The 72,089-nt window shown below is 42.9% G+C and overlaps 1 protein-coding gene across 1 annotated transcript; it reads right to left on the bottom strand.

The window, feature by feature from the left end:
• Positions 1 to 17,537: 17,537 nt before the first annotated feature.
• Positions 17,538 to 32,395, bottom strand: LOC144457617 (uncharacterized). Its single transcript, XM_078155460.1, is given in 16 exon segments — positions 17,538 to 17,851; positions 18,401 to 20,512; positions 20,597 to 21,682; positions 21,767 to 23,212; positions 23,297 to 25,457; positions 25,549 to 26,141; positions 26,144 to 27,613; positions 27,616 to 28,388; positions 28,478 to 29,198; positions 29,201 to 29,953; positions 30,033 to 30,095; positions 30,275 to 30,714; positions 30,716 to 31,610; positions 31,613 to 31,852; positions 31,855 to 32,007; positions 32,281 to 32,395. Coding segments are annotated over 16 exon segments (13,335 nt in total).
• Between the last annotated feature and the right edge of the window lie 39,694 nt (positions 32,396 to 72,089).

Below are 72,089 nucleotides of genomic sequence, written 5' to 3'. Positions count from 1 at the left end.
GAAGATTAGACTTGTTTTGAATTGACCCTGAGGATAAAATTAAGAATACTGGATGGAAGGCAAATTTAGGCTCCAAAGAAGGAAAGACTGTCCCAAAGGTGCTATTAGTTGCTTTGGGAACCAGATGAAATATAAAAGCCCCGCCATTGCTCTGGAGGTGCCAATATTATTATTTTTCACTTCGTTTGAGGCCAGAGGTGGGCACTGGACTAGGAAGGTGAGATAGTGGGATAGAAACCAAGCACTTTTGAAGGTGAATACAAAGAGAAGAGAAAAACAACAAAAATAATACTCGGTTTTAAGAAGCAATGCCTTCCCCCTCACACTGCGTTGTTGGCTAATCAATTGCTATCTGCATACAAATTCCTCTGCTTTCCATTGGGACAAAGACACAGTTAAAGGGTACACATCTGGAAGCACCAGAGGGTAGCAGGGATCACTTTAGAGGAATGTCAGTTATAAAGCAGGGGTACCACCGCTTGAACATGAAACCTTGCTAATAGCCAGGCTGCCCATGCCCTGGCTAGAGGACCCTCTATTCCATCAAAGGACTTGATGCTGATCTTCTGGAAGGTTTTCTGAGAGTGAAAACAAACAATAACAAATAAACAAACCTTATGTAGGTACCTTGCCAGCAGCTCCTGGGGGACCTGAGTTTCCAAGGCTTTCTGTCTTGTTTTATTTTGTTTTTGTTTTTTTTTTTTTGTCTTGTCCTATTTGCTACAAGGAGATTACTGCCTATTCTGGGGAGGTTCACACAGTCTGAGGGTGGCTGTAGTGAGTACATTTATATTCTTTATTTTTAATATTCTGATTAAAGTTTTATGTGATATATTTTATACACAAATCAGTGAAGCACCCTGTCAGCCAACGATGTAGCAAATGGAATAAACCAGCAGGATGGGGTCTGGGGACATGTCTAATCTGCTTAGATAATATACCATCAGTGCTTAGAACCAGGGGAAAAATAGTAGCTCCCATGAAAAGGCAGAGGAAAGCGGAGAGGATAGCCAACTTTCGGAGGACTAGAGAGAGCTTGGCAGTTAGACTAGAGCACCCTCTAGTGTTACTTGGTGTGCATGACAAGTGAGGAAACTACAGCATCATTATGCTCAGAACTATAACCAACCCCTTGTCTGTCTCCTTTATTATTGTTTCAGTCATTTTTCAATCATGTCTGACTCATCATGACCCCATTTGGAGTTTTCTTAACAGGGATTTTGGAGTGGTTTGCCACACTTGGGCTTTACGACACTTGCTATTTTAATTGCCATGTAGTACGTAAATGTTCATTGTATAGTTATTCCTTCCACATTATGACTTTTCCCATGGCAGTTTTAATATATCACAGGTTGGCATAAGAAATTAAATGTGAACTTTTTGGGAATTTTGTGGAAGTCGTAGACTACATGCAAAGGCCAGCAGATGGCACAGAAAAAGTTTAGAAACTCAGAAATGCATAAAAGTATGCGTAACATTGTATAATATAAACATGTCTTATTTTTTAATATCACAATAATTCAGACTTCTCTGGTATGAAGAGAGGGCTAACAATTTTTACAAGGATTTTCCAGATCATTGGGAACCCTAACTCCTGTGATGTGGAAGGGATGCTTTGCTTTTTGCTTTCATTTCTAAAACTGCATCAAAAAATTTCTCCCTTCTTTTCCCAAAAGCGTTCATCTGGGCCTAGAGGGCTCATTGAACTTGGCATCACAGAGTAAAGGCTTTCACAATAATAATTTGGACTTCAAGGTTTGCAAGGCACTTTTGCATGTTTTCTCATTTGATCAACAATGCTGTGAGTTAGAGGTCATTATAAACCTAATTTTACAGATGAGGAAACTGAAACAGAGAAAGAAGTGATTTGTGACCCAGCTGGTAAGTGTATGAGGCAGGGACCCAAATCTGATCTTCCTGATTACAAGTCAAAATCTCTATCACCATCTAGCTGCATCTGCAACCACCTTAGCTAACCTTGAGTAAATCTGAGAAAATTCTAGAACATCTCAGACCAGCCTTATGATACTTGCCATGTCAATTGCCACGTAATTGATACTCTTCTAAAGTAATTACTCTACTCAAAGATCCTAAAGTGTCAACCTAGAAGCAGAGGTAGGAAGTAACACCTTGTTCCCCACTAACTACCATCTTGGAATCCCTGAAAAGGAGGAATCAATTCTAAAACATATCAGTGATGGAATTTCATGGAATAATATATAGAGTCTGGTCTTGGAGATAAGTAGAACTGAGTTCTAGTCTTGTCTCAGATACTCAGCTATGAGATTCCAGGCAAATCACTCAATCTCTGCCTTAGTTTCCTCACCTGTAAAATGAGAATAATAATAGCACACTAACCCCAAGGTTTATGGTGATGATTAAATGAGGTTATATATGCAAATCTTAAGGTGCTCTACAAATGTTAGCTATTAGAAATATTATTATAAAGAGAAAAGCAGTTGAGCTCTTTAAAGCTGACAAATCACATCAGTCTGGGGAAACTGCCTTGCCATTGCCCCAATCTAGATACAGATTTAGAGGCCTTTTTAACACCCCATATCCATCTCTGGCTGAGTATAACAAATATATTTTAATGTATATTTCTGTTAGACACATCTGTCTATGTGAAGGTTTCTTTCCCACCCCCTTTTGTGCTAACACTTGGGTGACCATATAATTGCTGATTTGCACAGGCATTTAACCCTAATAGAAGAACTGAAATGGGTAGGAGATACTGATAAGATGTCATCATTTTAAAATTCCTTGAACTCAGAGAGCTCTCCCTCTAATTGCTATGGAGTGAGGGCATAATTTGGGGCCTTCCCTGCGTTCTGACATCTCAAGGGTACAAAGAGGGCCCACAGGCAGTACAGCTGTCATCCCTCTCTCTCAGCCTAATTTTTCTTCCAATCTACTTCACTGCTAACCTTTCACTCCTATTTTCCAAACTCCCTTCCTCCTTGGTTATTCACAGTAGCTGTTTATACCCACCACAAGACTCTACATTACTGGGTATGATAATCATTTTCAGTGTTTCAGAGACTAGCTCCCCAGGCAAAGCCTAATGCAGTGAGCAGCCCTCAGCCATTTGGCCCAAGGTGAATAGAGTTCTTCAATCCAGCAGATGAGGTAAAGGGCTTCAGGCAGAGCCTAATGCTGGCAGAAGATCTGAAGCTCTGTGGCGAGAAGGAGGTACTAGGCAGAACCCAACACAGGAAAAGCTTCCCAATCCCTTGGGAAGAATCCTGTGAAGGGAAGGGCCCAGAACCCGGCATCAAGGAAGAAGACTTAGGTATTCCTTAGCCTATCAGAGGTGGAGAACCTAGAGCTCTGAGGCCATGTGTGGTCTTCTGGGTCCTTGGGTATGGCCTTTTGACTGAGTCTAAGTTTTACAGAACAAGTGCTTGTATTAAGGATTTTATTTTATATTTATTTTTATTTATTTTATTAAAAATTATAATTGTTCTGTGAAATAAAAAGGCTGCACTTGAGGACCCTATAGAGGCCCACATGTGGCCTCAAGGCCCTAGGTTTCCCACCTCTGGTTAACTCAAGGGTGGCCCAGAGCCCTGCTACAAGAGCTGAGCCCTACAGTAACAGAAAGGGAAGGAAAAGCCCTGCAGAGCCTCTCAAGGCAAGCAGCCCTCCCTGGCAATGGGAGACAGGCCTTGGGACAGAGCTCAGTGAGAAGGTAGGGAGACAGTAGCCTGGGGACTCCCACAGCAGAAGAAAAATACCTTAATGGCAGTACTTCTGGGAGCCCTGGTCACAGTAGAGAAGGCACCTGAGTATAATCCAGGCAGCCCGGATCTGAACTACTGGAGGCAACAAGGCTAAAAAGTTCATGTGGAAGGAGATGCCTAGTCTTGACCTCCACAAGCAGGACCAGGCAAAGCCTGCTCATGTCACTGAACAGGAGCAGAGCTTGACCCAAGCATAGCTCCCCTCACCAACCTAGACATGAGGCTAGCGAGATGGGCAAATCAATAAAAACAACAAATACTTTGAGAAACCATCTTGGACTGAGACATGTGAGTGAACCTACAGAAAATTCAAGAAGCATTTTGGGAGGAAAAAAAGTTTGAACCACAAATATTACAGAAGCGCCTAGAAAAAAAAATGAAACAAGAATAGAATAGTTAGGGAGAAAAGAATGACAAGGAGAATTGATATCTTAGATCATGTGGGAAGATGGGAAACCTTACCTAAGAAACAATCACGTGGAAAATTAGAATCAGGGAAAAAAATGACTCAGTGAGACAATAAATATTAAAACAAAATCAAAAGCTTTTAAGAACAGGAGAAAATATCAGGTATAATAATAATGATAATAATAATTATTATTAGACAGGCAAATAAGAAAGAGCATTTTTGATGATTTCAGAAGACAAAAATGGGTTGGGGTGTGGAACTATACTGAGGAAGGGGATGGAAATTTCTATGGCATAATAGAGATATATAAGATGAAGAGTACTTAGATATGGAGAAAGGGGTGGGGAAAACGGTCATCCTTTCTGCTTCATTTTAATCTGAGTCTGATAAAGGAAGATTGAGTGCAATAACATACCTTCACATACACATATATAAAGATAGAGGTCAGTCTTTTCAATAAGATCAAGGGTAAAGCAACGATGTCCATTATCACTATTATTACTCAATATCCACCATTGCTATTCAATATGATGCTAGAAATGCTAGCTATGAGAGTAAGATGAGGAAAATATATTGAGGGAATAAGTGAAAGTAAAGAGGAAATAAAATTAATGCTTTTTGCAGATGAGACAGTGGTTTGCTTAGTGAACCATAGAGTCAAGTGGAAAAAAAAAACCAATTCAAACAATTAACAACTTCAGAAAATTCTCAAGATATAAAAGAAATCAACATAAAACAATCAACAAAATCCAGTAGGAAAAACTGGAGAGAAGAATTATATTCAAAATTATTAGAGAAAGTGTAAAATACTTGGGATTCTATTAGCCAACATAGCCAGAAACGATATAAACATAATTATATAACATTCTTTATATAAGTAAATATAGATATAAAGAAGAGAAATATTAATTGCTCATAGCTATGCCAAGCCAATATAATAAAATGACAGTACTACCTAAATCAATTTACTTATTCAGTGCCATACCAATCAAACTACCAAATGATTGCTGTATAGAGCTAGAAAAAAAGTCACTCAGAAGAAAAGATTGAGAGTATCAAGGGAACTAATGAACAAAGTGAGAGAGAGCCTAGTAGTATGTGATCTCAAACTATACTACAGACTAGTAATTATTAAAACAATTGGTCCCATTTAAGAAATAGAGGTTGTCAATTGGGGAATGGCTGAACAAGTTGTAGTATATGAATGTAATGAAATACTATTGTGCTATAAGAAATGATGGGGAGGAAGAGATCTTGAAGCCTAGGTGGTGGAGCAGACAAACACCAATACCTGCTCCGAGTGCCTCAGTGAGAGTGGGGGAACTGGTGGAAACCACCTCAGAAAACCACCAGGTGCCCCAGCCTTCTACAGCAACCAACTCTCCCAGTGCCTCAGCAAAACTAAGGGAAGCAGTGCTCCAAGGGGCCCCAGGTGGATAAACACTCTACAACATCCATCTGAAAGGAGCTGAAGAAAGCAAAAGGAAGGAAAGGCCTGGGTGAGCAGGAAATCTCCAGGAGCCACACTACCCAATCTTACCCCTGGAGTTCCAGTGTTGCTGATTCCAGCACAACACCAGGTAAGCTGCCAGAATCCTACAGCCTCCAACTGCCAACATTGGAGGTCCCAGCACACAAAGCCATCGACCAGGCCCTAGGCTCCCACTATAAGAAGCTTGGGTCAGTGCCCTCTTCTCACCAGCAGGAGAGCCCAATCTCTTTAAAGGCCAAGAAATAAATAAACACCATGAGCAAAAAGAAACATATGATAGATTCTTATTATGGGAATAGTGAATATCAAGGCAAAAATTCTGAAGAGGACAACATTGTCAACAAACCCACATCTGGAACCTCAAAAGGGAATATGAACTGGTCTGAAACCCAAAAAGCCTTTTTAGGAGAGCTCAAGAAGGATTTCAAAAGTCAAATGAGAGAGGTAGAAGAAAAAATGGGAAAAGAATGAGAGGTATGCAAGAGAGAGTCAATAGCTTGGAAAAGGAAGGACAAAAATTAACTGTAGAAACTAGTCCTCAAAAAATACAATTGGCCAACTGGAAAATAAAAAGTACGCTGAAGAAAACAAGTCCCTAAAAAATAAAATTGGCCAAATAGGGAAGGAGGTACAAAATTTAATAGAAGAAAACAATTTGTTAAAAATTAGAATTGAGCAAATGGAAGCTAATGACTCTATGAGAGAGCAAGAATTAGTCAAACAAAAACAAAAGAATGAAAAAATAAATGAAAACAAAATACCTCATTGGTAAAACAGCTGACTGGAAAATAGATCCAGGAGAGACAATTTAAAAATTATTGGTCTACCTGAAAATCATGATGAAAAAAAGAGCCTGGACAGTATCTTTCAGGAAATCATAGAGGGAAACTGCCCTGAGGTTCTAGAACCAGAGGGTAAAATAGCCATAGAAAGAATCCACCAATCACCTCCTGAAAGAGATCCCAAATTGAAAACACCAAGGAATATAGTCACCAAATCCCAAAATTACCGGGTCAAAGAGAAAATAGTGCAAGCAGGCAGAAAGAAACAATTTAAATATCATGGAACCACAGTCAGGATTACACAGGGCCTTGCAGCTTCTACATTCAAAGACCATAGGACATGGAATATGATATTCTGTAAGACAAAGGAGCTTGGATTACAACCAAGGATCCACTACCCAGAGAAAATGAGCATGATCTTTCAGGGGAGGAGATGGATATTAAATGAAATAGGGGACTTCCATACCTTCCTGCTAAAAAGACCAGAGCTCAACAGAAAATTTGATCTTCAGATACAAGACTCAAGAGAGACATAAAAAGGTAAATGGGACAGAAAGAAACAACATGTTATAAATAAGGGCAAACTGTTTACATCCCTATGAAGGAAGATGACACTTGTAACTCTTGAGAACAGTATTGTTATTACAATATGTTAAAAGGATATACATAAAAGGGGTGGATATAAATTGATGTAATGATGAAAAAAATCTAATCGGGGGCAGCTAGGTGGCTCAGTGGATAGAGCACCGGCCCTGGATTCAGGAGGACCTGAGTTCAAATCTGGCCTCAGATACATAATACTTCCTAGCTGTGTGACTCTGGGCAAGTCACTTAACCCCAATTGCCTCACTAAAAAAAAAAAATCTAATCAAATAGGTTAAATGGATCCAAGTGAATTAATCTGATCTAACTAAGAAAATGTACTGAGAGAAAAGGGAAGGAGGAGACAGACAAGGGTAGATTACATCACAGGAAAAGACACAAAAACCTATTACAGCAGAGGGAAAAAAGGGAGGGAGATGAGCATTGTTTGAACCTTACTCTCATCAGATTTGGCTGAAGAAGAGAATAACATAATCAGTTAGGCATAGAAATCTAACATGCCTTAAAGGCAGTAGGAGGGAAAAGGGGAAAGAAAAGGGAGGGGGCTAATAGAAGGGAGGTGAGACTGGGGGAGGCAGTGGTCAAAAGCAAAACATTAGTGAGGAGGGAAAAGGAGAAATGAGAAAGAAAAGCATAAACAGGGGCGGAAAGGATGAAGAGAAAGACACAGATAGTAATCATAATTATGAATGTGATATATGAATGTAATGAAATACTATTGTGCTATAAGAAATGATGAACAGGCAGACTTCAGATAAACCAGGAAAGACTTGTATGGTTTGATGCTGAGTGAAGTGAGCAGAACCAGGAGAATGTTGTTCACAGTAACAGTCACATTGAGTGACGACTGACTTTGATAGATTTAACCCCTCTCAGTAATACAAGGATCTATGACATCTCCAAAAGCCTCATGATGGAAAATGCTATCCACGCCCTGCGATCCCTTAATGTAGAAGCTGCTAAATCTTGTGTTATCCTGATTGTGTTTCCACAATACTTGAATTGTTTCTTTCTGGCTGCTTGCAATATTTTCTCCTTGACCCGGGAACTCTGGAATTTGGCTACAATATTCCTAGGAGTTTTCCTTTGGGGATCTCTTTCAGGAGGAGATTGGTGGATTCTTTCAATTTTTATTTTGCCCTCTGGTTCTAAAATATCAGGGCGGTTTTCCTTGATAATTTCTTGAAAGATGATATCTAGGCTCTTTTTTTGATCATGGCTTTCAGATAGTCCAATAATTTTTAAATTCTCTCTCCTGCATCTATTTTCCAGGTCACTTGTTTTTTATGGAAGTGAGTGTTGAAAACTAAAAAAAAAAAATTAATTTTAAAAAAGAAATAGAGAGGTTGATCAGTTGAACAGATTAGCTGCACAATATGCAAAAGAAGAGCAGAATAACCTAGTGTTTGATAAACCCAAATATCCCAGCTACTGGGGAAAGAGCTCACTATTTGGGAAAAAAAAACTGTTGAGAAAACTAGAAAGTCTTGTGGTAGAAATTATTTGTAGACCAATGTCACACACCATTTACAAAGATGGTCTTGAAATGGGTATATGACTTGGACATAAAGGGTGATGTCATAAACAAATTAGAAGGGCAAGGAAGAAGTTACTGGTCAGATCCATGGGTAAGGAAGAGTTCATGACCAAATAAGAGACAGAAAGTTTCACAGGAGGCAAAATGAACAATTTCTATTACATAAAAATAAAAAGTTTTGTCCAAACAAAACCAATTTAGCTAAAATTAGAAGAGAAGCAGGTAAATGAGGGAAAATATTTGTAGCAACTTTCTCTGACAAAGATCTAATTTTTAAGATATATAGGGAATTGATTCAAATTCATAAGAAAAAGAGCCATTTATCAATTGATAAATGGTTGAAAGATATGAATAGACAGTTTTTTAGAGGAAGAAACCCAAGCTACCAGTCTGTGTGAAAAAATGTTCTAAATAACTGATAGAGATTTATAAATAAAACCACTCTGAGGTTTCTGCTCACATTCAACAGATTGGCAGAATTGCAAAAAAAAAAAAATGAAGCTCCAAAAGCTGGAAGTACCATGGGAAAACAAACACGTTGATGCACTGGTTGGTGGAACTAATCCAGTTATTTTGAAAAACGATTTGGAACTATGCCCCTAAAGTTATGAAATTGTGCATACTCTTTGACCCAGTGTATGCCATTACTGGCCCTCCTGGATCACTGCCTTGTTATGATGGAAGGGCCTGTGTAGCTCAATGAAAAATTCTGAGTTATGCTGTGCAGGGTTACCAAGATAGACAGGTCATAGTATATAGAGCTCTGACAAAAGATGATCCACTGGAAAAGGAAATGACAGACCACTCTGGTGTCTTTGCCAAGAAAACCACGTGGACAATGTTAAAATGATAAAAGAGATGACACCCAAAGATCACTGCTCAGGTCAGAAGGTATCCAACATACCACTAGGGAAGAGCAGAGTCCGACTACAAGGAGCTCCAATACTAATGAATTAACTAGGCCAAAGCCAAAAGGAAGTTCAGCTTCCAGTGTGTCTGGTGACGAAAGGAAAGTCTGATGGTGTAAAGATCAATATCGCATAGGAACTTGGAATGTAAGATCCATGAACCAAGGTAAATATGGCTCCCTCTTGACAAATCAACTCATTTTTCAAATGGCTATCCTCTGCATCTCGACTGTGCACAACTTAACAATAGCCAGCTTGTAACTCATCAAGGCAGCTGCCAATGTCACCTTGGCTTTCTTTTCTCATACTGTTCACATGTGAATAGGTGCAGCTAGGCAGAACTGCAGAACAAGCTGATTCCAGAAAGGAGGAAACGTGTGAGCCAAAGACTGAAAAGTCCTTGCCTAAAGAAAAAGAGCTAGAGCTAGAGCTTCCCAACCTGACTCAGACAGGGTAAGTTATCAGAGTGATTAGAAGCCTTATTTCTCTACATTATTGACTTGCAGATTACATGAGGATAGCCACCCAAATTAAGTCTCTGACTTAGATGTGAACTGTGATTCTTACAATGTCTTAGATGATAGTGAAGATTTTGGGGATGTTTATTTCTCTTTCCTCCCTGACAGATGGCAGCTTGAGTGAACTAATTTCAGAAGTAAAGAAATATGAGGGACCCACCACAGAAAAATATTTCTAGCAGCTGGACCTATCCCAAGTTCCAGGTGCTGCAAGAGGAGCTAGGTATTATCTCCGTAGATGGGCTATTCCCCACTCAAAGTTATCTTGCAGTGGCTATGCACTGAACCAGCCCTCACGACCCTTTGCATGCACACCTTCCCAATCTTGTGGAGTGACCTGCTAGTGTCATTGAACCTGATGCCCACAGCAGAGGAACTTAAAAATCCCAACCTTGGTTTGTCTGTTTAGCTCCAGGAATTGCTATCACACTTTGAGCAGCCAGATTCCCCCATTTTGATGCCTTTCCCAGAGGATTTAATTCTGTATACTGTCTTACCCCTCTAGGTTACCCACAAGATTTTGAATTAGACATACCTCCTCCTTTCTCCAGGGAAGATATTGATCTTCATACCTGCATTCTATGCACATTTAGTCATTTTGCTGCCTAGTTGCCTAAAAGCCTCATCATGTTTGATTTTAGACTGGGGTTTTTCATCAAGATAATTCAGGAATATAAGACTCCTTCACAGCAGACTCATGAGGAAAGGGCACAAAGCTGCATCAGGGAAAACATGGTTCGGCAGCAGCTGCAAAAAGAATTGGAATTAATGGAGAGAAAACTACAGCTGCTCCAGGTCCAGACAACACCTTCCCCTTATCTTATTGGAGACAGTCTGGCCTTCTGCCAATACCTTTCTATCATAAAGTAGATAGCCCAGAGTGGTAGGCTCATCATCATTATCCACAGGATTGTGATTGACAAGTTAAAATGAAGGGAAAATTCCCTCCCCACCATGCCTTGTGGTTCTTAGAAGATGAGCACAATAGTACTCCATCACAATCATATGTGACAACTTGTTCAATGATTCCCCAATTGATGGGCCTCTCCTCAATTTCCAATTTTTTACCACCATAAAAGAGCTGCTATAAATATTTTGAACAAATAGATCCTTTATCTTTTTGTTTTTTACCTTTTTTGGTTACAGACCCAGTGGGTATTGCTGGGTCAAAGGTTAGGTATAGTTTTATAGCCCTTCAGGCATAGGTCCAAGTTCTCTCTGGAATGGTTGAATCAGTTCACAACTCCACCAATTGGCAGTGTACTTGGCACTGGGGTTTCAACAAGAGGCACAAGACAGTCCCTTCCCTCAAGGAGCTTACAGTCTAACAAGAGAGTCAACATGCAAACAAATATATACAAAGCAAGCTATATACAGGATAAATAGGAAATAATTAAAATTAGGAGGGGTTGGAGAAGGCTTCCTGTAGAAGGTGAGATTTTAGCTGGGACCTAAAGGAAGTCAGGAAGGTCAGTACATTTATATTCATTGCCTCATTTGAATTCTTATGGCGAGTTAGCTGCATTTTACAAATGAGGAAACTGAGGCCCAGAAAGAGAGAGAGAATGACTTGCCCATTGCCTCATAGTCTAAAATCTGGGACTTGAACTCAAGTTGTGATTCCAAGTCCAGGACTTTTTCCACCACATCATGCTGTGGATTCCTGTTTTAATGAGAGGCTACTTGTGTCCCAAATGTGGTCATGAAGAGTCAGACATGAATGAAATGACTGAATGACAACTTGTGCTCATGTGTAGGGTGCTAGAAAGTACTAGAGGGGCAGGTAGGTGGCACAATGGATAGAGCACTGGCTCTGGAGTCAGAAGAATCTGGGTTCAAATCTGGCCTCAAATACTTGTTAGCTGTGTGACCCTGGACAAGTCACTTAATCTCCATTGCCTCAAAAAGAGGTTGTGGTTGTGTTCGGTCCTTCATTCTCAAAGTGGACCATGACATCAAGAAGATGGCGACATGACTTGCAATGAATTGGATTTGAGTGGGGGAGGGCTGTGCAAAGTCATCAGCCTCACTTTCTCCTCCACAGCATCTCCTCAAAAAAAAAGGGTACTAGAGACCTGAGTCCAAACCCTAGCCACCAATCACTCAATAAACAAGCATTCATTAAGTACCTACTTATTTATTAAGTACCTGCTTTGTGCCTTGTATACTATTAGACAATGAGGACACAAAGACTAAAGACTTAATATAGGAACTTAAACCCTATTGAGTTGGACAATCTACACACATACGTGCAAATTAAATATAGGGAGAGAGAAGGTGGCTTATGAGTCAAGCTTTGCAGGAAACTCTTCAGAGACTCTACAAGGCAGAGGTGAAGAGCCAGGGCTTGACAGGAATAAGAGACAGCCAGCACATAGCATGATCATTGCTGTTTGACCTTGGACAAGTCTACTTTTCATTCTGGGCTTATATTTCTTTATATGCATAATAAGGAGTTTGACCTTGATGATCTCTATGGTCCTTTCAACTCTAATCCTCATGATCCTATGTCCACACATGTTCAGTCTTGGGTGAAGTACCCACAGTCATTTTTCTCTCCAATAGGCAAATAAATAAGAAAATTAGTTTCATCCACATTGTCCTCCACTGGGCCCCAAGTCAATAATTACTCCCCATGAACATATGGCTGATGAGCAAATAGTGTCATCCATTATGTCCATAGTTCATAATCACCTATGTATCTTTCCCAGGATTGAAGTCCTGATTTAACATCTGAGCCAAAGGGCTCTGGACATGGCATCATATCGTATTCCTATGGCACTTAGGGTATCAATTTACTAAGCACTTACAATCCTCCTGTGAGGTAGGGTGGGTAAGTGTTGCCTTTGAAGAGGTATTAAGTAGAGGCTGGCAACGTAGGGCTCACTGCTGCCCACTAGCAGATGATTTCCATCCCCACTCTTCTCCCCCCCTCCCCCCCACCCCCAGACCTCTTCTCCACTAGAAGAGAATGACACAAAGCTGTTAATCAGTGGCATCAAGCATAATTGAAATTGGCAAGTAAACAAGAAAGAGGTCTGGTATTTTCCCTTCTTGACATGAGTGATGTTTTAGAATCTTCCATTTTAGGGTAAACAAGCAGTTTCATCTTACCTTGAGTTTTGCTTTTCTTCACTCTAATTCTTGCTGTGGGATATGGCTTGTATTCAGAAGCCATTACCCCACGGATATACTTCTCTTTGTATCAACTATCTTCTCCTTTCCTAGGACTGGAACAAGGTATGGAATAAATTTTCTACCGACTTGTATTCTTGGCTAGAATAAAGTTTGCTTTCTTGCCACAATAGTCCCTGGGCATTTGTGAAAACATGCCAAGAGTAACATAGAGAAAGCATGCAGGAAGCAGAGGGTGAATGGAGGGTTAGTTGGGGCTTCTGCTGAGCTAAAAAAAAAAAGTAGGGGGTAGTGATCATTAGTTCAGATAAATATAGATATGTTAAGAACCATAAATAATAAGCTAATATCAATATTTAATGTATTTGTCCCCAATAACAGCATATAAATACTTAAAGCAAAATTAATGGAATTGGAGGGAGATGTATATAGTAAAAGCATAATAGTAGGGGACCTAAATGTACCCTCTTCAGATCTAGACAAAAAGTAAACAGTAAAAAGATGAGTACCAGAATAAAACTTTTAAAAATTAGAGATGATACGTTTTTGGTGGTTACCGAATGGGACTATAAGGAATTTATGTATTTCTTAACTGTATATAATACATCTTCACAAAAATTGGTCACGCATTTGGGGCATAAAGACCTTACCAAAAATGCAGAAAGAATAAACAACCATTTACTGATCACAGTGTAATGAAAGTTATATTCAATAAATGTCCTTTGAATAAAGAATTAAAAAGTAGTTATAGAGAAAATAATTTAATTCTAAGGACTTGGTAAGTCAAAGAACAAATTGTGGAAAAAATAGAGAATTTCATTAAAGAAAATGACAATAATGAGATAACATAATGAAACTTAAGAAATGTAGCTTAGGCAGTTAAAATGAGAAATTTATATCTTTAACCACTTTTAAAATTTTTAATTAATTTATGTTGAATTATCAATAATCACTTCTGTAAGCTTTTGAGTTTTAAATTTTTCTCCTTCTCTCTACCCACCTCCCTCCCCAAGATGGTGTGCAATCTAATATAGGCTATACATATATATTCCTATTAAAAATATTTTCCCATTAGTGATGTTGTAAGTAAGAATTAGAACCAATAGGAGGAACCACCAGAAGAGGAAACAAAACACAACAGAAGAAAAAAATAGCAAATAGTATGCTTAGATCTGCATTCAAACTCCATAGCTCTTTCTTTGAATGTGGATAGCATATTCCAACATGAGGCCTTTGGAGGTATCTTAGATCCTTGTATTGTGAGAAGGGTTAAGTCTATCAATATTAGTCATTGCACAACATGGCTGTTACAGTGTACAACATTCTCCTGGTTCTGCTCATTTCACTCAGCATCAGACCATACAAGTCTTTACAAGTTTTTCTAATATCAGCCTGTTCATCATTTCTTATAGCACAATAGTATTCTATTACATTAATTTTAACCACTTTTTTTTAAAAAGTAAAGAAATACGTATAGAACTCAAAAGACTTGGACAACAACAAAGCAGAAATTTTAAAATTAAAAAGAATGATAAAGCTGAAAGCATTAAAAGACTATTGAGTTGATATGTAAATCTATGAGCTGTTTTAGAAGAAAATCCACAATAAAATAAACCATTAGCTAATTTTATCTAAAAGGGAGGGGGAAAACACATAGTTTGTATTAGAAATGAAAAAGAGAATTCACAACATTTGGAAAGGAATTTAAAGAAATTGTCAGAAATTTTTTTTTTATCAATATGCTAACTTAGAGGAAAAGGATGGATATTTACAAAAATATAAGATACCTGATTAACAAAAGAATGAATAGACTGGGTAACCCAACATCAGGGAAAAAAATTAAACAAGAAATAGATGAACTTCCAAAAGAAAAAAAAAACACCCCAGGAACAAAAGAATTTACAAGTCAATTTTATTTAAATTCAAAGAAATTCTGACCAAATTGGGAATGCAGAGATAAAAAGAGAAGTAAAAATTTTCTCCCTTTGCAGAATGTTACAATTTAACCCTCTCTTATTCTTACAGTGGTCAAAGGATATGAACAGGCAGTTTTCAGAAGAAGAAATCCAAGCTATAACAACCATATGAAAAAATGTTCCAAATCTCTAAATAGGGAGTAAGAATTGAAGCTAGCTTGGAAGGAATTTAAGAGTGAGTGGGTTATAAGGAAGGAGAGGCAGTGGGTGTAGACTTCTTCTGAGAAGATTAAAAGAAATGATGTAATGAAAAACCATTTATTAAGTGCTTATTATGTTCAAAACACTGTGATAAGTACTAAGGACAACAGGAGAGAACGTATTAAGCCTAGCATGTACCAGAAACTGTGCTAAGAGCTTTACACATATGACCACTCTTCGAAATCTTCCTATTTATTTGATCTTTATACAAATCTGAATTATGAACATCTCCATCACTCCCCCTATCCAGTCAGTTGTCAAATCATGTCAATTCTGTCTCCAGAACATCTCTAGTATTCATCCACTAACCAATATATCACCCTACTTCAGGTCCCCACCACTAGTTGCCTGAATTTTTGTAATAGCCAAGTCTCTTTGCTTCCAATTTGCCTCTATTCAAAGCCATCAAATGCAGAGGACAAATAATCAAGCTCAGATCTGATCATTGTAATCCTGTACTCAAAAAATTTTCAGTGGTTCCCTATTGCCTCTTGATCAAATGAAATATATTTGCAAAGCACTTAGCTCAGTGCTCGACACATAGGAGGCACTTATTAATGCTTATTCATTCCCTCCCTCCCTTCTTCCTTCATTCATCATTCATTCATTTGTTTGTTCCTTCTTCTCTTCATTCCCTCCCTTCCTTCCTTTCTTTCCTTTCTAACTTTGCTTTCAGTTCTAAATTCTAAGTAAAAATTCTGTAAGTAAGTCGTTATTAAACTTCCCTTTCCCTGAAAAATGAGCCTTATGAATTTGTGGCAGCCTGTTCTTGTTCAATTACATTTTTCCTATTCTTCTATATAGTTTGCCATTCCATCATTTCTCTCTTTTGAGTTTCCCAACTTCTCTTTTACTAGCTGGCAGGAATAAATTTTCTGTCTTCTGTTACCTTCTACTGTGCTACCTTATTTTCTCCATTCCATTTTAGAAAAATGACCCAGAAAGTTTTTTTTCCCCACAAGGAGAGCTCAAGATCAGTACGTCCTGTTTCGTTAAATTAAATTGACTTTGGAAAGAGACCCTTGGGTGATGTTATGATGATGTTGGGGAGGAGAATGGGAGTTGGCAAAATTCTTTCTTCTTCAAACTCTTTCATGTATGCTTCTGTGTTAAAAGACCCTGTATTATTTGATGAGGGTTGGACGTGTGTGACAGTGGACAGTGTCCACTGCTAAAATTTCAGAAGAAAGAAATAAACATCTTGCTTTAATCTAGTTCAGGTCAATTTTTAGTGTGACCATTTGGGAAGTCTGAGAATAGAGCAGAGACAAACAGCAATTTTTGATCATCAATTGTTTATTTTCGTAAAATATAATTTTTGAATCAAATGTCCTTGAAGATCAATGATCTCAAGGGTGTTACAATCAATTATAAGTAATATAGCAATAACATACATATTAACCCTCCCCTCCTAATTGCATTTGATTTTCTACCCAGAAAGAAAGGTGGTATAATGCAGAAGTCACAGCTCAAGGATACAAGCCCTCCATTGTTTTTTCCCCCAGCTTAGAACAGATTCCCCCCCAAATCTTTATTTTTAAGTTCAAAATAGAGTTTAGATTTTGGACCATTGGACAAAAAAATGGCTCAGTGCCCATTCTTCAAAGGTAACTACCTGTCTCAGGTAGACAAAACAGGTAGAAAGAGACATAGACAATACCAGTTTTTCATGTTAATTTTCAGCTTGCCTATATAAATGGTATAGGAATTGCAGTGGGATGACCGTAAGGTTCAAAGAAATTGCTGAAGTTCTGTCCCTGTTTTTAGTTTCCCTTCTCTTTCCATGTCATTGGATATGGCACTTGATGCTAGACTGCAGCTTAATCTTTGAGAACACATAGGGAAGGCAGATTTTGTAGCTCCTTGGAGAGAAATGATCCACATTTACAGCAGTCAAGTGATGTCATGAAAAAACTCCAAAAATGAATACTCAGTTGAGAGTTATATATAGTTTGTACCTTAACCTTCTGAATAAATTTGAATATTGCCGCACAAATTCTACTTTTATTCACCACTACCTAAGAATTCAAGTACCCTACATCCTTAAGTGGCACATTCATAAAAAAAAAAAAAAACTAACACCAAACAGAAGAAAGTATAATTTTGTTGAAAAGATAGAAAAACACAGCCCTGTTCCCAGAAGTAAGTGTCATGAACACTGGTATAGTTGAGACTTATCATTTCTTCTTTCTCATTTCTTCATTTCCTTGTTACTTGGTTTTCTGCTGGCTTTTCAATAATAGTAGTTATACATTTGCTTCTGAATGTACTCATAGAGAGGGGTAACACTGCTAGGATAGTAGGAGCCTGAGTAGGTTCTCTCTCTTGTACCAATGACTCTGGATCTCTGAGAACCAACAATACCTTGTCTGTGTCTCCCACTGTCCTCAGGCACACTGGAGCTTGATTCGGACCTGTTTCGCCTAGTACCCTCTGAGGTTCTGTGACCTGATGGATTTCCATGCCAATGATCTCTTGTTCCTATCTGGTCAGAGCTACCAGCAGATTGGTGTGAATTGGATCTGTTATTGTAGTTCATGCTATACTCTGTGTTTTCATGGCCAGAGTCAGAGTGGCTTAATCTGTCACTGTATTCCTCATGACTTGTCTGTCTATGCCTGGAACCTAACTGCCTAAGGCTATCACTTGATAGGGCAAGACTGGATCCATGTCTTCTAGTTGTTCTAGGCCTAGAGTGATCCTGAGGGTCACCTGACTGTCTGTTGCTTATCTCTGACTGTCCCTGACCATATGATGGTTTTTCTCTACCCTCAATAGGACCATCCCCTAACTGGTAATGACTTGGTTCTTGTCTTCCTGGAATTCTGGTTGGGCTATTCCTTGACTTCCCAGGGGTGGATCCTCTTCTTCCTATCCTCCTTGTTCTAGATTCCGACTGTCTATCAGGGGATGGTGACCATCCGTGACCAGACCTGGATCGTGCAGGGGAAGACACTGATTGTCTCCTGTGTAATAGTCCTTCCTCATCACTAGAATGGCCAGAACTTGAAATCTGCATTCTAGTAGTGCTAGGTTTAGAGTGATGTCTATTATGTTGCTTGTTGCTTACCATGGAGGAGCCATAACTTCTTGTACTTGACTCAGAGTCAGTATAGTCATAATTTAAGAATGAATTTCCACGCACAGAAAAAAGACTGAGAGTCATATTCTTGGACCACAGAGGGCTAGAAGTCCGACTACTAATCCTGCTGTCTGCAAAGTGTCCATAACCAGTCTGTCCATAATCATATTGGGCACTGCCATAACTACCATGTCTCCACCTGTAACCCGAAGCATGTCTTGGTTGTCGACTACCCACAGAATGCCCCTCAGAAGCACGAGACACTCTATGGCTGTCACTGGATTGGGCGTCTCCTCTGCTGTGATTTGATTGGCTAAAATCACTAACTGAGTGTCTTGAAGAATCTTGTTCAGGTCTCCTGCCTGATCCCTCTCTTCCACTAGACCTCGAATCCGTGGACTGTCTCTGACCCGTCACTGAGTCCCCAGAAGAGTATCGTTCCTGTCTGCTGCTGGATCCATGGCCTACCCCACTACTAGCATCTCTGGATTGTCTGTGACGAGACCCTGAGTGTCTAGAATCATCATGTTCCTGTCTCCTGCCAGATACCTCTCTTCCAATAGACCTCGAATCCGTGGACTCTCTCTGACCAGTCACTGAGTGTTCCGATGAGTCACACTCCTCTCTGCTGCTGGATCCATGCCTACCCCCAATACTGGCATCTGTGGACTGTCTGTGACCAGACCCTGAGTGTCTAGTATTGTCACGTTCCTGTCTCCTGCCTGATCCCTCTCTTCCCCTTGATGTAGAATCCGTGGATTGTCTTTGGCCAGATACTGAATGTCCAGAGGAGTCTCTTTCCGGTCTGCGGCTGGATCCATGCCTTCCCCCACTGCGAGCATCACGGGACTCTCTTTCATGGGACTCAGAGTGTCTGGAAAAATCTTGTTCATGTCTCCTGCCTGATCCCTCTCTTCCCCTTGATGTAGAATCTGTGGAGTGTCTCTCACCCCTCACTGAGTCCCCAGAAGAGTCTCGTTCCTGTCTGCTGCTGGAACCATGGCTAACCCCAGTACTGGCATCTCTGGACTCTCTGTGACCAGACCCTGAGTGTCTAGTATCATCATGTTCCTGTCTCCTGCCTGATCCCTCTCTTCCCCTTGATGTAGAATCCGTGGAGTGTCTTTGACCTGTCACTGAGTGCCCAGAAGAGTCTCGTTCCTGTCTGCTGCTGGTTCCATGCCTACTTGCACCACTGGCATCTCTGGACTCTCTCTCACCAGACACAGCATGCCTAGAAGAATTACTTTCCTCTCTCCTACCTGATCGCTCGCTTCCCCTTGATGAAGAATCTGTGGACTGTCTTTGACCAGTCACTGAGTGCCCAGAAGAGTCTCGTTCCTGTCTGCTGCTGGATCCATGACTACCCCCAGTACTGGCATCTCTGCACTCTCTGTGACCAGACCCTGAGTGTCTAGTATCATCATGTTCCTGTCTTCTGCCTGATCCCTCTCTTCCCCTTGATGTAGAATCCGTGGACTGTCTTTGACCAGATACTGAATGACCAGAGGAGTCTCGTTCCTGTCTGCTGCTCGATCCATGCCTACTTTCACTACTAGCATCTCTAGACTGTCTCTGACCAGATACCGCGTGTCTGGAAGAGTCACGTTCCTCTCTCCTGCCTGATCCCTCTCTTCTGGTAGACCTAGAATCTGTGGACTGTCTTTGACCCGACCGTGAGTGTGTCGAATCATCATGTTCCTGTCTCCTGCCTGATCCCTCTCTTCCCCTCGATGTAGAATCCGTGGACTGTCTTTGATCACTCACTGAATGTCCAGAGGAGTCTCTTTCCTGTCTGCGGCTGGATCCATGCCTTCCCCCACTGCGAGCATCACTGGACTCTCTTTCATAGGACACAGAGTGTCTGGAAAAATCTTGTTCATGTCTCCTGCCTGATCCCTGTCTTCCCCTTGATGTAGAATCTGTGGATTGTCTTTGACCTGTCACTGAGTGCCCAGAAGAGTCTCGTTCCTGTCTGCTGCTGGTTCCATGCCTACTTGCACCACTGGCATCTCTGGACTCTCTCTCACCAGACACAGCGTGCCTAGAAGAATCACTTTCCTCTCTCCTGCCTGATCGCTCGCTTCCCCTTGATGTAGAATCTGTGGACTGTCTTTGACCAGTCACTGAGTGCCCAGAAGAGTCTCGTTCCTGTCTGCTGCTGGATCCATGGCTAACCCCACTACTAGCATCACGGGAGTTTGTCCGACCGGACCCTGAGTGCCTAGAATCATCATGCTCCTGTCTCCTGCCAGATGCCTGTCTTCCACTATACCTGGAATCCGTGGACTGTCTTTGACCAGTCACTGAGGGTCCCGAAGAATCTCGTTCCTGTCTGCTGCTGGATCCATGGCTAACCCCACTACTAGCATCTCGGGATTTTGTCCGACCGGAACCTGAGTGCCTAGAATCATCATGTTCCTGTCTCCTGCCAGATACCTGTCTTCCACTAGAGCTCGAATCCGTGGACTGTCTTTGACCAGTCACTGAGGGTCCCGAAGAATCTCGTTCCTGTCTGCTGCTGGATCCATGGCCTACCCCACTACTAGCATCTCTGGATTGTCTGTGACCAGACCTTGAGTGTCTAGTATCATCACATTCCTGTCTCCTGCCTGATCCCTCTCTTCCCCTTGATGTAGAATCCGTGGACTGTCTTTGACCAGTCACTGAGTGCCCAGAAGAGTCTCGTTCCTGTCTGCTGCTGGATCCATGGCTAACCCCACTACTAGCATCTCTGGAGTTTGTCTGACCGGACCCTGAGTGCCTAGAATCATCATGCTCCTGTCTCCTGCCAGATACCTGTCTTCCACTAGACCTCGAATCCGTGGACTGTCTCTGACCCGTCACTGAGTCCCCAGAAGAGTCACGTCCCTGTCTGCTGCTGGATGCATGCCTACCCCCAGTACTAGCATCTCTGGATTCTCTGTGACCAGACCCTGAGTGTCTAGTATCATCATGTTCCTGTCTTCTGCCTGATCCCTCTCTTCCCCTTGATGTAGAATCCGTGGACTGTCTTTGACCAGATACTGAATGTCCAGAGGAGCCTCGTTCCTGTCTGCTGCTGGTTCCATGCCTACTTCCACTACTAGCATCTCTAGACTGTCTCTGACCAGATACCGCGTGTCTGGAAGAATCACGTTCCTCTCTCCTGCCTGATCCCTCTCTTCTGGTAGACCTAGAATCTGTGGACTGTCTTTGACCCGACCCTGAGTGTGTCGAATCATCATGTTCCTGTCTCCTGCCTGAGCCCTCTCTTCCCCTTGATGAAGAATCCGTGGACTGTCTTTGACCAGTCACTGAGTGCCCAGAAGAGTCTCGTTCCTGTCTTCTGCTGGATCCATGGCTAACCCCACTACTAGCATCTCCGGAGTTTGTCCGACTGGACCCTGAGTGCCTAGAATCATCACGCTCCTGTCTCCTGCCAGATACCTGTCTTCCACTAGACCTCGAATCCGTGGACACTCTCTGACCAGTCACTGAGTGTCCCGAAGAGTCACGTCCCTGTCTGCTGCTGGATGCATGCCTACCCCCAATACTGGAATCTCTGGACTCTCTGTGACCAGACCCTGAGTGTCTAGTATCATCATGTTCCTGCCTCCTGCCAGATACCTCTCTTCCACTAGAGCTCGAATCCGTGGACTGTCTTTGACCAGATACTGAATGTCCAGAGGAGTCTCGTTCCTGTCTGCTGCTGGTTCCATGCCTACTTTCACCACTGGCATCTCTGGACTCTCTCTCACCAGACACAGCGTGCCTAGAAGAATCACTTTCCTCTCTCCTGCCTGATCGCTCGCTTCCCCTTGATGTAGAATCCGTGGACTGTCTTTGACCAGTCACTGAGTGCCCAGAAGAGTCTCGTTCCTGTCTGCTGCTGGATCCATGGCTAACCCCACTACTAGCATCTCTGGAGTTTGTCCGACCGGTCCCTGAGTGCCTAGAATCATCATGCTCCTGTCTCCTGCCAGATACCTGTCTTCCACTAGACCTCGAATCCGTGGACTCTCTCTGACCAGTCACTGAGTGTCCCGAAGAGTCACGTCCCTGTCTGCTGCTGGATCCATGCCTACCCCCAGTACTGGCATCTCTGGACTCTCTGTGACCAGACCCTGAGTGTCTAGTATCATCATGTTCCTGCCTCCTGCCTGATCCCTCTCTTCCCCTTGATGTAGAATCCGTGGACTGTCTTTGACCAGATACTGAATGTCCAGAGGAGTCTCGTTGCTGTCTGCTGCTCGCTCCATGCCTACTTCCACTACTAGCATCTCTAGACTGTCTCTGACCAGATACCGCGTGTCTGGAAGAGTCACGTTCCTCTCTCCTGCCTGATCCCTCTCTTCTGGTAAACCTAGAATCTGTGGACTGTCTTTGACCCGACCGTGAGTGTGTCGAATCATCATGTTCCTGTCTCCTGCCTGATCCCTCTCTTCCCTTCGATGTAGAATCCGTAGACTGTCTTTGATCACTCACTGAATGTCCAGAGGAGTCTCTTTTCTGTCTGCTGCTGGATCCATGCCTACTTCCACTACTAGCATCTCTGGACTCTCTCTCACCAGACACAGCGTGCCTAGAAGAATCACTTTCCTCTCTCCTGCCTGATCGCTCGCTTCCCCTTGATGTAGAATCCGTGGACTGTCTTTGACCTGTCACTGAGTGCCCAGAAGAGTCTCGTTCCTGTCTGCTGCTGGTTCCATGCCTACTTGCACCACTGGCATCTCTGGACTCTCTCTCACCAGACACAGCGTGCCTAGAAGAATCGCTTTCCTCTCTCCTGCCTGATCGCTCGCTTCCCCTTGTTGTAGAATCTGTGGACTGTCTTTGACCAGTCACTGAGTGCCCAGAAGAGTCTCGTTCCTGTCTGCTGCTGGATCCATCGCTAACCCCACTACTAGCATCTCTGGATTCTCTGTGACCAGACCTCGAGTGTCTAGTATCATCACATTCCTGTCTCCTGCCTGAGCCCTCTCTTCCCCTTGATGAAGAATCCGTGGACTGTCTTTGACCAGTCACTGAGTGCCTAGAAGAGTCTCGTTCCTGTCTTCTGCTGGATCCATGGCTAACCCCACTTCTAGCATCTCCGGAGTTTGTCCGACTGGACCCTGAGTGCCTAGAATCATCATGCTCCTGTCTCCTGCCAGATACCTGTCTTCCACTAGACCTCGAATCCGTGGACTCTCTCTGACCAGTCACTGAGTGTCCCGAAGAGTCACGTCCCTGTCTGCCGCTGGATGCATGCCTACCCCCAGTACTGGCATCTCTGGATTCTCTGTGACCAGACCCTGTGTGTCTAGTATCATCATGTTCCTGCCTCCTGCCTGATCCCTCTCTTCCCCTTGATGTAGAATCCGTGGACTGTCTTTGACCAGATACTGAATGTCCAGAGGAGTCTCGTTCCTGTCTGCTGCTGGTTCCATGCCTACTTTCACCACTGGTATCTCTGGACTCTCTCTCACCAGACACAGCGTGCCTAGAAGAATCACTTTCCTCTCTCCTGCCTGATCGCTCGCTTCCCCTTGATGTAGAATCCGTGGACTGTCTTTGACCAGTCACTGAGTGCCCAGAAGAGTCTCGTTCCTGTCTGCTGCTGGATCCATGGCTAACCCCACTACTAGCATCTCGGGATTTTGTCTGACCGGACCCTGAGTGCCTAGAATCATCATGTTCCTGTCTCCTGCCAGATACCTCTCTTCCACTAGAGCTCGAATCCGTGGACTGTCTCTGACCCGTCACTGAGTCCCCAGAAGAGTCTCGTTCCTGTCTGCTGCTGGATCCATGGCCTACCCCACTACTAGCATCTCTGGATTGTCTGTGACCAGACCTTGAGTGTCTAGTATCATCACATTCCTGTCTCCTGCCTGATCCCTCTCTTCCCCTTGATGTAGAATCCGTGGACTGTCTTTGACCAGTCACTGAGTGCCCAGAAGAGTCTCGTTCCTGTCTGCTGCTGGATCCATGGCTAACCCCACTACTAGCATCTCTGGAGTTTGTCCGACCGGTCCCTGAGTGCCTAGAATCATCATGCTCCTGTCTCCTGCCAGATACCTGTCTTCCACTAGACCTCGAATCCGTGGACTCTCTCTGACCAGTCACTGAGTGTCCCGAAGAGTCACGTCCCTGTCTGCTGCTGGATGCATGCGTACCCCCAGTACTGGCATCTCTGGATTCTCTGTGACCAGACCCTGTGTGTCTACTATCATTATGTTCCTGCCTCCTGCCTGATGCCTCTCTTCCCCTTGATGTAGAATCCGTGGACTGTCTTTGACCAGATACTGAATGTCCAGAGGAGTCTCGTTCCTGTCTGCTGCTGGTTCCATGCCTACTTTCACCACTGGCATCTCTGGACTCTCTCTCACCAGACACAGCGTGCCTAGAAGAATCACTTTCCTCTCTCCTGCCTGATCGCTCGCTTCCCCTTGATGTAGAATCTGTGGACTGTCTTTGACCAGTCACTGAGTGCCCAGAAGAGTCTCGTTCCTGTCTGCTGCTGGATCCATGGCTAACCCCACTACTAGCATCTCGGGATTTTGTCTGACCGGACCCTGAGTGCCTAGAATCATCATGTTCCTGTCTCCTGCCAGATACCTCTCTTCCACTAGAGCTCGAATCCGTGGACTGTCTCTGACCCGTCACTGAGTCCCCAGAAGAGTCTCGTTCCTGTCTGCTGCTGGATCCATGGCCTACTCCACTACTAGCATCTCTGGATTGTCTGTGACCAGACCTTGAGTGTCTAGTATCATCACATTCCTGTCTCCTGCCTGATCCCTCTCTTCCCCTTGATGTAGAATCCGTGGACTGTCTTTGACCAGTCACTGAGTGCCCAGAAGAGTCTCGTTCCTGTCTGCTGCTGGATCCATGGCTAACCCCACTACTAGCATCTCTGGAGTTTGTCCGACCGGTCCCTGAGTGCCTAGAATCATCATGCTCCTGTCTCCTGCCCTGTCTTCCACTAGACCTCGAATCCGTGGACTCTCTCTGACCAGTCACTGAGTGTCCCGAAGAGTCACGTCCCTGTCTGCTGCTGGATCCATGCCTACCCCCAGTACTGGCATCTCTGGACTCTCTGTGACCAGGACCCTGAGTGTCTAGTATCATCATGTTCCTGTCTCCTGCCTGATCCCTCTCTTCCCCTTGATGTAGAATCCGTTGACTGTCTTTGACCAGATACTGAATGTCCAGAGGAGTCTCGTTCCTGTCTGCTGCTCGCTCCATGCCTACTTCCACTACTAGCATCTCTAGACTGTCTCTGACCAGATACCGCGTGTCTGGAAGAGTCACGTTCCTCTCTCCTGCCTGATCCCTCTCTTCTGGTAGACCTAGAATCTGTGGACTGTCTTTGACCCGACCCTGAGTGTGTCGAATCATCATGTTCCTGTCTCCTGCCTGATCCCTCTCTTCCCTTCGATGTAGAATCCGTGGACTGTCTTTGATCACTCACTGAATGTCCAGAGGAGTCTCTTTCCTGTCTGCTGCTGGATCCATGCCTTCCCCCACTGCGAGCATCACTGGACTCTCTTTCATGGGACACAGAGTGTCTGGAAAAATCTTGTTCATGTCTCCTGCCTGATCCCTGTCTTCCCCTTGATGTAGAATCTGTGGATTGTCTTTGACCTGTCACTGAGTGCCCAGAAGAGTCTCGTTCCTGTCTGCTGCTGGTTGCATGCCTACTTGCACCACTGGCATCTCTGGACTCTCTCTCACCAGACACAGCGTGCCTAGAAGAATCACTTTCCTCTCTCCTGCCTGATCGCTCGCTTCCCTTGATGTAGAGTCTGTGGACTGTCTTTGACCAGTCACTGAGTGCCCAGAAGAGTCTCGTTCCTGTCTGCTGCTGGATCCATGGCTAACCCCACTACTAGCATCTCGGGATTTTGTCTGACCGGACCCCGAGTGCCTAGAATCATCATGTTCCTGTCTCCTGCCAGATACCTCTCTTCCACTAGAGCTCGAATCCGTGGACTGTCTTTGACCAGTCACTGAGTGCCCAGAAGAGTCTCGTTCCTGTCTGCTGCTGGATCCATGGCTAACCCCACTACTAGCATCTCTGGAATTTGTCCGACCGGTCCCTGAGTGCCTAGAATCATCATGCTCCTGTCTCCTGCCAGATACCTGTCTTCCACTAGACCTCGAATCCGTGGACTCTCTCTGACCAGTCACTGAGTGTCCCGAAGAGTCACGTCCCTGTCTGCTGCTGGATCCATGCCTACCCCCAGTACTGGCATCTCTGGACTCTCTGTGACCAGACCCTGAGTGTCTAGTATCATCATGTTCCTGCCTCCTGCCTGATCCCTCTCTTCCCCTTGATGTAGAATCCGTGGACTGTCTTTGACCAGATACTGAATGTCCAGAGGAGTCTCGTTGCTGTCTGCTGCTCGCTCCATGCCTACTTCCACTACTAGCATCTCTAGACTGTCTCTGACCAGATACCGCGTGTCTGGAAGAGTCACGTTCCTCTCTCCTGCCTGATCCCTCTCTTCTGGTAAACCTAGAATCTGTGGACTGTCTTTGACCCGACCGTGAGTGTGTCGAATCATCATGTTCCTGTCTCCTGCCTGATCCCTCTCTTCCCTTCGATGTAGAATCCGTAGACTGTCTTTGATCACTCACTGAATGTCCAGAGGAGTCTCTTTTCTGTCTGCTGCTGGATCCATGCCTACTTCCACTACTAGCATCTCTGGACTCTCTCTCACCAGACACAGCGTGCCTAGAAGAATCACTTTCCTCTCTCCTGCCTGATCGCTCGCTTCCCCTTGATGTAGAATCCGTGGACTGTCTTTGACCTGTCACTGAGTGCCCAGAAGAGTCTCGTTCCTGTCTGCTGCTGGTTCCATGCCTACTTGCACCACTGGCATCTCTGGACTCTCTCTCACCAGACACAGCGTGCCTAGAAGAATCGCTTTCCTCTCTCCTGCCTGATCGCTCGCTTCCCCTTGTTGTAGAATCTGTGGACTGTCTTTGACCAGTCACTGAGTGCCCAGAAGAGTCTCGTTCCTGTCTGCTGCTGGATCCATCGCTAACCCCACTACTAGCATCTCTGGATTCTCTGTGACCAGACCTCGAGTGTCTAGTATCATCACATTCCTGTCTCCTGCCTGAGCCCTCTCTTCCCCTTGATGAAGAATCCGTGGACTGTCTTTGACCAGTCACTGAGTGCCCAGAAGAGTCTCGTTCCTGTCTGCTGCTGGATCCATGGCTAACCCCACTACTAGCATCTCTGGAGTTTGTCCGACCGGTCCTGAGTGCCTAGAATCATCATGCTCCTGTCTCCTGCCAGATACCTGTCTTCCACTAGACCTCGAATCCGTGGACTCTCTCTGACCAGTCACTGAGTGTCCCGAAGAGTCACGTCCCTGTCTGCTGCTGGATGCATGCCTACCCCCAGTACTGGCATCTCTGGATTCCCTGTGACCAGACCCTGTGTGTCTAGTATCATCATGTTCCTGCCTCCTGCCTGATCCCTCTCTTCCCCTTGATGTAGAATCCGTGGACTTTCTTTGACCAGATACTGAATGTCCAGAGGAGTCTCGTTCCTGTCTGCTGCTGGTTCCATGCCTACTTTCACCACTGGCATCTCTGGACTCTCTCTCACCAGACACAGCGTGCCTAGAAGAATCACTTTCCTCTCTCCTGCCTGATCGCTCGCTTCCCCTTGATGTAGAATCTGTGGACTGTCTTTGACCAGTCACTGAGTGCCCAGAAGAGTCTCGTTCCTGTCTGCTGCTGGATCCATGGCTAACCCCACTACTAGCATCTCGGGATTTTGTCTGACCGGACCCTGAGTGCCTAGAATCATCATGTTCCTGTCTCCTGCCAGATACCTCTCTTCCACTAGAGCTCGAATCCGTGGACTGTCTCTGACCCGTCACTGAGTCCCCAGAAGAGTCTCGTTCCTGTCTGCTGCTGGATCCATGGCCTACTCCACTACTAGCATCTCTGGATTGTCTGTGACCAGACCTTGAGTGTCTAGTATCATCACATTCCTGTCTCCTGCCTGATCCCTCTCTTCCCCTTGATGTAGAATCCGTGGACTGTCTTTGACCAGTCACTGAGTGCCCAGAAGAGTCTCGTTCCTGTCTGCTGCTGGATCCATGGCTAACCCACTACTAGCATCTCTGGAGTTTGTCCGACCGGTCCCTGAGTGCCTAGAATCATCATGCTCCTGTCTCCTGCCAGATACCTGTCTTCCACTAGACCTCGAATCCGTGGACTCTCTCTGACCAGTCACTGAGTGTCCCGAAGAGTCACGTCCCTGTCTGCTGCTGGATCCATGCCTACCCCCAGTACTGGCATCTCTGGACTCTCTGTGACCAGACCCTGAGTGTCTAGTATCATCATGTTCCTGTCTCCTGCCTGATCCCTCTCTTCCCCTTGATGTAGAATCCGTTGACTGTCTTTGACCAGATACTGAATGTCCAGAGGAGTCTCGTTCCTGTCTGCTGCTCGCTCCATGCCTACTTCCACTACTAGCATCTCTAGACTGTCTCTGACCAGATACCGCGTGTCTGGAAGAGTCACGTTCCTCTCTCCTGCCTGATCCCTCTCTTCTGGTAGACCTAGAATCTGTGGACTGTCTTTGACCCGACCCTGAGTGTGTCGAATCATCATGTTCCTGTCTCCTGCCTGATCCCTCTCTTCCCTTCGATGTAGAATCCGTGGACTGTCTTTGATCACTCACTGAATGTCCAGAGGAGTCTCTTTCCTGTCTGCTGCTGGATCCATGCCTTCCCCCACTGCGAGCATCACTGGACTCTCTTTCATGGGACACAGAGTGTCTGGAAAAATCTTGTTCATGTCTCCTGCCTGATCCCTGTCTTCCCTTGATGTAGAATCTGTGGATTGTCTTTGACCTGTCACTGAGTGCCCAGAAGAGTCTCGTTCCTGTCTGCTGCTGGTTGCATGCCTACTTGCACCACTGGCATCTCTGGACTCTCTCTCACCAGACACAGCGTGCCTAGAAGAATCACTTTCCTCTCTCCTGCCTGATCGCTCGCTTCCCCTTGATGTAGAGTCTGTGGACTGTCTTTGACCAGTCACTGAGTGCCCAGAAGAGTCTCGTTCCTGTCTGCTGCTGGATCCATGGCTAACCCCACTACTAGCATCTCGGGATTTTGTCTGACCGGACCCCGAGTGCCTAGAATCATCATGTTCCTGTCTCCTGCCAGATACCTCTCTTCCACTAGAGCTCGAATCCGTGGACTGTCTTTGACCAGTCACTGAGTGCCCAGAAGAGTCTCGTTCCTGTCTGCTGCTGGATCCATGGCTAACCCCACTACTAGCATCTCTGGAATTTGTCCGACCGGTCCCTGAGTGCCTAGAATCATCATGCTCCTGTCTCCTGCCAGATACCTGTCTTCCACTAGACCTCGAATCCGTGGACTCTCTCTGACCAGTCACTGAGTGTCCCGAAGAGTCACGTCCCTGTCTGCTGCTGGATCCATGCCTACCCCCAGTACTGGCATCTCTGGACTCTCTGTGACCAGACCCTGAGTGTCTAGTATCATCATGTTCCTGCCTCCTGCCTGATCCCTCTCTTCCCCTTGATGTAGAATCCGTGGACTGTCTTTGACCAGATACTGAATGTCAGAGGAGTCTCGTTGCTGTCTGCTGCTCGCTCCGCCTATCCACTACTAGCATCTCTAGACTGTCTCTGACCAGATACCGCGTGTCTGGAAGAGTCACGTTCCTCTCTCCTGCTGATCCCTCTCTTCTGGTAACCTAGAATCTGTGGACTGTCTTTGACCCGACCGTGAGTGTGTCGAATCATCATGTTCCTGTCTCCTGCCTGATCCCTCTCTTCCCTTCGATGTAGAATCCGTAGACTGTCTTTGATCACTCACTGAATGTCCAGAGGAGTCTCTTTCTGTCGCTGCTGGATCCATGCCTACTTCCACTACTAGCATCTCTGGACTCTCTCTCACCAGACACAGCGTGCCTAGAAGAATCACTTTCCTCTCTCCTGCCTGATCGCTCGCTTCCCCTTGATGTAGAATCCGTGGACTGTCTTTGACCTGTCACTGAGTGCCCAGAAGAGTCTCGTTCCTGTCTGCTGCTGGTTCCATGCCTACTTGCACCACTGGCATCTCTGGACTCTCTCTCACCAGACACAGCGTGCCTAGAAGAATCGCTTTCCTCTCTCCTGCCTGATCGCTCGCTTCCCCTTGTTGTAGAATCTGTGGACTGTCTTTGACCAGTCACTGAGTGCCCAGAAGAGTCTCGTTCCTGTCTGCTGCTGGATCCATCGCTAACCCCACTACTAGCATCTCTGGATTCTCTGTGACCAGACCTCGAGTGTCTAGTATCATCACATTCCTGTCTCCTGCCTGAGCCCTCTCTTCGATGAAGAATCCGTGGACTGTCTTTGACCAGTCACTGAGTGCCCAGAAGAGTCTCGTTCCTGTCTGCTGCTGGATCCATGGCTAACCCCACTACTAGCATCTCTGGAGTTTGTCCGACCGGTCCCTGAGTGCCTAGAATCATCATGCTCCTGTCTCCTGCCAGATACCTGTCTTCCACTAGACCTCGAATCCGTGGACTCTCTCTGACCAGTCACTGAGTGTCCCGAAGAGTCACGTCCCTGTCTGCTGCTGGATGCATGCCTACCCCCAGTACTGGCATCTCTGGATTCCCTGTGACCAGACCCTGTGTGTCTAGTATCATCATGTTCCTGCCTCCTGCCTGATCCCTCTCTTCCCCTTGATGTAGAATCCGTGGACTTTCTTTGACCAGATACTGAATGTCCAGAGGAGTCTCGTTCCTGTCTGCTGCTGGTTCCATGCCTACTTTCACCACTGGCATCTCTGGACTCTCTCTCACCAGACACAGCGTGCCTAGAAGAATCACTTTCCTCTCTCCTGCCTGATCGCTCGCTTCCCCTTGATGTAGAATCTGTGGACTGTCTTTGACCAGTCACTGAGTGCCCAGAAGAGTCTCGTTCCTGTCTGCTGCTGGATCCATGGCTAACCCCACTACTAGCATCTCGGGATTTTGTCTGACCGGACCCTGAGTGCCTAGAATCATCATGTTCCTGTCTCCTGCCAGATACCTCTCTTCCACTAGAGCTCGAATCCGTGGACTGTCTCTGACCCGTCACTGAGTCCCCAGAAGAGTCTCGTTCCTGTCTGCTGCTGGATCCATGGCCTACTCCACTACTAGCATCTCTGGATTGTCTGTGACCAGACCTTGAGTGTCTAGTATCATCACATTCCTGTCTCCTGCCTGATCCCTCTCTTCCCTTGATGTAGAATCCGTGGACTGTCTTTGACCAGTCACTGAGTGCCCAGAAGAGTCTCGTTCCTGTCTGCTGCTGGATCCATGGCTAACCCCACTACTAGCATCTCTGGAGTTTGTCCGACCGGTCCCTGAGTGCCTAGAATCATCATGCTCCTGTCTCCTGCCAGATACCTGTCTTCCACTAGACCTCGAATCCGTGGACTCTCTCTGACCAGTCACTGAGTGTCCCGAAGAGTCACGTCCTGTCTGCTGCTGGATCCATGCCTACCCCCAGTACTGGCATCTCTGGACTCTCTGTGACCAGACCCTGAGTGTCTAGTATCATCATGTTCCTGTCTCCTGCCTGATCCCTCTTCTTCCCTTGATGTAGAATCCGTGGACTGTCTTTGACCAGATACTGAATGTCCAGAGGAGTCTCGTTCCTGTCTGCTGCTCGCTCCATGCCTACTTCCACTACTAGCATCTCTAGACTGTCTCTGACCAGATACCGCGTGTCTGGAAGAGTCACGTTCCTCTCTCCTGCCTGATCCCTCTCTTCTTGGTAGACCTAGAATCTGTGGACTGGTCTTTGACCCGACCCTGAGTGTGTCGAATCATCATGTTCCTGTCTCCTGCCTGATCCCTCTCTTCCCTTCGATGTAGAATCCGTGGACTGTCTTTGATCACTCACTGAATGTCCAGAGGAGTCTCTTTCCTGTCTGCGCTGGATCCATGCCTTCCCCCACTGCGAGCATCACTGGACTCTCTTTCATGGGACACAGAGTGTCTGGAAAAATCTTGTTCATGTCTCCTGCCTGATCCCTGTCTTCCCCTTGATGTAGAATCTGTGGATTGTCTTTGACCTGTCACTGAGTGCCCAGAAGAGTCTCGTTCCTGTCTGCTGCTGGTTGCATGCCTACTTGCACCACTGGCATCTCTGGACTCTCTCTCACCAGACACAGCGTGCCTAGAAGAATCACTTTCCTCTCTCCTGCCTGATCGCTCGCTTCCCCTTGATGTAGAGTCTGTGGACTGTCTTTGACCAGTCACTGAGTGCCCAGAAGAGTCTCGTTCCTGTCTGCTGCTGGATCCATGGCTAACCCCACTACTAGCATCTCGGGATTTTGTCTGACCGGACCCCGAGTGCCTAGAATCATCATGTTCCTGTCTCCTGCCAGATACCTCTCTTCCACTAGAGCTCGAATCCGTGGACTGTCTTTGACCAGTCACTGAGTGCCCAGAAGAGTCTCGTTCCTGTCTTCTGGTGGATCCATGGCTAACCCCACTACTAGCATCTCCGGAGTTTGTCCGACTGGACCCTGAGTGCCTAGAATCATCATGCTCCTGTCTCCTGCCAGATACCTGTCTTCCACTAGACCTCGAATCCGTGGACTCTCTCTGACCAGTCACTGAGTGTCCCGAAGAGTCACGTCCCTGTCTGCTGCTGGATGCATGCCTACCCCCAGTACTGGCATCTCTGGATTCTCTGTGACCAGACCCTGTGTGTCTAGTATCATCATGTTCCTGCTTCCTGCCTGATGCCTCTCTTCCCCTTGATGTAGAATCCGTGGACTGTCTTTGACCAGATACTGAATGTCCAGAGGAGTCTCGTTCCTGTCTGCTGCTGGTTCCATGCCTACTTTCACCACTGGCATCTCTGGACTCTCTCTCACCAGACACAGCGTGCCTAGAAGAATCACTTTCCTCTCTCCTGCCTGATCGCTCGCTTCCCCTTGATGTAGAATCTGTGGACTGTCTTTGACCAGTCACTGAGTGCCCAGAAGAGTCTCGTTCCTGTCTGCTGCTGGATCCATGGCTAACCCCACTACTAGCATCTCGGGATTTTGTCTGACCGGACCCTGAGTGCCTAGAATCATCATGTTCCTGTCTCCTGCCAGATACCTCTCTTCCACTAGAGCTCGAATCCGTGGACTGTCTCTGACCCGTCACTGAGTCCCCAGAAGAATCTCGTTCCTGTCTGCTGCTGGATTCATGGCCTACCCCACTACTAGCATCTCTGGATTGTCTGTGACCAGACCTTGAGTGTCTAGTATCATCACATTCCTGTCTCCTGCCTGATCCCTCTCTTCCCCTTGATGTAGAATCCGTGGACTGTCTTTGACCAGTCACTGAGTGCCCAGAAGAGTCTCGTTCCTGTCTGCTGCTGGATCCATGGCTAACCCCTACTAGCATCTCTGGAGTTTGTCCGACCGGTCCCTGAGTGCCTAGAATCATCATGCTCCTGTCTCCTGCCAGATACCTGTCTTCCACTAGACCTCGAATCCGTGGACTCTCTCTGACCAGTCACTGAGTGTCCCGAAGAGTCACGTCCCTGTCTGCTGCTGGATCCATGCCTACCCCCAGTACTGGCATCTCTGGGCTCTCTGTGACCAGACCCTGAGTGTCTAGTATCATCATGTTCCTGTCTCCTGCCTGATCCCTCTCTTCCCCTTGATGTAGAATCCGTGGACTGTCTTTGACCAGATACTGAATGTCCAGAGGAGTCTCGTTCCTGTCTGCTGCTGGTTCCATGCCTACTTCCACTACTAGCATCTCTAGACTGTCTCTGACCAGATACCGCGTGTCTGGAAGAGTCACGTTCCTCTCTCCTGCCTGATCCCTCTCTTCTGGTAGACCTAGAATCTGTGGACTGTCTTTGACCCGACCCTGAGTGTGTCGAATCATCATGTTCCTGTCTCCTGCCTGATCCCTCTCTTCCCTTCGATGTAGAATCCGTGGACTGTCTTTGATCACTCACTGAATGTCCAGAGGAGTCTCTTTCCTGTCTGCTGCTGGATCCATGCCTTCCCCACTGCGAGCATCACTGGACTCTCTTTCATGGGACACAGAGTGTCTGGAAAAATCTTGTTCATGTCTCCTGCCTGATCCCTGTCTTCCCCTTGATGTAGAATCTGTGGATTGTCTTTGACCTGTCACTGAGTGCCCAGAAGAGTCTCGTTCCTGTCTGCTGCTGGTTGCACGCCTACTTGCACCACTGGCATCTCTGGACTCTCTCTCACCAGACACAGCGTGCCTAGAAGAATCACTTTCCTCTCTCCTGCCTGATCGCTCGCTTCCCCTTGATGTAGAGTCTGTGGACTGTCTTTGACCAGTCACTGAGTGCCCAGAAGAGTCTCGTTCCTGTCTGCTGCTGGATCCATGGCTAACCCCACTACTAGCATCTCTGGAGTTTGTCCGACCGGTCCCTGAGTGCCTAGAATCATCATGCTCCTGTCTCCTGCCAGATACCTGTCTTCCACTAGACCTCGAATCCGTGGACTCTCTCTGACCAGTCACTGAGTGTCCCGAAGAGTCACGTCCCTGTCTGCTCCTGGAAGCATGCCTACCCCCAGTACTGGCATCTCTGGATTCCCTGTGACCAGACCCTGTGTGTCTAGTATCATCATGTTCCTGCCTCCTGCCTGATCCCTCTCTTCCCCTTGATGTAGAATCCGTGGACTTTCTTTGACCAGATACTGAATGTCCAGAGGAGTCTCGTTCCTGTCTGCTGCTGGTTCCATGCCTACTTTCACCACTGGCATCTCTGGACTCTCTCTCACCAGACACAGCGTGCCTAGAAGAATCACTTTCCTCTCTCCTGCCTGATCGCTCGCTTCCCCTTGATGTAGAATCTGTGGACTGTCTTTGACCAGTCACTGAGTGCCCAGAAGAGTCTCGTTCCTGTCTGCTGTTGGATCCATGGCTAACCCCACTACTAGCAACTCGGGATTTTGTCTGACCGGACCCTGAGTGCCTAGAATCATCATGTTCCTGTCTCCTGCCAGATACCTCTCTTCCACTAGAGCTCGAATCCGTGGACTGTCTCTGACCCGTCACTGAGTCCCCAGAAGAGTCTCGTTCCTGTCTGCTGCTGGATCCATGGCCTACCCCACTACTAGCATCTCTGGATTGTCTGTGACCAGACCTTGAGTGTCTAGTATCATCACATTCCTGTCTCCTGCCTGATCCCTCTCTTCCCCTTGATGTAGAATCCGTGGACTGTCTTTGACCAGTCACTGAGTGCCCAGAAGAGTCTCGTTCCTGTCTGCTGCTGGATCCATGGCTAACCCCACTACTAGCATCTCTGGAGTTTGTCCGACCGGTCCCTGAGTGCCTAGAATCATCATGCTCCTGTCTCCTGCCAGATACCTGTCTTCCACTAGACCTCGAATCCGTGGACTCTCTCTGACCAGTCACTGAGTGTCCCGAAGCGTCACGTCCCTGTCTGCTGCTGGATCCATGCCTACCCCAGTACTGGCATCTCTGGACTCTCTGTGACCAGACCCTGAGTGTCTAGTATCATCATGTTCCTGTCTCCTGCCTGATCCCTCTCTTCCCTTGATGTAGAATCCGTGGACTGTCTTTGACCAGATACTGAATGTCCAGAGGAGTCTCGTTCCTGTCTGCTGCTCGCTCCATGCCTACTTCCACTACTAGCATCTCTAGACTGTCTCTGACCAGATACCGCGTGTCTGGAAGAGTCACGTTCCTCTCTCCTGCCTGATCCCTCTCTTCTGGTAGACCTAGAATCTGTGGACTGTCTTTGACCCGACCCTGAGTGTGTCGAATCATCATGTTCCTGTCTCCTGCCTGATCCCTCTCTTCCCTTCGATGTAGAATCCGTGGACTGTCTTTGATCACTCACTGAATGTCCAGAGGAGTCTCTTTCCTGTCTGCTGCTGGATCCATGCCTTCCCCCACTGCGAGCATCACTGGACTCTCTTTCATGGGACACAGAGTGTCTGGAAAAATCTTGTTCATGTCTCCTGCCTGATCCCTGTCTTCCCCTTGATGTAGAATCTGTGGATTGTCTTTGACCTGTCACTGAGTGCCCAGAAGAGTCTCGTTCCTGTCTGCTGCTGGTTCCATGCCTACTTGCACCACTGGCATCTCTGGACTCTCTCTCACCAGACACAGCGTGCCTAGAAGAATCACTTTCCTCTCTCCTGCCTGATCGCTCGCTTCCCCTTGATGTAGAGTCTGTGGACTGTCTTTGACCAGTCACTGAGTGCCCAGAAGAGTCTCGTTCCTGTCTGCTGCTGGATCCATGGCTAACCCCACTACTAGCATCTCTGGAGTTTGTCCGACCGGTCCCTGAGTGCCTAGAATCATCATGCTCCTGTCTCCTGCCAGATACCTGTCTTCCACTAGACCTCGAATCCGTGGACTCTCTCTGACCAGTCACTGAGTGTCCCGAAGAGTCACGTCCCTGTCTGCTGCTGGATGCATGCCTACCCCCAGTACTGGCATCTCTGGATTCCCTGTGACCAGACCCTGTGTGTCTAGTATCATCATGTTCCTGCCTCCTGCCTGATCCCTCTCTTCCCCTTGATGTAGAATCCGTGGACTTTCTTTGACCAGATACTGAATGTCCAGAGGAGTCTCGTTCCTGTCTGCTGCTGGTTCCATGCCTACTTTCACCACTGGCATCTCTGGACTCTCTCTCACCAGACACAGCGTGCCTAGAAGAATCACTTTCCTCTCTCCTGCCTGATCGCTCGCTTCCCCTTGATGTAGAATCTGTGGACTGTCTTTGACCAGTCACTGAGTGCCCAGAAGAGTCTCGTTCCTGTCTGCTGCTGGATCCATGGCTAACCCCACTACTAGCATCTCGGGATTTTGTCTGACCGGACCCTGAGTGCCTAGAATCATCATGTTCCTGTCTCCTGCCAGATACCTCTCTTCCACTAGAGCTCGAATCCGTGGACTGTCTCTGACCCGTCACTGAGTCCCCAGAAGAGTCTCGTTCCTGTCTGCTGCTGGATCCATGGCCTACCCCACTACTAGCATCTCTGGATTGTCTGTGACCAGACCTTGAGTGTCTAGTATCATCACATTCCTGTCTCCTGCCTGATCCCTCTCTTCCCCTTGATGTAGAATCCGTGGACTGTCTTTGACCAGTCACTGAGTGCCCAGAAGAGTCTCGTTCCTGTCTGCTGCTGGATCCATGGCTAACCCCACTACTAGCATCTCTGGAGTTTGTCCGACCGGTCCCTGAGTGCCTAGAATCATCATGCTCCTGTCTCCTGCCAGATACCTGTCTTCCACTAGACCTCGAATCCGTGGACTCTCTCTGACCAGTCACTGAGTGTCCCGAAGCGTCACGTCCCTGTCTGCTGCTGGATCCATGCCTACCCCCAGTACTGGCATCTCTGGACTCTCTGTGACCAGACCCTGAGTGTCTAGTATCATCATGTTCCTGTCTCCTGCCTGATCCCTCTCTTCCCCTTGATGTAGAATCCGTGGACTGTCTTTGACCAGATACTGAATGTCCAGAGGAGTCTCGTTCCTGTCTGCTGCTCGCTCCATGCCTACTTCCACTACTAGCATCTCTAGACTGTCTCTGACCAGATACCGCGTGTCTGGAAGAGTCACGTTCCTCTCTCCTGCCTGATCCCTCTCTTCTGGTAGACCTAGAATCTGTGGACTGTCTTTGACCCGACCCTGAGTGTGTCGAATCATCATGTTCCTGTCTCCTGCCTGATCCCTCTCTTCCCTTCGATGTAGAATCTGTGGACTGTCTTTGATCACTCACTGAATGTCCAGAGGAGTCTCTTTCCTGTCTGCTGCTGGATCCATGCCTTCCCCCACTGCGAGCATCACTGGACTCTCTTTCATGGGACACAGAGTGTCTGGAAAAATCTTGTTCATGTCTCCTGCCTGATCCCTGTCTTCCCCTTGATGTAGAATCTGTGGATTGTCTTTGACCTGTCACTGAGTGCCCAGAAGAGTCTCGTTCCTGTCTGCTGCTGGTTCCATGCCTACTTGCACCACTGGCATCTCTGGACTCTCTCTCACCAGACACAGCGTGCCTAGAAGAATCACTTTCCTCTCTCCTGCCTGATCGCTCGCTTCCCCTTGATGTAGAGTCTGTGGACTGTCTTTGACCAGTCACTGAGTGCCCAGAAGAGTCTCGTTCCTGTCTGCTGCTGGATCCATGGCTAACCCCACTACTAGCATCTCTGGAGTTTGTCCGACCGGTCCCTGAGTGCCTAGAATCATCATGCTCCTGTCTCCTGCCAGATACCTGTCTTCCACTAGACCTCGAATCCGTGGACTCTCTCTGACCAGTCACTGATTGTCCCGAAGAGTCACGTCCCTGTCTGCTGCTGGATGCATGCCTACCCCCAGTACTGGCATCTCTGGATTCCCTGTGACCAGACCCTGTGTGTCTAGTATCATCATGTTCCTGCCTCCTGCCTGATCCTCTCTTCCCCTTGATGTAGAATCCGTGGACTTTCTTTGACCAGATACTGAATGTCCAGAGGAGTCTCGTTCCTGTCTGCTGCTGGTTCCATGCCTACTTTCACCACTGGCATCTCTGGACTCTCTCTCACCAGACACAGCGTGCCTAGAAGAATCACTTTCCTCTCTCCTGCCTGATCGCTCGCTTCCCCTTGATGTAGAATCTGTGGACTGTCTTTGACCAGTCACTGAGTGCCCAGAAGAGTCTCGTTCCTGTCTGCTGCTGGATCCATGGCTAACCCCACTACTAGCATCTCGGGATTTTGTCTGACCGGACCCTGAGTGCCTAGAATCATCATGTTCCTGTCTCCTGCCAGATACCTCTCTTCCACTAGAGCTCGAATCCGTGGACTGTCTCTGACCCGTCACTGAGTCCCCAGAAGAGTCTCGTTCCTGTCTGCTGCTGGATCCATGGCCTACCCCACTACTAGCATCTCTGGATTGTCTGTGACCAGACCTTGAGTGTCTAGTATCATCACATTCCTGTCTCCTGCCTGATCCCTCTCTTCCCCTTGATGTAGAATCCGTGGACTGTCTTTGACCAGTCACTGAGTGCCCAGAAGAGTCTCGTTCCTGTCTGCTGCTGGATCCATGGCTAACCCCACTACTAGCATCTCTGGAGTTTGTCGACCGGTCCCTGAGTGCCTAGAATCATCATGCTCCTGTCTCCTGCCAGATACCTGTCTTCCACTAGACCTCGAATCCGTGGACTCTCTCTGACTAGTCACTGAGTGTCCCGAAGAGTCACGTCCCTGTCTGCTGCTGGATCCATGCCTACCCCCAGTACTGGCATCTCTGGACTCTCTGTGACCAGACCCTGAGTGTCTAGTATCATCATGTTCCTGTCTCCTGCCTGATCCTCTCTTCCCCTTGATGTAGAATCCGTGGACTGTCTTTGACCAGATACTGAATGTCCAGAGGAGTCTCGTTCCTGTCTGCTGCTCGCTCCATGCCTACTTCCACTACTAGCATCTCTAGACTGTCTCTGACCAGATACCGAGTGTCTGGAAGAGTCACGTTCCTCTCTCCTGCCTGATCCCTCTCTTCTGGTAGACCTAGAATCTGTGGACTGTCTTTGACCCGACCCTGAGTGTGTCGAATCATCATGTTCCTGTCTCCTGCCTGATCCCTCTCTTCCCTTCGATGTAGAATCCGTAGACTGTCTTTGATCACTCACTGAATGTCCAGAGGAGTCTCTTTTCTGTCTGCTGCTGGATCCATGCCTTCCCCCACTGCGAGCATCACTGGACTCTCTTTCATGGGACACAGAGTGTCTGGAAAAATCTTGTTCATGTCTCCTGCCTGATCCCTGTCTTCCCCTTGATGTAGAATCTGTGGATTGTCTTTGACCTGTCACTGAGTGCCCAGAAGAGTCTCGTTCCTGTCTGCTGCTGGTTCCATGCCTACTTGCACCACTGGCATCTCTGGACTCTCTCTCACCAGACACAGCGTGCCTAGAAGAATCACTTTCCTCTCTCCTGCCTGATCGCTCGCTTCCCCTTGATGTAGAGTCTGTGGACTGTCTTTGACCAGTCACTGAGTGCCCAGAAGAGTCTCGTTCCTGTCTGCTGCTGGATCCATGGCTAACCCCACTACTAGCATCTCGGGATTTTGTCTGACCGGACCCTGAGTGCCTAGAATCATCATGTTCCTGTCTCCTGCCAGATACCTCTCTTCCACTAGAGCTCGAATCCGTGGACTGTCTCTGACCCGTCACTGAGTCCCCAGAAGAGTCTCGTTCCTGTCTGCTGCTGGATCCATGACCTACCCCACTACTAGCATCTCTGGATTGTCTGTGACCAGACCTTGAGTGTCTAGTATCATCACATTCCTGTCTCCTGCCTGATCCCTCTCTTCCCCTTGATGTAGAATCCGTGGACTGTCTTTGACCAGTCACTGAGTGCCCAGAAGAGTCTCGTTCCTGTCTGCTGCTGGATCCATGGCTAACCCCACTACTAGCATCTCCGGAGTTTGTCCGACCGGACCCTGAGTGCCTAGAATCATCATGCTCCTGTCTCCTGCCAGATACCTGTCTTCCACTAGACCTCGAATCCGTGGACTCTCTCTGACCAGTCACTGAGTGTCCCGAAGAGTCTCGTCCCTGTCTGCTGCTGGATCCATGCCTACCCCCAGTACTGGCATCTCTGGATTCTCTGTGACCAGACCCTGTGTGTCTAGTATCATCATGTTCCTGTCTCCTGCCTGATACCTCTCTCCCCCTTGATGTAGCATCTGTGGACTGTCTTTGACCACTCAGTGAATGTCCAGAGGAATCTCTTTCCTGTCTGCCGCTGGATCCATGCCTTCCCTCACTCCTAGTATCTGTGGCCTGTCTTTGACCAGAGCCAGAATATCCTAAGCCGTCACGTCCCTGTCTGTTGCTGGATCTATGCCTTTCCCGTGCACTGGAGTCACTGGATTGTCTTTGATCTGACTCTGAATTTTCAGATGAATCTCCTACCTGTTGTCGACTTTTTTCTTGGTTTTCTCCTCTTCCTGTACTAGACCCTCTTTTTCTCCGTGTAGACTCTTCATTACCAGATCTTGCCTCTCTGTGGCTGTCTCCTGTTTGACCTTCAGTATACCTTGATTTTCCATAACTGTGTCTCTTTCTTTGACTTGAACTTGATCCTGTATTTGATGAAGACTGTCTGTGTGTAGAATCTGCGCCTCTGGTGTTGTCTCTTGTTTGTCTCTCATTATCAGTTGATTGTGTGGAAGTGGATTCGTGTCTTCTTCTTGTGGTGGAATCACTATGTTCCTGTGTAGATGAGGACCGTCTCTCATCAGACCCTGCATTTCTTGACCTGCCTGCTGCTTGTGCTTCCCTCTCACTATCACTGTACTCACTGGTAGTAGATCCCTGCCTTCTGCTTCTTTTGGATCCTGAATGTGTATAAGTTCTTCGTGGGTGATCTGATACTGAGTGTCCACCTGTGCCCCCTCTCTGATACTCAGACCTTGAAGACTCACCTGTATCTGAGTCTTGTGAACTGAAGCAAGGGCATTGACATTTGCCATACCACTGTTGTTCGTATCTAGGATTCTGTCCTATGCCTGATCTCTGATGTCCATAAGTAGAGGAATTTCCTGAACTTGATCTGTAATGTTGTGAACTAGAAGACTGACCTGTTCCTGACCCATGTTGGTCATAACTGGAGGGCTGACCTGAGCCACACCTTTGTTGTCCATAGCTAGAGGACTGTGCTGAGCCCGATCCTTGTCCATATCTGGAGGACTGACTTGAGCAGGACCAACATTCTTGTCCTCCACAACTTTGGAACTGACTACCTGAGTTTGTTACTCTTTCCTCACACTTTTCTGAACTTATTGACATGTATCTCTGTTCTTCTCCCTGTGATTCGTTAGACTGACAGGAATCAGATCTTCTTTGTCTTCCATAGCCATTTGGTTGACTATAGGCAAGTTCATGATGTTTTCTGCCATAGCTTCCTGTTTGGCAAGACTTGTATCTTTGTCTTTGTTCTCCACACTCTTCCAACTGGCTAGAGTTAGAGCTATGTTCTTCACTCTCCAGCCCCAAGGTTAAGACCCCTGAACTAGACAAAAATCTTTTTCTTCCACTACTCCCTTCCCAGTCAGAGGCAGGTTCATGTTCTTCTCTTCCATATCTTCTGGAGGGGCTAATATTTGACTTGTTTCTCTTTTCCCCCAGATCGCTTGAGCTGGACCCACTTCTCTTTTTCTCAATTCCTTTTGAATGACTTAATCTTGACCTATGGTGTCTCCTCCCGTAGATGTTCCTGTGTCCTGAACTTGATGAGTGACCTAATTTTCCATTTTCTGGAGAACTGGACTTGGACCTGTGCCTTTGTTTCCTGGTCTTCTGTGATCGCCTAGTGTGGGATTTGGGTTCCTCTCCCGCACTCCAACTTGAATTACCAGAACCTTCTTCTTCTTCTTCCTCTTCTGTTTCACTCTGTTCTTGGTGATGGTGACTAGGATATTGTTTATGTGACCCTGAAGCTTGGCAGTATTCTTTTCCAACAGACTGGTTGCAGGCCATAGTCAGTTTGAATATCATCAGAAGAAACTCAATGAAGTCCACTTTCCTGTCGTGGTCTCGATCGAGCATGTGCATGAACACCTCCACAGTGTCGGGATCATCAGGGTTCTGTCCAAAAGCAAGGCATAAAAGGGAAGTCAATCAGTCCAGAGCCCCTTGTCTACCTACCAGTGAAAAGATGGGTATTTATATACTTATATATTCATATTCATATGGGTATCTCTGGGTAGGACTTGAGTTAGCATGCTGGCTTGACCTATTTTGAAACAGTTGAGTATCCATAGACATGAGACAGAAAGGAACAAGGTAATATGGGCAGAAACCAAGAGTCTGCTTAGGGATGTAGGGAGATTATAGGGCATAGGGAGATTATAGGGCATAGGGAGTGTAAGGCCACTATGTGCTACTGACTTAGGATTCTATTTGCCTCTCAAGAAAAGACTTCTTCTAGCCAGAGCAATCAATTACTAATAACAGCATTTCAGACTCACTTTGACTCAAAGGAGCCAAATCTCAAGTTTACTAAATTATAATTTATTGTTTTAGAGTGAATAAATGAGGCACTTATGCTTAGATGAGAGCATTGGATAGCACAAACTTTCAGATATCCATCTATCTTCATACTCCCTTAAAGCTTTGTGTTCAGAGCCACTTAATTAGGAGATGGTTGCCTGTGGTGTGATTTCTAGGCCCCTCTGTCCCTTTTGCCCCAGCAGAGACTACACTATACAGAGTATTTTATGTTTTGTCAATACAAAATGCTGTCTGAAATTTTATTATTGGAGAGTGATTCTTCCTCCTTAGAAATGCTGTTTCTTGGGGGCAGGTAGGTGGTGTAGTGGATAGAGCACCAGCCCTGAAGTCAGGAGGATCTGAGTTCAAATCCAGCCTCAGACACATAACACTTAGTAGCTGTGTGACTCTGGTCAAGTCACTTAATCCCCAATTGCCTCAACAAAAAATTTAAAAAAAAGAAAGAAAGAAATCATGTTTCTTTAGAGAAATGGTGTAACCCTAAGTCAATAGTATTAATATTAATTGATTTTCAGATTACTTTCAATTATGAAAGCAACCTGGGACAAGATAGAAGATACTTGATTTCTGAGTCTGGAGTGAGGTTGGGATTTACAAATACTATACTGAAAGAGGGCACAGAAAGAGAAGGATCAAAGAAAATACATGAGAATGTAGCTTCCTCTCTCCTTTACAGAGATAGTAACCTGTGGATGCAGAACACTACATATGATGTCTGATTTGGTTGATGTGGTATTAGTTTTGCTGAATTGTGTTATTTTTTCTTCTCATCACATATTTTATTCTTTGTTTTAAGGGATGGCTCTAAAGGAAAGGAAACAAGAAGAGAAATGAAGGTGATATTAGAAAGATAAAAAAGGAAGAAAGGAAGGGAGAAAGAAAGAAAAAAGAAAGAAATGTAGGAGTAGCTAGATGGCACAGTGAATAGAGTTCTGGCCTTGGAGTCATGAGGACCTGACTTCAAATCCAGCCTCAGACACTTAACACTTACTAGCTGTGTGACCCGGGGCAAGTCACTTAACCCCAATCGCCTCACCTCCCTCCACAAAAAAAGAAAGAAAGAAATGTAAGGCTACTGAAGACAAAATTTCAACTATTTCAATTTGCCTAAAGCCAGCCCTTCTCAGTATCATTAACTTTATGCAACTCAATTCAGTAAGCGTTCATTTATCATCATCTTCTATGGACAAGGTGTTATGATAGAGTTCTATTCAGAGCACTCACAAGTGGGTGACTGTGACTTTTGTTTGTAGCTTTCTAGGCTTAACAAGCTCCTTCTCAAAAAGTTGCCTGTATAAACCTTTGATGCTGGTTGGCAGCCCTTACCTTCAAAATTGGTCGAAACTCCTTTTCCAGAAGTTCCTTCAGCTCCCTTTTGCACAGTGTGCTACAATCCTGATCCTGGCTGGTGTAGTTGTAGTAAACGTCAATAATGGTAAGAATACTGCTCAGGAGGTGGGACATCTTGTTGTAAGTTTACGTGAGCCTGAGAAAGAAAGAAAAAATGAGGTGTCTCGTCATTCTCTTTCTTTCTTTTTCATAATTTCTTCTTCAGTAAGCCTAATCAGAAAAAACAACCACAAAGATATTTGATATCTTTTATCTCTTTCAACCTTAAAATAGCCCAATGAGAAATGATGGGTTAGATATGATTCATGTCTTTTGATATCGCAGAGAAGGGAATTCCTTGTCCACAATGAACCTAGGGCTGGAAACCAAGACTCCTAATCCCTAATTCAGAATGAATGCAGAAACCATGACTTTGAGTTTTATCTCCTTTGCCTTCAGCAGTATTAAGCACCTTAGTTTGGAGTCTATATACATTTTATCCCTCATCCACCATTTCCATTTCAGACACTTTCTATGTCCCATTACTCCAAGAAAACACACCAGTGGGAAAGGGTCTGTGTCTAGGAGGCTTTGGCCCTTGGGGGCACTGACCACCACATAGAACCCTCATCCCAATTCAACTAAATTTAATAAATATTTGTCTAATGAAAGTGAGTAAAACCCACCAAAGCTCCAGGAGAAGAGAACCTAGAAAGTGGCTACCCATGAAGACCTGGCCTCAGTCCACATCTCCACACTTAATCATTATAATCACACTGTTATCCACCAGGATTTTCATGAGCATTCAGTTAAATTAAGTACATGTTCAATACAATTCCACCATGTGCAAGACACAGGGTTCCATACAAAGATGAAAATGACAATTTCTAACCTAAAGAAGATTATAATTTGCAAGGGGTGTGGTGGGGGGGGTATGGAGAGATAGGGAGTGGAGAAGGGGAATTAACATGAACAAGGAAGAGGGTGATAGGGGGCAAATCCAATACAGCAAGAGAGAATGAGAAATTCCTAAGTGTAGGATGAAACCAAATGATCAAGAGGAAGACTTCCATGAACCTTAATGAACTAGTGGTAGAGAACATCACAAGTACCATTTCCATCTCACTTCCCTACTTCCTGTCTCACTCCTTGAATTCCTGTGGTCTGAGTCTTTTAATTGCGGCTCAGAGTTTCCACTTCCACCAGATAATTTTTCCCTTGATCTTGTTCGACTTCAGTCTCCTTAATATTTGGGACTAGAGGACTCACCTGCACCTGAACCTAATTGACTGGCTCACTAACATTTGCCAGACCATAGATAACTGAGCCTGTTTATGTAGACTTGGACTAGAAAGCTTAGAGTGCTCAGCTGGAAAGACAATCCATTTCTGCCCTGATTTTATCCATGTTCAAGCGAAATTCACACCAAGAGCATACCTAAAATTAGACAAGAAATCAGTGCTTCCAATAGCTCAAGGCAGTCAATATTACTGGGTTTCTACCAAGTAGGTGGAAGCTCAGCCAAACCCTCTCTCACTTACCTAGTTCACCAAAGGAACAAGTAGGATGTAGACCAAAGCAGCTTACAGGGTGCTGGCTGTTTGGGATGCTAGGCTTTTTATAGTGGGCTTAATGGTCCATCTTAGCAAGGTGACACCCTTTCTGTGAGACAACCTGATTCACTTACAACCAAACCCAGCTCCACCTCCTTCTCCACCTCTCTGTCTCCAGGGCCATTTGTTTACCTCACTTCACTTCCTCACGTATTCATTTGAGATTGCGTTGGCAGCTTCCAAACTCAGGTTGGGATTTGCCCCACCTGTCAGTGTGGTTGAGGACATTTTGCAGAAGAGCCTGTATGGACATTGTGAGCTCCTCACAGGCAGGGACCACACCTTGCCTATCCCCCATTTCTCTCACTACAGTACTGAACCCACAAAAAAAATGAGCCACATCCATGGACAGGAAGCCTTTAGACCAGCTAGAGAATTTCTTTTCTTGGCACCATTCAGTTGATTTGAATGGCATTTTGGAAATAGTGGAAATTAATCAAGAAACAGGTGGAACACTTGTGACACAAAGTTGGTGCTAATCTGGTCATCTCCAAGGGCTTTTCTGGGCAATTGTTGGGGATGTGTTCATGAAAAGTCCTTAGAACAATTTGGGATAGCTTTATGGGGAATGGACTCCTTCTCCCTATTACCTTCCTTACCTTGGCCCATCCTCCCTTCACCTGTTACCATTCAATACTACGGTAGTTATTTGGGTCTCAGAGACTTGTAAAATGGAATTCATCAGATACTGACATCAGAGGCAAAGTGAAAGAATCCAATACCAGTTGTTAATCCATGAAGGAAGGGATTAGCAAAAATAAATAAATAAATAAATCTAGAGATGGTTCAGGAACAGACCAGCCAGCAGAGATATCTTATACTTTTCCATCAATAAATTAATTAATTAACATTCATTATGTGTTTAACATGTTCTAGTCACTCTGCTAAGTGCTGTAATAGAGATGTAGATTTGAGGGTCCAGGACAAAAAGACTTTGATAGCAAGCTAATCTACCTCCTATATATAACATAGCTTCATTCACATGTAGCACCCTTTTATCTTGTTTTGCTTTGTTTCAATTTTTTTTCCTTGTATTTTCCTGAGATGGCATGCAGTATTAGAGAGCCTTCCTTTGTAAGCTATCCTGGGTGTCCCCAAAGTCTTTGTGCAGTTTGAAGTGTTAATAGTTTAAACCTATGCTAAGACTTTTGGGATACCCTGTATTAAAAAACGAAACAAACAAAGAAAGAAGCAAATAAAAACGGTGGGCAAGCCTTTTGGATCAGAGTGCTAGACAAAGGGGCAGGCAATTAGGGTGGTAGTGCTGGCTCTACCAGTAACTGACCAACATTGAGCAAATTTCTTTAGCTTTTGGAATTTTTGTTTTTTCATTCTATAACTAAGGCACCCCTAGGTACTGGTTTCCATTTTATTGGCCATTCTTTGGAATGCTTACATTCCTCCAAATGTTTGCCAAAAGGCAGGTGGGTCAAATAGTATTTGGAAAGAAATACAAGAGAATGTATTACTAGGGTAAGGGACTTCTGGGGAACAGATTTAGTCAGTGATGTCTGCTTAACTTTTTGGATGTCTGGTATTCTGGTAGGCTCTTGAATAAGTCAGAAAGCTTGGGTCTAGTTCTGAAAGAACTGTTCTTAGAGATCCTGCTAATTAGCCAGAAGTCACTGGCTGCTCTGTACTCAGGCTAAAGTACATTCTCTGTGCTATCAGACCTTCTAGTTCTCTGACCCAAGCTATGGTACTTATGAATGAATGACCAGCATATTTTCTTGAGTGAAAACTACCTTGGAATAGGTTTGTCTATACTTATGAAAACCTAAACTTTGGCCTTTTCACTACATGCTAGTCAAATTCATAGTTTCTTTGTATAGACTATCTTTTTTCTGAAGAAGCCAGTCCACAGGTTGAGTTACAGTGTACATTTCTTGAGTCCCTTGGCTTTCTCAAAGACCGCTCTCTGAAGCCTTCAGTGGAATAATGCTTTCATTTTCCACAAGAAGGATAGCAAACTCTCCTCTCATGATTTACAACTACCTCAGATTCTGGAAAAGGAGAACCTCAACTCAGAGATTATTTATGAAAGCTGAGGCAGGCTCATAGGATTTAGAGCTGGAGGGACCTTAGCTATTATCCAATCCAACCTCCTCATTCTATGAATGAAGTCCAGATGGATAATAGGAGAGCTAGTAAATCTCAGGATTGAGTCTTTAGCCCAGGTCTTTTGACCCCAAAACCATTTGTCTTTTCACTTTCCTGTTCCCAGTGTCTGTTCCCAAGTTCAACTTTGTCTCTCCTACTAGCTAGGCGGACAAGAGACTTGGGCAAGTCATTCGCTGAGCTTGTTTCCACATTTATAAAATGAGGATATTGGACTAAATGATCTAAAAAGTCCTTTCCAATTCCACAATAAATATGCCAATAAATATAGCCTTGTTCTTGTCATTCGGTTGTTTTTTAGTTGTGTCTGACTCTTTGTGACTCCATTTAGGCTTTTCTTAGCAAAGATACTGGAGTGGTTTGCCATTTCCTTCTCCAGCTGATTTTACATATGAAATTGAGGTAAACAGGGTTGAGTGACTTACCCAGGGTCACAACACTAGTATGTATCTGAGGCCAGATTTGAACTCAGGAAGATGAGTCTTCCTGACCTCAAATCTGGCACTCTCTCCACTGGGCCACTTAGTTGCCCATAAATATGGCCTAGAAGGTCATTTATTACTAAATTCAGGGTTCTGTTTATTGATAAAGCCTTTTTTAACAAGTTTTTCTCATCCATGGAGGTTGTAGGGCAAATCTGTCCTACATAATGACCTCCTTTAGCCTTTTCTTAGTCTTGCATGCTGACCCACTTCTGAAATTCCTCTAAGTGAAAAAGTAAGAAAGGTCAAGACACCAATGAATTATTCCAGGAAATCCCTTTCAAATGGTCTCTTTTATTTTTCTCCCTTCATTGGAGAGAATCCCATTTCAATGCTGTTAGAACAGGGGCTCTTAGTGTTTTCCATGTCATGTACCCCATTTGGCAGTCTAGTGAAGCTTCTGGATCCCTTCTCAGAATAATGATTTTGAAAGCAAAAAATGAAAGTATGTGGGATTACAAAGAAAACCAATTATGCAAAAATATAGTTATTGAACTATTTTTAAAGACAGGTTTGCAGACCCCAGGTTAAGATTTCCTGCATTAGAGTAATGTAAACAGTGATGGGGATAATTCATTATTCCACAAAAGAGGACACCTAGAGGAACTGAGTGGAACTTCCCACTTTTATGTTGTAATACACTCTACTAGTTTTGTTCATTTTTTTTTTGACCCTGTCAAGAGTATCCTTGGCTATTTTCCCCAAAAGCATAGATATAATTTCTGGATAAATTAATAGATTATAGGCTTATAAATTTATAAATATTACATGGTGTGGAAGAAAAGTTAATATATCAAATGCCAGACTTGGGATTCAAAATGCTCTCATCAGAATTTTCAGTCACACTGAATAAGGTGAAATTCAAGAAGGTTAAATATAAAGTCTGAAACTTCGTTTTAAAAACTTCACAAATGTATGATGGGAGAGACTTGGCTAGATAGTTGTTCATCTAACCACACCTTCCCACACCAAAAGATCAGAGTTTTAAAGGATTGCAAGTTCACTTTGAATTCATGGTGGTCAAAAAAGTTAACTTGAGCTTGGGTTGCATTAAGAGAGGGAGGTGAGAGTTCCATTGCAGCCTACCCTAGTAAGACCCCACCTAAAACATCATGTTTATTTCTAGGTCCTACATTTTGTAAAGGCTATTTATTAACCAGACAAAATCAGAGGAGGGGAAAAGGACAGAGAAAAGAAGGGCTTTGAGTTTATATCATATGAAGATTAGCTGAAGAACCTGGGGATATCTAGTGTGGTGAACAGATTTGGGAGAAGGTGGGTACGATAGCTGCCTTCATGTGTCTGGAGGGCTATCATACAGAAGAGAGATGAGAATTATCTATTTGGACAGAATTAGGAACCATGGATGGAAGCTGCAATGCAAAATATTTCAGCTTGATGTAAGGGGAAAGAATCCTAATAACCAAAGCTGTCCAAAAAGCCAAGTTAGTGGTTTTTTTTTTGGGAGAGCTCTTCAACACTTGTCAGGGGTGTTGCAAAGGGTATTTTTGGTCAGAGATAGGACAGATTAGATGACTTTTAGTCCCTTACACCTCCCATGTTGGAATGCTTTTTGAGGATAGAGTTTCTCAGGAGCTCTTGTGTCCATCTTGGAAATGCTTGTCAGGCTTGAATTTGGGATTGTGTAAGGAAAGATCTGGCCTGGATGTGTTCAAGGAGAATATGACATATTCCTGCTAGACAAGGCTGAAGTTGTCATTTTCCTCAAATTTTTATTAAAGAGATAGGTGAACTGATCAGACCCAGTGTCAACCCTCCTTGTTGAGCTCTGCCACCTGTTCCTTCTAGAGCTGGCTAGCTGGTTTTATAATATTCTTTGAAATGCATAGTGGGAGAGCACAGCATTTATTGTGTTTGCATGGCTGTGTGTACCATGGCTTACTTCCTATCTCTTCTCGAGGGAGGGTCAAGTGGGTGGTGTTGGGCAATCCTTGAGGCAGGTCAATATGTTATCTGGCCACTCCTGTTGTTCAGCATACCATGGAAGGCCCCCAAGAAGCAAGGTATATGGGGAGGTCCTCAGATCACAATCCTCATCTTCTTCATATGTCCTGTATAGTTAATTTGGGTATTTATAATAGTTAAAATAATTTATTCCAGAGAAAGAACTGATAACTAGAAGTGTGCATAGAATAATTTTACACATACACATACACACATACACATACACACATACACAAACACACACACATTTGTGTCTAATAGTGGCCATCTCTGGGTGGGGGGAGAAAAAAAGGAAAAAAAATAAATTTACATGACAATTTTCTTGTATATTTAAAAGGAATATTAAGTTGTATGTTTACAGATTTACAGTTTCATGTGCTATCATCTTTTTATTATGCTATGTTATGGAAATGCTTGTTTTATTCCATAAATTAAAAATAAAATAAACTTAAACACAATTCTTATCTTCCCTCCCAAGGCTGGAAAGAGGTGTTCAGAGTCCCAGTCATCATGAACCAATCATAATTCTGTCCCCCCTCTGAATATTAATTCATACACAACCTATCTTTACGTTCACCATCTTAATTTATGAAATAAATAACTGTTAAATGGCTGAAGTTCTGGACAATTGTGGTTGCAGAGATATTTTCAGAAGAGAGTTCATGCCTAGAGGGTCCTTAAAGTTGTAAGCATCCACAAGGGCACAGAAGCTGTTCTTTCTTCTCGGATGGACTTCCCATCACCCCACATATAAAACATGATCCCACTGTAGTCACACATGCTGTGTGAGTTAATGTTGTTCAGCAGGTGTTAGGAATCTCAAACAGGCTACAGACCTTGTGCATCAAGGAGATCATGGTAGTGGGGCAGGGAACACTTAAGATTCTAAGACAGAGATAAAGAGAGCTTCGAATGAATTGGTAGATTTGCTGGTTTTCTTCCTGGATTGGCCTGAATGATAGAGCATCACACTTACTTAGACTGTTACCATGACCCTTGGATTTGACCAAAAGACTCAGAAGTTTTGTTTTCTTGATTTTTGGTGGTGGAAAGAGAGGGCAAATTGACTCTAAAGTAATGTGACTGATTTTTTAAAAACAAATATACATGGAATTTGTAATTCAAAAGTGGTTTGTTGCCTTTACCCCAGGAGGCCATATACAAATAACCTAAAGAAAGAGCCATTGCTCAAAAAGTTCTGAAAATATTGTGGCTCATTTTGTTTACAAATATTCCCAATTGTGTAAACATTCATACTACACTAAGTATGGACTGTTTTTGGAAACAGCCATGGGTCATTCAGTGCCAAGTCTGCTGACTACAATGGGTGATGAATGCCATTTTGCATCAATTATGTAAAAAAGGAATGGGCTACCTCATGAAGCAGGAAGTATGTCATTACTAGAAGTCTTCAAACATAGACTAATGGATCATTTGTTGGAGGTATTGAAGAGAGAATTTCTATATCATGTAGGGGTTGAACTAAGAGTCCTCTGAGATTCCTTTTAAATCTCGGACTTGATAAGTGGAATTTAAAAAGAAATTGAAGCTAGACAACTCTATTTTGAGGACAGACAGTATCAGATATCATGGAAGGCACCTCTGGGGAATGGAGTGGCCTAGTGCAAAAGGTGGGGAAGATGGTTTAGGATAGAGAACAAAATTATGCCATACAAGGATCAATGGAAAGAATTAAAGATGCTCGGCTTGGAGGAGGGAATATTTGGGGGTGGACTATAATAGTTGTCTGAACACTTAAAGGGCTGGCAATATGGGAGAAGAGGAGGGAAGAGTTTAGATTTATTTTGCTTTACTCTAGAAGACAGAACTAGGAGCAACAAATAGAAATTTCAAAGAGGTAAATGTAGACTTGATATAAAGAAAAACTTCCAAACAATTTGAGCTATCCAAAAATTAAATGGGCTGCCTTAAGAGGCAGTGAGCTTTCCCCTCGAGGTCTTTGAGCACAAGCCAGAAGGCCACTTGTGAAGAGGTTACAGAGGGGAATTTTTGTTCAGATGTGAGTTGGATGAGGTGGTCTCTAGGGTGCCTCACTGCTTGGAGATTGCGGGAAATCAGTTTACTGTTCCTCTAACAAACTGACTCAAGGCATTCCCCAAAGCAGTGTTCTCTCTCCATTTGAGCGATGGCTGCATCATTGGATTATGGGCATACAGCTTCCCAAGGGGGAGTGCTTATTTAAATATGCCCATTCTGGTATGTGTGTTAAGGGTACATTATATATAGACCTTTATGCAGTCTTAGTGCATGGCATTTGTGATGCTGCTTAGGCAAGAATGGAATAACTTTGTTATAGTTCATAAAAAAAGTACGTTCATCAAAGAGTGTGCCTAGGTTCTGTGTTAGAGGGTACATTGTGGTAATGGGAAACTTGATATGGGAGGAACATGGTCTGAGGCTTGGCTTTCAGGACAAATAGATTGCATTCTTAGTGGCATGTTTTCAATCTCAAGATGATTTCTATGACCCTATTTCAATGAGCTCAATTCTTTTGCAAGTTATGTGAGTTCTTTTCTTTGAGTTTGCCCCTCCCCTCTCTCTCTCCTCTTCTCTCTCTCTGTCTCACTCCCCTCCCCGCCACCACCGCAAATGGCAAGGATATTCTAGCTGGTATTCACATCACACTCAGACAACTCATGAATCTTATCTTCTGTGCCTTCCAAATAAGAGGAAAATTTGACTAATTTGGATCTTCAGGCTACCCATAGATACCCATACGCATGAACAAACATAATTTTGGTAATGCACCAAGTGGAATTAAGTCAGCATAAATTAAAATCAGCAAAAAAAAGTTGTGATTATTATCATCAATATTATTTAACATGTGTTTCTTTTTAGAAGTGTATTTTGTTTATTTAACCTATCCCCAGTAATGACACTTCACCCACACATAATTACCACACCTTTGGCATGAACCGTGCTCCCAATATTTGAGCTTGTGGTCATGGAATACTCAGCCTCATGGAGCATTCTCAGAAGCTAATCTTAAGAGGAAGGATGATATGTCAGGGGTCTGTGGAAGCTAATGGCTGCCTTGGTTCTTTTCCTCTCTTCTTGTTCTCTATGTGGGGCACTCACATAACACATTTTCTGGGGGCTGGTAGTTTGAACCAGCTGTACAGGGTCATCAGCCTTGTAATGTTATTGCTAATCCAATTAAATTTATTAGGCAATTAATTAAACATATTTAAATGTTAGAGGGTGACTAAGTTTCTAAGGATTGACTGTGTTCTGTTACCCAATTCCCTATCCATCTGCCCTTAAGCAGTCAAGGACACTGAGGCAAGTCTCTGATGCCCTATTTCCCACTGGCAACTATGCAAAGGACCAGGACTAATGTTCTGACAAATGTTGAAAACTTTTTCTCTCTTCCAGGTTCTGTTCAGGTGCCATCACCCACATGGGGCCTTCCTTGATCTCCTCAGCTAAAAAGCAATCTTTTCTTCTTCAGGTTTTCCACAGCTCTTTGTCTGATCTTTCCTTTGCATCAAGCCATTTGGCTTGATAGACTTCTCATTTGTGCATATGCCGTATATGCCCCTTCCCCTAGTAGATTATAAGCTCATCAAAGACAGGGATGGTTTCATTTTCCATCTTTGTTATCCCCAGTCCATAGTAGGTAATTAATAAATATTCATTGAATTGAAGACACAGGACAGAGGACATAGGACAGAACTTTATTAGGTGGTGCAGTGGATAGCATGCTGGACCTGAAGTTAAGAAGATCTGAGTTAAAATCCAGCCTCAGAAATTTATTCCAGGCCAGCCACTTAACCTTTCATCCTTCAGGTTCCTCAACTATAAAATGGGGATAATAATAACACCTAGTTCCCAGGGTTGTTGAGAGGATAAAATGAGTTAACATATGTAGATGTCTTTGTAAACCTTAAAGCACTATATACATGCTAACTAGTAGTAGAGGTTGTCACTGTCTGGTGGGTTGTACCTTTAATTGCTGATGTGCCAGCCCATTGTGTCTCTACCACAGCTGCCAACAGTGTGAAAGGATTTTTCTAGCAACTAAAAGAGAGAATTAAAGATGATAAACTCAGAGAATAGAGAAGGAACCTCCAGCCCAGTAGCTTGTGGGTAATAGCCAGTAGAGCATGAATTAAAGTGGAAAAGGAAATGATGTTGCAGATAAAGCCAAACCTGGGTATATGGGGTAGGTGAGAAGGATAAGCATTTATGTAGTGCCTACTATCCGCCTGCTAAGTGCTTTTAACAAATACTATCTCATGTAATCCTCAAAACAACCCTAGTAGATAAGTATTATTATTATCCCCATTTTCAGTTAAGGAAACTGCAACAGATGGTGATTAAATGACTTGTCTAGGGACATACAGCTAGTATCTAAGGCTAAATTTGAACTCAGGTCTTTCTGACTCCAGATCCGGTATTCTAACCAATTTGTCATCAGCTGACTCAGAACTAATCCATTTTTCTACCTGGGGTTCCTTCATAACTTTGGTTAAACTTCTAAGTAATTGTCTCTCCTTGGGTTCCTTCTAAGCTCACCGTATTTTATGACTTCAGTAAGTCTAATATCTCAGCAAGGTAAGTATTCCTTCCTACTGGGCAGATGGCAATACATCCATGCCTTCTCATCCTGTGTGATTCTTGTCTTAAATCATCCACAGGTGGCCCACCCAGTATACACCACATCTCAAGACATTACGTGGGTACCAATACAACACTTCCTTGCTTACTATATGACCAGGTTTTTCTGGTCATACATCTATTTGATGCCTTTTTATTTAACTTTGTGAGCACATTTAAATATTGGTAAAAGACTGTAACCTATTTATGCCCACCACATATCTCTTCTTGCCCCTTATGTGACCCACAAATTCAAGTCCTCAGATCATGGAATTTCATAATTTGCTGCTATATAGTATCACTAGAAAAATATTATCTCTTCTTTAATTTTTAACATTTGAGGTTTCAAACAGGGAGATTACTATATGCTTGCCAAAGGCTTTCATGAATGGTTAAGGGATACCCCTTTTAGCATCAGATTGGAAGAGGGATTACCCCCCAAAAAAATCGCTAAGAAAAATAAAGGTTAAAAAAAGTATGATTCAAGCTGCTCTCAGACTCCCTCAGTTCTTTCTCTGGAGGTATATGGTATTTTTTAATCATTAATCCTTTGGAATTTTCTTTGATCATTGTATTTCTGAGAATAGCTAAGTCATTTACAATTAATCATCATACAATACTGTTGCTATTGGGTACAATGTTCTTCTGGTTCTGCTCACTTCACTTTGCATCCGTTCATGTGTGCTTTTCCAGGTTTTTCTGAAAGCATTTTGTTCAACATTTCTTACAGCACAATAGTATTCCATCACAATCATATACCACAGCTTGTTTGGTCATTCTCCAGTTGATGGGCAATGCCCCTCAACTTCTGATTCTTTGCCATTGCAAAAGGAGCTGCTATAAATATTCTTGTACAGATTAGCAGTGGTATTGCTGGGTCAAAGGGTATGCACAGTTTGATAGCCCTTTGGGCATAGTGCCAAATTCTCTCCAGAATGGTTGGATCTGTCCACAACTCCACAGTGTCTCAATTTTCCCATGTCTCCTCCAACATTTGTCATTTTCCTTTTATGTCATATTAGCCAATCTTATAGCTGTGAGATGATACCTCAGAATTGCTCTCATTTGTGTTTCTCTAATCAACAGTGATTTAGAACATTTTTTCAAATGATAATAAATAGCTTTGATTTCTTCTTTTGAAGACTGCTTGTTCATATCCTTTAATCATTTATCAATTAAGAATCACTTATATTATTACAAAGTTGATTCAATTCTCTATTTGAGAAATGAGGCCTTTACTAGAAAAAACTTGCTGTAAAATATTTTCTCCAGTTTTCTGCTTTCCTTCTAATATTAACTGCATTGGTTTTGTTTGTGCAAAACCCTTTTAATTTAATATAATCAAAATTATACATTTTACATCTTGTAATGTTCTTTATCTCTTGTTTGGTCATAATTTTTCCCTTATCCATGGATCTGGCAGGTAAACCATTCCATCTTCCCCTGATTTGCTTATGGTATCACTCTTTCCCTCTAAATCATATACCCATTTGGATCTTATCTTAGTATACAATGTGAAATGTTGTGCTATACCTAGTTTCTGCCAAATTGCTTTCCAACTTTCCAGAAATTTTTTTGTCAAATAGTGAGTTTTTGTCCAAAAAACTTGGATCTTTGGATTTTCAAACACTAGATTACTATGGATACTATTGTGTATTGTATATCTAATGTATTCCACTGATCCATCACTCTATTTCTTACCTATTACCAGATTGTTTTGATGATTACCATTTTAAAATACAGTTTGAAATCTGGTACAACTAGGCCACCTTTCTTCACATTTTTTTTTCATTAATTCCCTTGATATTCTTGACATTTTGTTCTTCCAGATAAATTTTGTTATAATTTTTCTAGCTCTATTAAATAACTTTTTGTTAGTTTGATTTATATGACACTGAATAAGTAAATTAATTTAGTTAGAATTCTCATTTTTATTATATTGACTGAGTCTATCCATGAGTAATTAATATTTTTCTAATTGTTTAGATCTGATTTATTTGTGTGAAAAGTGTTAGTTTTGTAATTGTGTTCATATAGTTCCTGGGTTTTTCTTAGCAAGGAGACTCCCAAGCATTTTATATTGTCTTCAATTATTTTAAATGGAATTTCTCTTTCTATCTCTTGCTGTTGGACTTTGTTAACGTATAGAAATGCTAATGATTAATGCGGGTTTATTTTACATTCTAAAACATTGCTAAAGTTGTTAATTATTTTAATTAATTTTTAGTTGATTCTCTAGGATTATCCAAGTATACCATAATATCATATGCAAAGAATGATAATTTTTTCCCCATTGCCTATTCTAATTCCTTCAATTTCTTTTTCTTCTCTTCCTGTTACAGCTAGCATTTCTGGTATAATATTGAATAATAGTGATAATGGTGATAATGGGCATCTTTGTTTTACCCCTGATCTTATTGAGAAGACTTAAAACTTATCCCCATTACAGATAATGCTTGCTGATAATTTTAGATAAATACTACTTACCGTCTTAAGGAAAGCTCCATTTATTCCTATGCTTTCTAGTGTTTTTTTTTTTAATAGGAATGAGTGTTATATTTTGTCACAAGGTTTTTTTTCTGTATCTATTAAGATAATCATATGATTTCTGTTCATTTTATTATAGATATGGGCAATTATGCTGATAGTTCTTCTAGTACTGAACCAGCCCTGCATTCCTGGTACAAATCCCACCTGGTCATCAACTGAGGAATGACTGGACAAGTTGTGGTATATGAATGTAATGGAATACTATTGTGTTATAAAAAATGATGAGCAGGTGGATTTTAGAAAAACCTGGAAGGACTTATATGAACTGATGCTGAGAAAAGTGAGCAGAACCAGGAGAACACTGTACACAGTATCAGCAATATTGAGCAATGATCAACTATGATAGACTTAAGTTTTCTCAGCAATACAATGATTCAAGAAAATTCCAAAAGACTCCTGATGGAAAATGCTATCCACATCCAGAAAAAGAACTGTGGAGTCTGAATGCAGATCAAAGCATACTATTTTCACTTCATTTTTTTGTTTTTGTTTTTTTTCTTTCTTGTAGGCTCCCCCTTTTGTTCTGATTCTGCTTTGACAACATGATTAATGTGGAAATATGTTTAACATGATTGTACATGAACCTATATCAGATTCTTGCTATTTTGGGGAGGGAGGAGGAGAGAGAGAGAGAGGGAGAAAAATTTGGAATTCAATATCTTATAAAAGTGAATGTTGATAACTATCTTTACACATAATTGGAAAAATAATTTTTTTTTGCAAAAAAAAAATAAATAAATAAACCCCACCTGGTCATAGTGTATGATTTTTTGTGATATATTGCTATAATCTCCTTGCTAGCATTTTATTTAATTTTTTCATCAATATTCATTAAGGAAATTGATCTATAATTTTCTTTCTCTGTTTTTGCTCTTCCTAGTTTACATATCAGTAACCTATTTTGTGTCATAAAAGGAATTTGGAAGGACTCCTTTGTCTACTAGAATTACTTGTTCTTTAAATGTTTAGTAGAATTCATTTATGAATTCATCTCATCCTCAAGATATTTTCTTAGGCAGCTCCTTGATAGCTTGTTCAATTTATTTTTCTAAGATAGAGTTATTTAGGTTTATTTAAGGCTATTTTATGTTTTCTCTTCTGTTAATCTTGGAAGTTTGTATATATTTTTTGTGAATATTAATCCATTTCACTTAGATTGTTGGATTTTTTGGCATATGATTGGGCAAAATAGCTAATAATAATTACTTTAATTTCATATTCATTATTGGTAAATTCACTCTTACTTTCGATAATGGTAATTTGGTTTTGTTCTTTCTTTTTTTAAAAAAATAAAATTGGCCAATGGTTAATCTATTTTGTTGTTTTTTCTCCATAAAATTAGATCCTAGCTTTATTTATTAGTTCAATAGTTTTCTTTCAATTTTATTAATCTCTCCTTTGATTTTCAGGATTTCCAATTTGGTGCTTAATTGGGGATTTTTAATTTGACCTTTTCCTAGTTCTTTTTTTAATTGCATGCCCAATTCATTGATCTGCTCTTTCTCTATTTTGTTGATGGAAGCATTTAGAGATATACATTTCCCCAAAAGTACTGCTTTGGCTGCGTCTCATAAAATTTGGTAGGCCGTCTCATTGTTGTCATTCTCTTTAATGAAATTATTCATTGCTTCTATGATTTGTTCTTTGGCGCACTTACTCTGTAGGATTAGATTATTTTGCTTCCAATTCATTTTAAATGTATGTTTACATGAGTTTATTAAATATAATTTTATTGCACTATAATCTGAAAAAGGTGTATTTAATATTTCTGCTTTTCTGCATTTGGTTGTGAGTTTTTATGCCCTAATACATGGTCAATTTTTGTATAGGTGCCATGGACCACTGAAGAAAAGGTATATTCCTTTCTTTCCCTATTCAATTTTCTTCAGAGGTCTATCATATTTGACTTTTCTATAATTATTTTCATCTGTTTGTTTGTTTGTTTGTGAGATAGTTTACCCCATTCTACCTCTCCCTTTCTTCTTCTCCGAGTATAATCCTCTCTCATCCCTTAATTTTATTCTCCAGATATGACCCCATAATCTTCAGCTCACCCTGTGCCCTCTATCTATTTATCTATCTACATACATATAATTTTTTTCCCCTCCAACTACCCTAATACTGACAAAGGTCTCATGAATTACAAATATCATCTTTCCATGCAGGAATGTAAACAGTTCAATCTTAATAAGTCTCTTATGATTTCTCTTTCTTGTTTACCTCTTCATGTTCCACTTGAGTCTTGTATTTGAAAGCCAAATTTTCTATTAAGCTCTGGTCTTTTCATCAAAAATGCTTGAAAGTCCTCTATTTTACTGAACGACCATTTTTTCCCCCTGAAGGATTATACTCAGTTTTGCTGGGTAGGTGATTCTTGGTTATAATCTTGTCTCCTTTGCCCTCCGGAATATTGTATTCCATGCACTCTGGTCCTTTAATGTAGAAGCTGCTAAATTTTGTGTTATCCTGATTGTGTTTCCACAGTACTTGAATTGTTTCTTTCTGGCAGCTTGTAATATTTTCTCCTTGACCTGGGAACTCTGGAATTTGGCTACAATATTCCTAGGAGTTTTCCTTTGGGAATCTCTTTCAGGAGGAGATTGGTGGATTCTTTCAATTTCTATTCTGCCCTCTGGTTCTAAAATATCAGGGTAGTTTTCCTTGATAATTTCTTGAAAGATGATGTCTAGGCTCTTTTTTTATCATGGCTTTCAGATAGTCCAGTAATTTTAAAATTCTCTCTCCTGGATCTATTTTCCAGGTCAGTTGCTTTTCCAATGAGATATTTCACGTTGTCTTCTATTTTTTCATTTCTTTTGGATTTGTTTTGCAGTGTCTTGATTTCTCCTAAAGTCACTATCTTCCAATTGCTCTATTTTTAATTTTTAAGGAAATATTTTCTTCAGTAGTCTTTTGGACTTCCTTTTCCATTTGGCCAATTTTTCTTTTTAGGGCATTCTTCTCCTCATTGGCATTTTGGACCTCTTTTGCCATTTCGGTTAGGCTATTTTTTAAGGTGTTATTTTCTTCAGCATTTTTTTGGGTCTCCTTTAGCAAGCTGTTGACTTATTTTTCATGATTTTCTTGCATCACTCTCATTTCTCTTCCCAGTTTTCCCTCTACTTCTTTTACTTGCTTCTCAAAATCCCTCCTTGAGCTCTTCCAAGGCCTGCAACTGATTCATATTTTTCTTGGAGGCTTTGGATGTAGGAGCTTTGACTTTATTGTCTTCTTCTGGTTGATATTTTGATCTTCTTTGTCACCAAAGTAAGATAATATAGTCTGACTCTTTTTGCACTGCTTGCTTATGATCCCAGCCAATTACTTGAGTTTTAAACTCTTTGTTAAGGTAAGAGTCTGTTTCCAATGTGGAGAATGTACTGTCCCAAGCTTCAGGGGTTTATACAGCTTCTTTCAGAGATACTTGTAGGGACCTGTCAATTTTCAGTTCTTGCAAGGTGGTATGATAAGGGAAGAGGTGTTTGCTCCTTTCGTGGCCTGTGCTGTGGTCTATTAGTGACCACAAGCACTCCTTTCTGTCTTGGAACTGTGGAAGGTTTCCTCTCTACAGCTACTATAATCTCCACCATACCAGCGCTCCTCCTTTCCCCAGGACTGCAGTCCAGAACTGTGACCCAGATCCAGGCACAGGAAAATCAAGAGATTCTTGCCTCAGCACTGGCAAAGAGATCCCTTCAATCCCTCTCCGATCAGCAACTCGATTGCCCCTCAGTCTGTGGACCAGAAGCTTACGACACAGCCACCACCCAGGCGTCCATGCTCTGCACTCTGCTCTCTGGAACTGGCTCTGAGACCTAGCTTCTCTCTCCCTAGAGAAATAGACTTTTTCCACTGACATTCTAAGTTATCTTTGGCGTTCTTGGGTTGAGAAGTCTGGAAACCACCACAGCTGCCTGTGATTCAGCCCTCTGAATCTGAACCTGCTCTAGGTTCGCTGCAGCCTGTGCTCCCATACTTCACTGTGCTCCTCTCCCCTCCTGGCGTGATATGCCTTTCCAATCAATCATCCAGATTATCTCGGGCTGGAAATTTGCTTCACTCTGTCTTTTTGTGGGTCCTGATGCTTTAGAATTTGTTTAGAGCCATTTTTATAGGTATTTGGAGGGGTTTGGGGGAGAGCTCAAGCAAGTCACTGCCTCCACCTCTATTATTTCTCTTTCATGTTTACCCTTTTACACTTCTCTTGAGTATTGTATTTAAAAGTAAAATTTTCTATTGAACTCTGGTCTTTTCATCAGGAATGCTTAAAAGTCCTCTATTTCATTGAATGTCCATTTCCCCTTGAAGAATTATACTCAGTTTTGCTGGATAGGTGATTTTTGGTCATAATCTTAGCTCCTTTGCTCTCCGGAATATCATTTTCCAAGCCTCACGATCTTTTAATGTATAAGCTGCTAAATCTTGTGTTATTCTGACTGTGGTTACATGATATTTGAATTTTTTTTCTGGCTTCTTACAATATTATCTCCTTGAGGTGGGAGCTCTGGAATTTGGCTATAATATCCTTGGGACTTTTCATTTGGGGATCTCTTTCAGAAAATGATTGGTGGATTCTTTTGATTTCTATTTTGCCCTCTAGTTTTAGTATATCAAGGCAATTTTCCTTGATGATTTCTTTAAATATGATATCTAGACTCTTCTTCTGATCATGGCTTTTGGGAAGTTAATAATCCTTAAATGATCTCTCTTTGATATATTTTCTAGGTCAGTTGTTCTTCCAATGAAATATTTCACATTTTCTTCTATTTTTTCTTTCTTTTCTTTCTATTTTGTTTGGTTGTTCCTTAATGTCTCACGGAGTTATTAGCTTCCATTTGCTCAATTCTACATTTTAAGGAATTATTTTCTTCAGTGAGCTTTAGTATTGCCTTTTCCATTTGGAGTGATCTACTTTTCAAGGAGTTCTTTTCTTCAGTGAATTTTTATACATCTTTTTCCATTTGACCAAGTCTTTTTAAAGAGTTCTCTTCAGTGTATTTTTGTGTCTTTTTTGCCATTTGTCCTAATTCTATTTTTTAGGTGTTATTTTCTTCAGTAATTTTTTGTACCTTCTTTACCAAGCTGTTGACTGTTTTTTTTTCATGATTTTCTTGCATCACTCTCATTTCTTTTCCTATTTTTTTCCTGTACCTCTATTTTTTTTAAACAATATTTTATATTTTCCCCAATTACATGTAAAAAATTTTTAACATTTGGGTGTTATTTAAGTTTTGAGTTTCAAATTCTATTCCTTTTGCTTTCTCCCTTCCCTGAAGCAGGAAACAATCTGATATAGGTTATACATGTCTCGTTTGTTTTTTAAAATCTTTTTTCTTCTCTTCCAGGATTTCTTTTTGGTCCTGAGACCAATTCACATTTTTCTTTAAGGTTTTGCTTGTAGCTGCTTTGATTTCATTTTTTTCTTCTGATTTTGTGTTTTGATCTTTCTTCAACCATAGTAACATTTACAGTCAAATTCTTTTGTTGTTGTTTGCTCATTTTTCCAGCCTACTTCTTCACTTTTAAGTTTATGTTAAAAGTGGGCTCTGTTCCTGAGGTGGAGGGGGCATGGTTCCAAGCTTCAGGCCTTTCTTGCTACTGCTCTCAGAGCTAGTTCTGGGGGTCTTTTAGTTTGTGATGCTTCCAAAGTGGTATGGGCTAAGGAGAGATGTAATCACTGTTTTCCTGGCCTGTACTTTGGTTTGTGAGAGACCACAAGCACTCCTTTCTACCCTGCAATTGTGATCAGGCTTCTTGCTCCTTCTAGTGTTCCTCTTTGCCCCAAGAATTCAACCCAGAACTGCATACCGGCATGCAACAGAGTCTTGCTCCCATGCCAGCAAAGGGTATTCTATACTTTTCTTCTGATCAGTTTACTGCCACTGATTTAGTCACTTCCCAGGATTGCTGCTTGCTTGCCTGGGCACCACTGGACTCCACTCCACTCACACCTCAGTGAGACAGAGCTTTCCTGCTGAACTTTTAAGTCATCTTGGGCTAGAAAATTATTTTCCTCTGACCTTTTCTTGGTTCTACTGCTCTAGAATTCATTTTGAGGCATTATTTTAGAGTTATTTGGAGAGGAATTTGGGAGACCTCAGGTTAGTCCCTTCCTTTACTCTGTCATCTTGTTTCTACTTCCACCTCTAGTATCTTTGCCAAGAAAACCTCACAAAGAGTCAGCCATGACTTCATGACTGAACAACAACAAAGAAGTGACACTTCAGCTAAGCCTTAAAGGAAACAAAGGAATCTATGAGGAAGAAGTGAAAAAGGAATACATTCCTTAGGCCTAGGGCTTATACAGTGGCAGGGATGGGAGATGGAATGTTGCATATAGAGAACAATAAATGGCCCAGTTTGGCTGGAACATTGACTGGAAGGTGAGCAATCTTCTTTATACATTTGGAAAGGTAGGCTAGGGACAAATTGTGAAGGGCTTCAAATACTGAACAGAGGAATTTTAATTTTATCCTTGAAGCAAGTATGAGCCACTGAAGCTTTTTAGCAAGGTATTATCGACATGCATACAGATGTGTACATTAGGAATATAAATTTGACAGTTGTGTGAAGGGTGTATTAGACATAAGAGATGATTAGTAGGCTATTTCAGTAGCCTAAAGTAGTGGGAGTTGATACAAGCCACTTTGTGCATATAGAATTGACAAGTTTTGGCATACATGTGTATATGTGAGGTGGAAAAAGATAAAGACTTGAATAAGTATGTTTGAGTTTGAGATATCTACAGGACATCCAAATTTTCTCCCTCCCTCCACCCCTATCTCACCCAATTGAGAAGACAAGGAATAAATACCTTCATACATATCAAGTAGTGCAATACATATTTTCACATTACTTATGTTGGGAAAAAAAAGGAAAGAAAAAAAAGAAAGAAAAATATGCTTCAACCTGCCCTAGAAATCTATCAGCTCTTTATCTGGAAATGGATAACAGTTTTCATCATGAGTCCTTTAGAACTGTCTTTCACTTATTTTCAATCTCTGTCTACTGACTCCTTTCCTAATGTCTACAAACATCTTTGCTTCTTCCATCCTGAAAAATCTCTCGTTTGATTTTTCCATCCCCACTGAATATTGTCATGTTTCTCTTCTGCCCTTCATAACTGAATTCCTCTAAAAGGCTTTCTATAACAAGTGCCTTTACTTCCTTTCCTCCAACTCTCTTCTTAACTCCTTATAATCTGGCTTCCAACCATATCATTGTACTGAAACTGCTCTCTCCAAAGTTACTAATGCTCTCTTAGTTGCCAAATCAAATTACCTTTTCTCTAGCTTCATTCTTTCATTCCCACAAAACGTTTTTATCTACTATTTTATTTTTCCAGTTACGTGTAAAAACAATTTTTTAAAACTTTGAGTTTCAAATTCTCTCTTTTCCTCCTTCTCCACCACCCCTTATTGAGAAGGCAAGCTTTGATATAGGTTATACATGTGTAGTCATGCAAAACATAATAGTCTTGTGAAAGAAAACATAGACCAAAAAACTGAAGAAAAATAAAGTAAAGAAATGTTCCAATCTGCATTCAGATATTATCAGTTCTTTTTCTGGGGATGGATAGCATCTTTCATAATAAGTCCTTCAGAGTTATCTTGGATCATCGCATTGCTGAGAACAGCAAAGTCAGTCACAGCTGATCATCTTACAATATTGCTGTTTCTTTGTATACAGTACATTTCATTTTGCATCAGCCCAATGCACATCTTTCCAGGTTTTTTTTTTTCTGAGAGCATCCTGCTTGTAATTTTTTATAGTACAATAGTATTCCATCATAATTACACACCACAACTTGTTCAGCCATTCTCTGATTGATGGACATCCCCTCAATTTCTAATTCTTTGCCCCCAGAAAAGAGCTGCTATAAATATATTTTTTTACATGTACAACTTTTACCTTTTTGTTTGTTTGTTTTTTAACTTCTTTTGGGATACTTAGTAGTGGTATTGCTATGTCAAAGGGTATGCATGGTTGTATAGTCCTTTGGCATAGTTCCAAATTGCTCTTCAGAATGGTTGAATCAGTTCCCAACTACACCAACAGTGCATTAATACCTCATTTTTCCAACATCCCTTCCAATATGTGTCGTTTACCTTTTCTGTCCTATTAACCCACCTAATATGTATGAGGTAGTACCTTGAAATTGTTTTAATTTGCATTTCTCTAGTCTAGTGAATCAGAATATTTTTTCATATTGCTATAGATAGTTTGGTTACTTCATCTGAAGACTGATCATAACTTTTAATCATTTATCAATTGGAGAATGGCTCTTATTTTTATAAATTTGACTCAGTTCTCTATGTATTTGAGAAATGAGGCCTTTTATCAGAGAAACTTGCTTCAAATTTTTTTTCACATTTACTGTTGCTAACTGTATTTCCCTCCATCCTATCCCCCCTTTTATTCTATTCTCTCTCTCCTTTCACTCTATCCCTCCTCAAAAGTGTTTTGCTTCTGACTATCCCTCCGCCAATCTGCTCCACCTTTCTGTCACCATCCTTTCTCTTATCCCCTTCCCTTCCTACTTTCAGGTAGGGTTGCTTGCTGCTTGCTGTTTGTCCTTCATTCTTGAAGAAGACCATGACGTCAGGGAGGTGATGCGATGACATGCAAGTGAGTTGGATTTAAGCGAGCAACGGCTGTGCAAAGTCACCAGCCTCACTTTCTCCTCCAGAGTCATCTGGGTCCAGTGGCTAGATATATATCAGGACATCTGGAAATGGCTCATGATGCAGTGTGAGACCACAGTCAAACTGAGACCTGTAAAAGACTTTAGCTTAAAGAGGCTAAGGTCCACCATTGCATTCTGGGCCATCTCCAGTTGTCCTGATCCATATCTGGCCATTGGACCCAGATGTCTCTGGAGGAGAAAGTGAGGCTGGTGACTTTGCATAGCCCTCCCTCATTTAAATCCAATTCACTTGCATGTTATGTCATCTCCTTCGTGATGTCATGGTACTCTTCAAGAACGAAGGACAAACAGTAAACTGTGTGTAGAGAATTTCCAGTTGGGCAACATGGCTGTTTTCTTCCTTCCTTCCTTCTTTTCTTCATTCCTTCCTTCCTTCCTTCCTTCCTTCCTTCCTTCCTTCCTTCCTTCCTTCGTTCCTTCCTTCGTTCCTTCCTTCCTTCCTTCTTTCCTTCCTTCGTTCCTTCCTTCCTTCGTTCCTTCCTTCCTTCCTTCCTTCCTTCCTTCCTTCCTTCCTTCCTTCTTTCTTTCCTTCCTTCTTTCCTTCCTTCCTTCCTTCCTTCCTTCCTTCCTTCCTTCCTTCCTTCCTTCCTTCCTTCCTGTAGGTTAAGATATATTTTCTATACTCAATTACATGTGCATATTATTTCCTCTTTGAGCCAATTTTGATGAGAGTAAGGTTCACTCACTCCTCCCCCCTTACCTTTCCCATCTTCCCCTCCACTTTAAAAGCTTTTTCTTGCCTCTTTTATGTGAGATAAGTTACCCCATTCTATCTCTTCCTTTCTCTTTTTCCCAGTACATTCCTCTCTCATCCCTTAATTTTATTTTTAGACATCATCCCTTCATATTCAACTCAAACCTCTGCCCTCTGTCTATATATACTCCTTCTAACTATCCTAATAATGAGAAAGGTTTAAGAGTTAGAAATATCATCTTCCCATGTATGAATGCAAATAGTTTAAACTTATTAAGTCCCTTATGATTTCCATTTCCTGTTTACCTTTTCTGCTTCTCTTGAGTCTTGTATTTGAAAGTCAAATTTTCTATTTAGCTTTGGTCTTTTCATCAAGAATTCTTGAAACTAGGGGCAGCTAGCTGACCTTCGAGTCAGGAGGATCTGAGTTCAAATCTTGCCTCTGACACTAGCTGTGTGACCCTGGGCAAGTCATTTAACCCTGGTTGCCTCACCAAAAAGCAAAAAAAAAAATGCCTGAAAGTCTTCTATCTCATTGAATTTCTACTTTTTCCCCTGAGGGGTTATACCCACTTTTGCTGGGTAGGTAATTCTTAGTTGTAATCCTAGCTCCTTTGCCCTCTGAAAGATCATATTCCAAGGCCTCCAATCCTTTAACATAGAAGCTGCCAAATCTTGTGTTATCCTGACTGTGTCTCCACAATACTTGAATTGTTTCTTTCTGGCTGCTTGCTATATTTTCTCTTTGACCTGGGAACTCTGGAATTTGGCTATAATATTCCTGACAGTTTCCATTTTGGGAATCTCTTTCAGGAGGTGATTGTTGGATTCTTTCAATTTCTATTTTACTCTCTGGATCTAGAATATCAGGGCAGTTTTCTTTGATAATTTCTTGAAAGATAATGTTTAAGCTCTTTTTTTGATCATGGCTTTCAGGTAGTCCAATAATTTTAAAATTAGCTCTCCTGGATCTATTTTCCAGGACAGTTGTTTTTCCAGTTGGATAGTTCACATTGTTTTCTATGTTTTTCATTCTTTTGGTTTTGTTTTATTGTTTCTTGATTTCTTGTAAAGTCATTAGCTTCTATTTGTTCTATTCTAATTTTTAAGGGATAATTTTCTTTAGTGAGCTTTTGGACCTCCTTTTCCATTTGGCCAATTCTGCTTTTTAAGGCATTCTTCTCTTCATTGGCTTTTTGGACCTCTTTTACTATTTGACCTAGTCTGTTTTTAAGGTGTTATTTTCTTCATTTTTTTTTTTTGGTGTCTCCTTCATCAAGCTGTTGACTCATTTTGCATGATTTTCTTACATCACTCTCGTTTCTCTTCCCATTTTTTCCTCTACCACTCTTACTTGATTTTCAAAATCCTTTTTGAGCTCTTCCACGGCCTGAGACCAAATCGTATTTTTTAGAGGCTTTGGATGTAGCGGCTTTGACTTTGTTTTCTTCTCAGTATATGTTTTGATCTTCATTGTTACCATAGTAACTTTCAATTGTCAGAGATTTTTGCCATTGTTTGCTCATTTTCCCAGCCTATTTTTAGTTGATTTTTAACTCTTTGTTAAAGTATGGCTTTGCTTCCAGGGTGGAGGGTGCATTGTCCCAAGTTTCAGGGGCTTTGTGCAGCTCTTTTCAGAGATATTCCAGGGACCTGTAAGTTTTCCATTCTTCCAAGGTGCTATTATCTAAGGAGAGGTGTTTACTACTCTCCTGGTCTGTGCTCTGGTCTGTGAGAGACCACAAGCACCTTTTTTTTGCCCTGGAACTGTAAGTAGACTCCACCCTCCACTGTGGCCAGAAGCTCTACTGTGCTAGTCCTATCAGGATCCGAGTATGGGCAAAGCAACAGAATCCTGCTTCAATGCTAGTAAAAAGATCCCTGTAATCTCCTTATGATCAGTTCTTTGACCTCCTTACCAGTTCCAGAAGCAGACACTGCCACTACTGATTCAGTCACTCCCAAGGCCTGCTCTGGGTTTGCAGGGACTTGGTTTACACTGGCACGGCCTATGCTGGACTGTGCTCCTCTGATTCAACAGACCTCTCCTGCTGACTTTCCAAGTTGTCTTGGACTGGGAATTTGTTTCACTCTGTGTTTTTGTGGATTCTGCTGCTCTAGAATTTGTTTAGAGTCATTTTAAAGGTATTTGGAAGAGAAATCTGGCCTTTACTCTGCCATCTTGGCTCTGCCTTCCTATTCTCATTCTTCTTGACCTAATATCTAACATTTGCAATCTGATTTGATCTACAACACAGCAGTATATTACTACCCCTATCTTTGTAAGTTTGTATCTACCAACTTACATATGCATGAGTCTCCCCCATTGGAGAGTGAATTTCTTGAAAGCAAGATTCTGTTTGACCTTTATCTCTTTATCCTCAATACCTAACAAAGTGCTTAGCATGTAGTAGATGCTTAATATATGCTTGTTGATTGATTGGTAAAGAGACTGAGACTCAGAAGTAGCAGTAACCTTCCCAACGTTACACCTCTGGTCCCAGCGGAGCTGAGATTTAAACCCAGGGCTCCAACCTCCCGAGCCCTACATCACATTTTTTCTGGTTCTTTTTTGAGTGTCAGGTTAACTGTATCCCTAGAACTTTTGAGATGAATTTCTCTAGAAACATTGCATCATTATAACACCCCTCTTTTCTTGCTTTTTCAAAACGTGTGATATGGACTGCTCCAATTCCAACATCTTCTTTTCGGTATGAGTGTTATGACATTTCCTGCCATATTTATTTTGACCTTCAACTTCACCAAGGGAAAATGCTACTGAGAAGGACAGATACAATTCTGTCCTAAGATGGTGAGCAAGAAAATATTTGCTGATAACTTCTAGTGTGTGTGCTTTCTGACATCAGAGGGTATCCCACCTTGAATCAAAAATAAAGCAATCCATTAATCAAACCACAAATATTTATGGGTCGACTTTTTCAAGTCAGATTCACTGGGGACACTTAGGCTCCTGCCTGTTTCTTTCTATTATACTTTCTTATGGACCAGAAACTACAGTTCTCGTTTAGGAACTGATCCATCCCGGTTCAGGTCTCTGAGCTTCACAGAGACAAGTTGAGGCAAGCGTATGCCACTTAAATCCAGTCTCCACCCAATGTGGGTTTGGTCCCCTCTCTCTATAGATTATAGAAGCTCTGTTACCTAGGGAAAGCATTTCACAAACGAGGCTATGAATGGCAGGGCGGGCTGGGTCTCTGTTTTGTGGATGGAGGTGAAGGGAGTTGTCTTTGGATAGTTAAATAAACAGAGATTCTGTGATCCTGCTCCCCACCCTGAGCTATCCAAAAATGTACGAGCCTCTGACCTATGTCTATATAGATGCTATGGCAGGGGGAATGTGTTAAATTAATACTAGATACCTGCTCCTCCACCCCTCCCACCTCTAACTTGGAAAAAGACCTGTCTATTAACTTTACATCCAAATACACTAAGAATTTTTATGAAGTGACTGGTAGGGGGAGAGGCAGAGTATTTTGTCTTTTGGAGAAAAAATAGGGTAAGACTGTCAATTAAGAATCTAGTTTGGGGAGATTATAACCACAATAACAATAGAAGCCATCTAGTTCCAAGATCAAATGAAGAAATTGTGTCAAACAGAAAAGGAAAATACATATTTAAAAAAAAACAGAACAAACTTTACTACTTATTTTCACGTGTTCTTTTTTTTTTTTCTTGTTTTCTGTAGCCCCATTGGCATAGGCTCTGGAGCTAGAAGAGACCTTAGAAATTGGAAAGTAAAAGTTTAATCCATTCATTTTATGATTGAAGAAACTGTGTAAATGACTTGTCCAAGGTGACACAACTAATAAGTAGCAGAGTCAGGATTTGAACATAAGCCCTCTGAAAAATCAAAATCCATTGCTTTTCCCATGGCAACACATAGCTCATTAATGCATAGGGCATAGGATGCGCATTGGCCTTGGGAACAGGAGAACCTGGGTTTAAATCTCATATCAGATACTTCCTAGTCTGTGATGTCAGGCAAACCACTTGGCCATTCTGTGCATCAATGTTCTCATCTGTAAAATGTAGTTAAACTAGATAGTTTTAAACATACCTTCTAGTTCTACATCTATGATTCTATGACCTTCAGTTCTTTGAGAATAGCAGACAGAGATAAACTTAGAGCCAATTCCAGTTGGAAGTTCAAAGCAGTGAGATCATCCAGTTGTGTGGTATATAATATTCTATGACCATAGGACCAGAAATACCTTCATGGTGTTCTTATTACTATGTTACTAGGAGAACGTGTGGTAATAATTGGGAAGCATCCATAGTGCCAGGCCTCTGGAATCTATTTTGTGCATTGTAGAGAAAGGTTGGGGCCTTGCTCTTAATCAACATTCTGCATGGAATGGAATGAAAAAAACATTTATTCAGCACTATGAAGTGTCAACCATTGGCTAAGCATTGGAGATACCAATGGAAAATAGAGATTATCCCTGCTCTCCAGAGGCTCACATTCTAATTGGGAGAGGGGTATGGTACAAAAAAAAGAAGGCTCATGTTTATATTCCATTCATGGAAGATGAAAAGGCCATGTTGTGCCATGGATAATAACAAGATAGATGGCAAGGCCTTGAGAACCTCAGGGA

This window comes from Phascolarctos cinereus, unplaced genomic scaffold (assembly GCF_003287225.1).
Source record: "Phascolarctos cinereus isolate Bilbo 61053 unplaced genomic scaffold, phaCin_HiC Scaffold_5;HRSCAF=322, whole genome shotgun sequence".
NCBI classification, from domain to species: domain Eukaryota; kingdom Metazoa; phylum Chordata; class Mammalia; order Diprotodontia; family Phascolarctidae; genus Phascolarctos; species Phascolarctos cinereus.
This window is presented reverse-complemented; position numbering and strand designations above follow the sequence as displayed.